General features: G+C 42.1%; 4 protein-coding genes across 5 annotated transcripts; all 4 read right to left on the minus strand.

The window, feature by feature from the left end:
• Window positions 1-1657: 1657 nt before the first annotated feature.
• On the minus strand, window positions 1658-9197 carry thoc3 (THO complex 3; the record flags this gene model as incomplete). Its single annotated transcript, XM_080415798.1, has 6 exons — window positions 1658-2858; window positions 5747-5847; window positions 6224-6385; window positions 7663-7867; window positions 8277-8433; window positions 9012-9197. The coding sequence occupies 6 exons, from the start codon at window positions 9195-9197 to the stop codon at window positions 2695-2697; spliced, it is 975 nt and encodes a 324-aa protein (XP_080271924.1). The 3' UTR covers window positions 1658-2694.
• A 1824-nt stretch (window positions 9198-11021) lies between these two features.
• On the minus strand, window positions 11022-40822 carry shtn3 (shootin 3). 2 transcript variants are annotated; one of them, XM_080416007.1, is made up of 17 exons: window positions 40592-40822; window positions 37553-37613; window positions 29175-29269; window positions 28357-28522; window positions 26971-27068; window positions 24374-24455; window positions 23192-23286; window positions 21477-21623; window positions 19997-20141; window positions 17630-17810; window positions 17224-17294; window positions 16598-16698; window positions 16263-16277; window positions 15872-15940; window positions 15621-15750; window positions 13924-14236; window positions 11022-13275 (listed from the first exon to the last, which is right to left on the minus strand). In XM_080416007.1, the coding sequence occupies exons 1-17, from the start codon at window positions 40676-40678 to the stop codon at window positions 13125-13127; spliced, it is 2007 nt and encodes a 668-aa protein (XP_080272133.1). In that variant the 5' UTR covers window positions 40679-40822; the 3' UTR covers window positions 11022-13124. The 2 variants fall into 2 exon arrangements, with proteins under 2 accessions (XP_080272133.1, XP_080272132.1); XM_080416006.1 differs by having other exon boundaries at window positions 11022-13278.
• A 2613-nt stretch (window positions 40823-43435) lies between these two features.
• On the minus strand, window positions 43436-51363 carry lman2 (lectin, mannose-binding 2). The gene is made up of 8 exons (XM_080416102.1): window positions 51159-51363; window positions 49399-49517; window positions 48972-49089; window positions 47731-47813; window positions 46795-46956; window positions 46230-46344; window positions 45943-46062; window positions 43436-45580 (listed from the first exon to the last, which is right to left on the minus strand). The coding sequence occupies exons 1-8, from the start codon at window positions 51301-51303 to the stop codon at window positions 45420-45422; spliced, it is 1023 nt and encodes a 340-aa protein (XP_080272228.1). The 5' UTR covers window positions 51304-51363; the 3' UTR covers window positions 43436-45419.
• A 3954-nt stretch (window positions 51364-55317) lies between these two features.
• On the minus strand, window positions 55318-59137 carry LOC308075637 (phosphatidylcholine translocator ABCB4-like; the record flags this gene model as incomplete). Its single annotated transcript, XM_080415585.1, is given in 2 exon segments — window positions 55318-58942; window positions 58944-59137. Coding segments are annotated over 2 exon segments (3819 nt in total).
• Between the last annotated feature and the right edge of the window lie 12952 nt (window positions 59138-72089).

Here is a 72089-nt window from a genome sequence, read left to right on the forward strand (position 1 = left end):
CCCACGTTTCTGGGCATGGCCCACGTTTCTCAGCTGGCTGTCGCAGCTGAGGAAGATGGATGAGGGGCGGCCCGTGTCTCCAGTCTGGGTCCCAGGGAGGAACCACTGAGTGTCAACACAAGAACACCAGGGAACGGTCCAAGTCTCAAAGCAATTGATGTTTGTCTGATTTTCTGGGTGGGTGTGTCAGAGCGTGCGTGTGTGTGTGCGTGCGTGCGTGCGTGTGTGTACACTGTTATGTGGTGGTGCCGCCTCACCTCCTGCCTTTGTTATCAGGCACACCCAAGTGAATCCAGCCAGGCAGGCATGGTTCTGTCCCTGGTAATTGAATCAAACTGTTTTATCTGCTTCTGCATTCCACCCTTCTAAGAAACATTAACTGTGTTTTCAGAAGCTTAATTCCCTACACAGGCAGACATTCCTTATATGGCTCTCTGGCAACTGTGAAGCAATCAAGACAATCTAAAAGCACAAAACGATTAAATTAATACAATCTCATTATAGCGTCTTAATGCGCCTGGCTTGTTAAGGGTTGCAACTGCTCCCTCTGTCCCAAAGTCAAGCATGTAGTAGAACACACAAAACAGATAATAGATCCAGGGTTCTATGCATTTTAAGCTTGTAGATCTGCTATTTCAGTATTTAAAAAAAAAAAAAAACGTTTTAAGAATTTTGGAAAAGGTTTTGAATTTTTGCCCAGAAGAGGGACGTCAGGGTTAATATGGTTAACATACAATTTTAAATGGTGATATTATCAAATGTAAATATCAAACGTATCAGATAGTATCCATTTCCCAACAGGAAATGCATGTAATTAATTCAGTTTGACCAGAAGTGGGGATAAAACATGTCATAAGAAATATCAAAAGCTGATGTACATGGAAGCCTACCCAGCCCCACAGCAAATCAAACCCTGATGAATAGATCGCAAGCATTCATACCACAGCAGATGTGCGACAACATCCAGTGTTGAAGGTTTTTCCTCAAATACACAGGAATGTTATCTGTGACGCTAAATATGCTAACTGTAGTAATACTGATAATGCTTTTATGAATCAAATAAGGTCCCCACTCCGTTGGGGTATTTTTGTCAGTATATTTTTCACACATATTTGAAATTTGTCCTCCTGTTTACCCATCCTAAATATTAGGAGCATTGGGTGATATTACTCAAGAATTTTACTGCAGTGTGATGTATTTTTTATTACAAGAGCAAACAGGTATCCTTCTATCTAAATAGGTCAAGACGAGTCAAACTAAACTATGAACCTTATCAATTATGCAACCAATGTTATATGATAATGTGATGAAGGCTGTCACTTGCCAGCCTGGAATGCAGACTAAAGTTCAGTGATTTGTTTTGGGGGAAAGGGGGGGTAAGTGAAAAAGAAGTACGCTGAACGAGCTCCTCAGTCTGGATTCCAGGCTACACACTTGCATCTTCCACTACAAACTTGACTCACAGGTTATAAAGAGATCACTTTTAATATCAAAATTCAAAAACATATTTTACAAAAAATATATTACAGCACTGTGTTTGGCTTTCAACTGCATATAAAAACAGGGGGCCAAGTTAGCTTTTGAGGAGAAGACAAGTCACTGTAATGAAAATATGACTCCAGCACCCTCAGGTGGTGGAAACATGTCATTGGTGATGTTTTTGTATTTACTGCAAAACAAGGCCCTAATATCTAGTCATACTCCAAGCCATTCATACACAACGACTTAACATTAAACTCAGTATGTCAACAATTAGCAAAAGTCACTTGAATGGAGGTGGCAGTGGCAATCACAAATGATTAGATTTTGAACCTTTTTTTCTTTTTTAAAGGTAAACTACAATGTTCTCAGGTTATCCGTGATCATTTAGAGGTTTTTGAGATGAGACAATTGTCCATAAAAAAAGACTTAGCTGAACATAATCCCACATAACTGAAATATTTAGAGCAGATTTCCAAGATGCGTTTAGAAATAGGTGGGCGGAATGTTGACTTTTGTAGGCGTATAGTTCACTGTGCTTCCCATTACTGCACAATGTTCTATAAAGATGTTGCCAAGCAACAGAACTCATTCCCAACAGTAGGCCGCGTAAAATGAAATGTGGCGCTCAAAACATTAATGAATTTTTGGAGACGTTATCTCTAAACCCACTTAATTTTGGCGACTGATTTTAACATTTCAAACTAGGGCTGCACAACACTTATTAAAGTTTTATTAGATTTCATAATGAAAATATATTGGAAGTCAAAGGCAGTCAGATTGGGCAGAAACTGTGCCCAAATGAGGAGTCATACATCATAGATTGGCCACTTTAAGTCTGAGAGCCACATGGAAGCCATGCTATTATTAGACCCCATCTAGTTTCTTTTTTTTTGAAAAATCTAAAAAGCACAGCACAGGAATGCTTGACATAAACATTTTGGTCAGTGTGAATATAATGACATAATGTTGTCATCTTTGTGTAATTTGAATTGTGTGCCAGGCATTCAACACCACCGATAGAACTTATTCATTTTAGCCTACCTTTCCCTCTGCTATAAAACGACACCAAAAGAAAGAGGGGGGAAAAATAAAAATAATGCAGCTTCTTTCATTTTGGAAGCTGAAGTAGTCAATAGTGAGTTTTGCTTGCGACTAATTGTGCAGCTCCAATTCAAACACAGTTAAAGGTTCCTGAGCCTTTGGTGGCAAGGCTCAGGAGTCGTTGGGCAGTCCAAACAGTTTGACGGTGCCAGCCTCTCGGTTGCTGTCGTACTTCCCCTCCTTGTCATCGCAGGCGTACGCCAGCAGGGGTTTCTTGGGGTGCCAGGCAACCGTGAAGGTTGGGGAGTCACACTGTACCTCCCACAGCTTCTCTCCTACAGAAATACACAAGATTATACAAAGATACTCACACATGCAAATTATAGAATAATTGTTCTAAATTAATGACCAAAGTCACATAATGCCAAAAATGTGTAATGTAATTGTATCCAGTGCCATCTATTAGAGAGTTACGCCAACTCTGTTCACTTCTTCGGGCCAGGTCTTCTACATACACATACATTGGCGAATAGTGACAAATCCCTAAATCGGAAGTTCATGGAATGCATTGAAGTCGACGGCTCCTTGTCACTATTTCCAGCTACATGAACCACGTGACCGACGCTGTTTCTGACCCCTCATTGGCGCAACTCTCTAATAGAAGGCTCTGATTGTATCTATTGTATCCCAAGTGGTGTGGGGAGCAGTGCAACATAGTTGAACGTTTCAACCTGTAGATGTCAGTGCATCACTAGTTTTCAGCATTGTGCGAGTTAAGTCATTAATCAACTGGTAATGTTCCATGTTGCCGTCCTGTGGGAATAGACGCTGGTCTCGAATTCCAGGTCATTGCGCTTTGAAAAACTCCCAAATCCTTACTGTGGTTGATTTTCCTAACATTTCTCCCGCAGCTTGGGTGGGACTGATATATTATTTACATGCATGGATTATAAGCTACAATGCAAGTATGCATTTCCTGGTGTTGTGGTGAAGTACTGTAACTCCATTAACCCATTAGGACTGGGAAAGCATCCGTGTCATTTTAGCTATATTTTAACCACCTTGACATGAACATTTTTGACATCACTGATATAGCTACATACATTTTTCAGAAAACCATTAGGATTTAGAAGATATTTCTAGAATTGGCTTCAGGTCTTAAAGGAGAGTGCCGGTCAGAACAGAACCTGGCGTCTGTGAGAGAAACAAGCAACCATCGTTGCTTGTCGTGCAGAACGTGCATCTCGTTCTGCACAAACGGTAGCTCGTGCGCGACATTCAGCGCATGTTTGAGTATCATGAGACTCCACGATGAGCAGTAGTAGAGAAAAAACTAACTTTGCATCGGTTATAATAGACGATTTTCAATCTTACACACGTCTCCCATTGTGCCGCTGTAACGGTCTGCAGAATGGACAACAGGGGCAGATCTGGAAAAATTCAACGTTCCTTTGTATGTTGGTGAGTGATTAGCGACACATCAAACACACAACCTAAAATGACCGGCACTCTCCTTTAATCGGTTAAGGAATAGCTCAGTAGTGTGTGTGCGTAGGGAGTGTGTGGTAGGTTCAGTAGGCAGGGGGATAGAGAGAGATAGAGCAGGATTTGAAGTAACCCATATCCTTCCACAAAAGGGGCACACATGGATTTAACCACTACATTATCTCTCTCCGGGTACACCAGATCAGGCTTTGAGGGCTGCCGACCATAGCGGAGTTAAATCAGCAGTAGTCGTAAAAGTAAGAGTGCAATTGAGGCTTTCTGTTTGTCCCAAATACATATTTTATCACGCCCAAATCGCAAAAAAAAGCAATGTCATGGATTCCCTGTGGGAAAGGGACTTTAGAGTTAGGGTCCTCTTTAACCCATTAAGACCTGAGGCCGATTCTACAAATGCCTTCTAAATCAGTAGTTTTCAAAGGTTTTTGTGCTAAGGACCCCCAAATTGATATATATTTGGCCGTGGACCCCAAATGTTTTGTGCCATGGACCCCCAGAAGAGACCCCCAGAAAATTCAAAATTATTCAACATTTTCACTTTTTCAACACTTTCAAGATTTTTCAAAAATGTTCGAAAATTGCTTGCATTACAAGCTCACAGAGAGCTTGTATATCTGCAATTTTTGAGAACCACTGTTGTAAATCCTAAGAGAAAAGAGTTTTCTGAAAAACTTATGTTGCTATATATATATATATATATATATATATGTCACAGGGAAATTGGCATTCCAGGGAAATTGAAAGAGGAGCGCTTGCTTTTAGGTGCGGGGCTTCGGCGCAAGGCAGAGCTTTTCGAGACAGGGTTTTTTTACGCGAGGCTCGCAAGGAGGCGCCGCCTCGTTTCAAAGCCCAGCTTCGCGAGGAGGCACCGTCTCGTATCAAAGCCCCGCTTCGCGCCTCCTCCTCCTCCTCCTCGCGCCGCCTCTTATCAAAGCCCCGCCTCGCGCCTCCTCCTGTCTGTCTGATATCTCTAGTCTCTCTCCGAGGAGGAGGCGGCACGAGGCGGGGCTTTGATACGAGGCGGCGCGAGGAGGAGGAGGAGGAGGCGCCAGGCAGGGCTTTGATACGAGGCCGTGCGAGGAGGAGGAGGAGGAGGCACGAGGTGGGGCTTTGATGCGACGCGGACCGCACGTGATAATAGTTATTGTCCATGACGGAGGCACGCCGACTCAGCAGAGCTTGAGGCCAAGGAGACGCGCCCGAGCGCCTCCAGGCGCGAGTGCCCGCGCCGACCGGCCGATGCTCTGCTGAGTCAAATCAGCGCCGTCCGAGTTGTAACCCGATAGGGGGAGAATAGATATTTTTATGGGTTACTATCCACGACGACACACATGTGTGCGTGTGTGCATGTGTGTGTGTGTGTGTGCACACGCACACGCGTGCGCACACATGCGTGTGCATGTGTACACACACACACACACACGCACACATGTGTGTCGTCGTGGATAGCACATGCGTGTGCATGTGTACACACACACACACACACACACACACACACACGCACACATGTGTGTCGTCGTGGATAGTAACCCATAAAAAGATCTATTCTCCCCCTATAACATATATATACATAGCTAAAATCTAAAATGACACAGATGCTTTCCCAGTTTTAATGAGTTAAAGGGGCGTCCTCAGCTGGGGTCGAGAAAACATATTTGAAGGGAGAAGGTTGGTCCCACTTGTGAACTTATTGTGTGTGTTTGTGGGATGTTGAACTGACCTGTTTCCACCTCTGCTATGTCTATAAAGTGGTCCTCTGAAGCAGAGGCCAGCATCTTCCCATCATGGCTGAAACTCAGCGTCCTCACTGGCCAGTCCAACCTGAAACACCAAATATAATGGGACAGAAATGTCAACCTTCAATGTCAGCAGCAGTGATAATGTCTTCTAAGCATACATCTCTAAAATAGTGTTAAAAAACAGTCGGCACAACTAAGTATATCAATATCACAGTGTTGGTTTCCGTAGATTATAACCACTGAGTCAGAAACATTTAAATTTAGAATGCAAAGTCAAGCCGGAAATACACAAAATAAATCACATTGTCGTAAGATCACAGTTAGACTGATCACTATTCTGGCAATGAATAATATATATTCTTACAGCACTAGCTGAAATTATACACCCTCGACTACTTACACACAAATACACAAGACATGTATACTGCACATACACACACACTTTCAAAAAAGTGTACCTTGAAAAGCAGCGGACACACACAAGTTCATCAACACTCCACAGGCTGACGAGGGCGTCTGCGCTCCCCGTGGCGAAGTACTTCCCCATGGGATCAAACTTGATGCAGATGCAGTTGGACGGGTGAGCGTTGATTGACTGAATAGGCTTCAGTTCAGGGTAACTGGTGAGCAATAACCCCAAGTGTCAAATGTTAAGAGTTCAGCAATAGTATTAGGGATGGGACGATAATCGTTATTATCGCGATAAAAGAACGCTCACAATAATTGTATCGATTTCATTTATAGAGAAATTGTCCTCAGTCATTCACTAGGATGAATAGCTTTTGTTCAGCTGAAAATTCAATACCACTTAAAGCTTCTATACTTGATATGATAAAACGCACCTGTAAAGAGTGCATTTGGAACGCTCTTATTTCACTCTACACAAATCGATTCTCCAAAATAGCAGATCTACAAGCTCGTTGTGAGCTTGTAGATCGGTTATTTTTGGCGAACGTTCCCCCATAATGGGGATGCTGCGTGTTCAAGTGGTTAACAAAAGCAGCATTTTACGCATATTTTGATTATCGCAATAATATCACTAATCGCAATTATTTCTGCCACAATAATCGTGAAATGTAAATATCGGCCCATCCCTATTCAGCCACATGACTGCAGACTTCCAGTCATGTGGGCTCGTACACATTTTATGAAATGGTGAGTCCTCTCTTCAACAACAAACATCTAAACAATATCTGGTTTCCACCTTTCCATTATGAAACAATTGTTCAATACTATTTAGTCCTAACATTAGGAAGCAGTGATTAACAAAACTTGTATGCATGCTCATAAAAGCTTCCCTGGATAAATACACATTGATGCAGTTGACTTCTCAGATTAGGGGTGCAACAGTTAATTGAACCAACCGGTTTAATTGATTATAAAAACCAATAGTCCATTTTGAGGGGAGATTTTTGTTTTTTGCTGGTGAAAGTTACAGGAGTGCATAATGGTGTGTGATAAAAACATCATTGACTGTCTTCGATCCTATGTTCAAAGGCTTCTAGAAACAAATTAGTTTTGCAAGCTTTTCAATTGCTCATTACTTCAGCTTCATGGGAGGAGACAGTTCATTATTGAACATACATTTTGTGAGTTCCCAATTAGTAATTATGAAAATATTTGTGTGTGCATCAATTTGTAAATTTATTATAAAAACTGTGCTTCTTAATAATTGATTAATAATAATAATTGATATGAAATGAGAAAGTTATTGATAGAATGATCGCTAATAATAAATAGTTGCAGCCCTAACTCAGATCTCCCCCAGAACCTGATGCTTTTGCATTTTTTAGTACTGGTGCATGGTCAGTAATTATCATTCATCATAATGTATGTATTTACTCACGGATAATGTAGACAATACATAACTGAGGCTTTTGTTTATTTGCTTACATACCTCAGAATGTTTATACAGCCGCTGCCATTGGTGAGGAAGAACATGTTGTTGTCATTGTTCCAGGAGATCTCGTTCACCTCAAACTTAAACTGCTCCTCGGCTCTGGACCGGTGTGTCTTGGCATCGATAAATGTCACCACATCATCCTTGTTGCCCACGGCAATGGTCTGACCGTCTGGACTCCAGCAGATGTTAATGTTCTCACCTAAAAAATAAAAAAATAAAGACTTAAAAGCAGCACCATGTAACGTTCCTCTTCTACCACGGATATAAACCTGGTTTCCTGCCTGACATTTTCACCATTGAGCTTAATAGAGCCTGCCAGCTTGCTCGGGGGATACATTTAATCTTGACCATCAGGTCAAAATTTGTGCCAGATCCTGTGTCTAGGTGAGACATGACATTTGACACAATCTAAATATCTCAATAGAAGAGCAGGGAGACACATTTTCATAAAAAAAGAAGTTACATAGCGAGGCCTTTAAGCTCACAAAAATCTATGTCACCATGATAATTTTAGCCTGGTTTTGCTTCGGGACAGTACAGTAACATATGAGAGAGAGCATGGGTACAAACTGTCCATATCATATGTCACATGTGGAATAACTGCCCACCTTTGGTATTGACAGTGGCGATGCATTTGGTGGTGCGGACGTCCCATATCCGTATGGTCTTGTCCCCTGATGCTGTGACAAAAAGGTCTGGGTTTGTTGGATGCCAACACAGCTGATCCACGCTGTCACTATGGCCTCTGTAGTTGTTCTCTTTAACCTGCATACAACAATCAGAGGCAATGGCCATTTCAGTATCACGAGCAGAGATGGAAAAAGTACTACATTTCTTTTTAATTATGTAAAAGTATCAATACCACTATGTAGAAATACTCTGTTTACACTTTACAGGTAAAAGTATGGTATTCAAAATGTTACTTGAGTAAACATACAAAAGTATTGGCATCAAAATATACTTTAAGTACCAAAAGTAAAAGTACTCATTTTGCAGAGCGTCCCATTTCACAGGTTTTCAAACGTATTAACATCTTTTGAAAATAGCAGATCTACAACGCATTGTCAACTTAGATCTGTTATTCTCAAATAGCCGTAGTATATAGGGTTAAGTTTTCAAATAACTGTAGTGGAGTAAAAAGTACAATATTTGTCTCTGAGATGTAGTGGAGTAGAAGTAAAAGTATTGAAAATTGGAAACACTCCAGTAAAGTAAACAGTGCCTCAAATTGTACTTGAGTACATGTACTAAGTTACTTTCCACCACTGCGGTCATCCATCCATTCATTCACTCACTGCCTGACTGACAACAATGCTAATAGCATTTAGCACGAGAAGACTCACCAAGCGGTCTTTCTCCAGGACAAACACACTGGCTGTTTTGTCAAAGGACCCGGACGCCAGTCTCCTTCCATCACAGCTCCACGCCACCGAATGCACCTTGGCTGTGTGTGCAGGGAACTCTCTGCTTTTGTTGTTGTTTCTGAAGCTCTCCTGCATCTCCTGGTAATACTGCGACTGGGCCGCCATCTTGACTGCACTGGGGCTGCTAAGCGGGTGCGAAGTTGCCAGGTTGGGTATGAAGCGTTGCCAGATTTTTGCAAGAGAAACAAGCAACCGCGTCTATGAAAACAAGCTCAAAAGAAAATAGCCAATCTACAAGCTCACAACGGGTCGCGATGCGACGCGTTGTGAGCTTGTAGATCGGCTATTTTCTTGAAGATATTTTTTTTAAAAAAGGGATATTTTTTAAACATTTTTAACAACACAAATCTTGGGGGTCCCTCCCTCCCTGGCATAACATGTTTTCAAATGGGGGTCCGCCGACAAATACATATAGCCCAATTAAGCCCTAATAATTACGCAACTATACTTTAAACAAGCCCCAAAAAAACGCAACCCGCGCAACTACCAATATTTACAAGCAACTTTACAGAAAAACAAGCCCAAAGTAAGTCGCTTATAATAAGCAGACATGGCAACACTGGTACGTAATTTGGGGTTGCCAGGTTGCTTACAGAATAATAGCTCTTCATAGATATCATACCATACGGGGCATGTTTGTTGTTAAATCAAATGTACTGTCGCACATTAAACGCCATGTTTGCATCAGTACTAATTATGTATGTAAAAATGCCCAACATCATTTTGCAAGTTTTTATTGCAATGAAAATATGTTTAAAGGAATACCGGAAAGGTGGGCACTATAGGAAATCTGGGCACCATATTGTTGGTAAGACTGGGCACTAGGAAAGGTGGGCACTAGAAAGAGTGGGCACTAGGGAAATGTGGGCACTTCGGGGTGGAGATTGGAGAAGAGTGGGCACTAGGGAATTGTGGGCACCAGGGAGACTGGTCACCGGGAAAAGTGGGTACTAGGAAGAGTGGGCCCTAGGAAGAATGGGCACTAGGTGTGCACTGCCTGGGAGATTGAATACTTGTCTTTATTAACAACGCTGCTTAAATGAGACTGCATTCCCGTGATGTCACACGCTTAGTAGTCAGTAGTTTTCACCACAATTAAAATAATAATAGTTTTCATTGGTTGCATCTAAAGACGTTTATCATGTTCTGTTCATGTGTAAAATGTCTGTATGTAATAACGACTATGGTCATCTGTGTGTGCGTGAATGTGCATGAATGAGCGTGTGCGTGCACGTGTTCCTGGTTTGGGGGCTGAAATAGTAAGAGCAGCTCTCATGTGGAAACTTGTGTGACACATAACAGCATCTAAAGACCCATTAAGACCTGGGGCCGATTCTACAAATATCTTATAAATCGTAACAGTTTTCTGATAAACTTATGTTGCTATAATATCAGTGGTGCTCAAACTTTTTCATGTCAAGGTCAAGGACAAAATATTTAGTTCCAGCGGCCCGTACTTTTGATCTCGTTGTGTTGTGTTTGGGGGTTTAAAGAACAGAGGGTTATATATCACTTATCAACAACAAAGCAGCATACTATCTGCTATCAGTAAGTTCAAAAACTAATTCAGGTGCCCAGTCTCCTGGTGCCCAGTTTTCCCAGTGCCCAGTCTTCCTGGTGTCCAGATTTCCCTAATGCCCACTCTTCTCCACCCCACAGTGCCCACTCTTCCAGGTGCCCAGTTTCCCCTAGTGCCCAGCCCCATAATGTTTTGGTGCCCACCTTTCCTGTTACCATTTAAAGGACAGAAGTAGCTATAAACCTGGCAACTCAATGATTGTGATGATTCTTATTAAGAAAATAAAATGCAGTCATTCATGTGAGCATTTCTCCAAAACATGAAGACAAACTTGCAGTTTGATTTGCAATTTTATTTAATCCATGTGATGGAAGATGAATATCCATATTTAGAAAAAACCTTAACACCCAGTTTTGTCCCAAACACACACAATATCAATTGTCACACCAACTGTCAAATAATTCCCTTTTTGTTGAGTCACTTTAACAAATAGTCATTGAAACAGAGACTGAACACACATATCCCCAGCACAGCCCAACTCTAAAAACGTGTAGGCTGTTAGGCCTCACCAATATGCTCTTGCTGTGGTAGGCTATATAAATAGGCCACATTTGCCAGATTGTAGTGAACTCACTTTCAGATCTAGAAAAGAAAGCAGAGGTTTGGGGTTGTTTTTATATTTGTTCAGTAGCTCCTTTGTCTCAGAATGGAATATGCTTTATAAAGAAAACTAACTACTGTTTACATGTGATTTCCGTGTTTCAAGAAAGACTCAAGTGGTGAAGGCATACTTTCATCATAAATGTGCATCATGTATTTGCATAAAACATTTTAACAATTCAGTTATTTAATGTTGCATGTCGATTATGGAAAGCTATATAAACAGCAGGCCCTACAAACAAAATTAACCACTTCAACCCTCAATACAGTAAACTAATACTTAGTTGACTGGGGTTGCTTTTTTCCCCTGTACGCCAAATCTCCCGGCCAAAAATAGCCGATCTACAAGCTCACAAAGTATTGCGACCTGTTGTGAGCTTGCAGATCTGCTATTTTCCCCCCAGAATAGTGATGCTAGGGTTCAAGTGGTTAAAGGAATACATGTTGAAATAAGAATGGGTTGATGGAATATCGAAACAATGAGGGTATCTTAGCAAATGTGCATAAGGCTCTTGCTTCCCGTGCTTGCGAGCCAACTTGAGGAGAGTGGAAGATCTTTACACACATGTACCATTCTGCGATGGAAGGACCGATGACCACATTGTGTGTTACCTTACAATGAGGAAATACAATTTAGGATAGTTATGCCTGATTAATACTTGGTTGTGCATTGTGTCGCACACAAAAAAATTGCTGATCTACAAGCTCAATAGCCGCACTGTGACAATGTGTGACATGTGGTGAGCTGGTAGATGCGCTATTTTCGGTGCGCAACACCAGCGCACACCTACAGTAAGTAACTCAGGCTTTAGGCTAAGAGGCAGGTGTCTATGAAGAGGTAGACAAAATACACAAGCACCTCATTCCTCAAAAAGGTGTTCCTGACTTTCCCAGTTTTTTTCACACGTGCATGGCTTTTGATTTTATTATTTTTTTATGCTGCTGTTGCATTATCACACATTGATAGTCAACACACTGAAACTCGTATCACAGCTTCAGCTTAAAAAGCAATAAAAAAAGTGCCTTTTACATGTGCAGTGCTGTGCTGCATTTGCTTCACGATAACCCTGGTTGTAAACATTGTTCCTTACTGTTGTCTTGAGAGTTTGAGCATTTCCCAGATGCATAATCTCCCTCCTTTCAGATTCAGGAAGAATATAGGTATTAGAGGGCAAGTTACTGAAAATATTCTAAACCTGTCTACTACAACTGGGTGTGGAAAGAAGAAATTAGAGCAAGAAGAAGAGGAAGTTGAAGATATAAGTAGAAGGATAAGGGGGAAAGGCAGAGAGCAGGAAGTTAGATGGACGCTAAACAGTGCATTCCCCCTGAAGACACAAAGTTACTTTTAACATCATTTGTGTGTCAAATAGAGCAACCCAAAGTTTTGTAGCTACTGTACATATTGTTACGTGCTTATACAGTAACTGAAGAAAACCGAGATTCTGTGCAAATGGTGCAGCTTTCCTTGTACAGTTCTATCTTTCACGTTGTCTTCCAGGATCCAGGACTTGCATTCATAAATCTCTCTAAAGATAGGACTACACAGTAAAATACTAAGTGTTAATTTAACCCTGAGTGTAGTTAAATCAACACTTAAGATTTTGCTGTGTACTAATGCTATACTAATTAATGCTCAGGTCTCTTGGCGTAACTTTCTTTGCATCGCGCTCAAACCACAAGATGAATAGTTTGGAAGAGGCATGATAGTCAACAGTATATTCAGGGGGGAGTGGACGTAAATAATGTCTAGTCCCATAAACCTGAGGCTGAGAGTCAAACTGGATTCAAATTTGGATTCCGACACCGAGAGAGATTATGGAGACAAGCCTGCAGGAGCCAAGGAGCCCATCTTAGCATTCAGCATCTGTGTTTCCATTGACTGGGGTGGTATCAGCAGGAAAGCTGGGAGACAGAGTGGTGTGTGTGTCTTCACTGGGATCTGTGTGATTGACTCCGTTGGACTGAGCACAATTCTCAGGGGCCTTCAGGTTGCTTTCACCACTGCTATGGAGGGTAAAGAAAGAAGAAACAAGACCAGAGTGAAGGTTAGTGACCACTTGAACACCAGCATCCCTATTCTGGGGGGAACATTCGCCCAGCTCACAACACGTGAGCTTGTAGATCTACTATTTTTGGAAAGAGATTTGCCAAAATGTTATTTTAGCAGCCTAAATGTCAATGTCACAATGATTTCACTCATTTCAACTCAGAAGCTGCAGCACCCTCTATCGGTGCATGGGATATATTTATAAGAATCTATTATAAGTCTCAATAGAGAATGTTAGACAAACAGCATTGTCATTAGTGTGAAAGAATTAGTTTGAAGCTTAAAATGTAAAAATAACAGTTTCTGAAAGCAAAGTGTTACTCCACATAGAGCAACTGTAAAAATATTATGATATCATATATGATTATACATATGATATAATATTAAAACTAAAGTGTTGCATTACTTTGTTACTCATGACAGTAACATTGCTATATAATATGTTACTTAATTCATTACCCCCCCCCCCCCCCCCCAGCACTGTAACAGATACAACCAATTCACCTTGTCACTGTATTTCATGTAGAAAAGAGACACTGTATGTTCCAAACACTTTGCACAGGTTTAGAATGGGGCGTGTGCGAGTGGGCGTGACAGCATACCTGACAACACAGCCGTTGGTGACTGGAGATTCAGGGGCTCCTTTCTCACACAGAGAGCTCTGCGATCTTCTCTGCTCGCAAGAGGCCACTCTGGATTCTTTGCCTGTGTCTGAGCTCCTCCGCCTGGCAACCACAGGACCTGGCCCTGACCTCCGTTTCTGCGAGGGGCTGACACTACTGGGCCCCACAGGGTCGGAAGAAGGGGGGGCCAGACCCACAGGCCCCTCTGGCTCCTTGCCAGAGTCTGTGCTGGTACGCCTGCCATTCAGGCTGTCAGAGGAGGCCATGTGACTCATCTGGGCTTCTCTCTCTTCTGAGAAAAGGAGGAAAAGGAGCGTCATTTTTTTAATAAATGAATGATTCATTGTTAATACTAAACAGTGATGGAAGACGTATTCAAATGCTTTACTTATGTAAAAGTATCAAAACCACAATGCAGAAATACTCTGTTACAGTACAAAAGTATTCAAGCATCAAAATATACTTAAAGTACTCATTATGCAGAATGTCCCATTTCACAGGTTTTCAAAATGTATGAAAGATCTTAGAAAATAGTGTCTCTACAAGCTCACAATGTGTCGCATCGCAACATGTATACTATGTGCACATGCATACGCACATGCACACACGAACACACACCTACATGCATCACATGAATGTGTTATGAATAATGTATCAAAGAAGCAACATGTAAGCTACATATTTGGCACAGACGTGGTTTCGAAATTGGACAAAAACAATACTTCCAGTATTGATCAAAACAGAGTGTGTGTGAGTAAGTAAGTAGGCACTGGAAATTCAATATGCCATTCTGACTCCCCCTTTTGCATTCAATGTTATTTGTGATGAGAAGATAGCAGGAAGGAAATCAAGGGAAGACTAAGCCTTGATGATGAATATCTGCCATGGATCAAAACATTTTGGTTTGCATGTTCTACTTGTCTCAAACTATGCTTTTGTAGATACTGTCAGACAAGGTTAAACGTTCCTGAATCCTGGCAAACAGGATAATAATTTCCAATACCAATTTCACCTGCCACCTGATTCTTCTCCACTTCATAATTTAACGCACAGCACCCCCTACTGGCCACACACACAGATAGTGAACAGTAAGTGGGAATCCCTGCCTCTGTGTTACTGCCTCTACAGTATGCTATACACATGGTTTACACTGTGCCATGATAATTACAGTTAAACCGTGTCTGTTGAACGATTTACAATTTAGGCACCAGTATTTTCAGGACAACACATTTTGGTGTCAATACAGGTCTGAGGTTCTAATATAAATGCTTCTACTGAGAAAGAGAACTTTGGGGAAGTTTTTGGCAGCTCATGTGGCTTAACCATTCCATGAGCTAGTAATGTCATGAGTTCAAATGCAGATGGTGAATTGTTTTTACCTATACACATCCTCCCTCCTCAGTAAGTAAGTAAGTAGGTCAGAGAGGCTTATTGTCGGAATCAGCCAGAGCGCTGGGAGGGAGTCTATCCCTGTTTCACAATGCGCTAAACCTCTGGGAGATGAGACTGCTGTGGATTGCTTACCGCACGACTTGCCGCACCCAAGCCGTGCTACTCATACGTTGAGTTGGCAGTGCCCAGGATCAAACCCATGACCTTGTGGTCGAAGGGCAAGTGCCCTACCGACACAAACTAACTATACCGGTACTATCATTTACTAAGTAAAATGGGTGTACCTCCAAAGCCGGGCTCTCCTGCCTTGTTGCGCCTGCGTCGGAGGATCACCTCCAGCTCACTGTCCTTCTTCCCTGGAGGGCAGGGAGCCGCCTCCTGAGACCCACGACTGGGGCTCCGCTTTACTGTTTCCTAGCGTGGAATAGAAGAGACTAGAAAATGTACATGCTCTGCACAGATTTTCAAAGAAGAGACTATACTATGTTATTGCTTTTATGTCTTGCCCTGCCCTCGTGTAAGTTATTTTTCTCACCAGAATTCCTTTCAATTCCTCCATGGCACTTTCCTGTGGTTTCTGTGGTTTCTCCTCAGGTACTGGAGGCTGCCGGGAAAGAGAGATTATGTTCTGAGATGATGTATCGAGTAATTGCTTAGAATAGAATAGACAGTACACACACACAAGCAGCTTAAGCTTTACTGTGGGGGGAATTCAAAACGCATAGCAATTCCTCAAACACCACCAGGAGTATTGAGCGCGTAGTCCAGCTCAAAATTATGTGTTTTATTATATTTTAATAAGCGCAACAAATGACATATTTTTCACATGTGACCACCAGATCTCTATATTGCCATGATTAGATAGGGATGTCTTATTTCTCAAATGCCTAGGATGACCTCACATCACAAGATGTCAATATACTCACTTTTACACCGATCCTCTTTGGTAGTAATGCGGTCGATTGATGCCACAGGACAATCATGGGAAGGGAATACAGGAGAATAATCAGTGTGAGTGCCCTAAACCTTTAATAAATCTTGGTTCCATCAATAGGTATGAATTTTCTTGACATTGGAGTGAGGAGGAGTACTGAATAAAGCATAGTAAAAATACAATAAAACAAAAACCAAGCAGCAAAAAAAAATTTTTCCTTCTTTTAGACACAGAGTCAGTCTTTGTGTAAAGTCAGATGAGACTGACAGTGGAGTGTCAGTCTCATCTGACCCATCACTCCTCTCAGGCTCTGTGAGGAGTACTCACCTTCTTGTCCTGACCCTTGACAGGCCTGAGGACCACACCATGTTTGATCCTCTCCATCATCTCATTCACTGCCTTCGACTTCCCATCATCGCCCTCACCATCTGGAACGTCCGAGAGAGAGAGAGAGGGGGGGGGGGGGCACAAGGCAAGAGGAAGAAAGAGAAAGAAAGAAAGAAAGAAAGAAAGAAAGAAAGAAAGAAAGAAAGACATGTGAGGATAGGGGTAAGTCTTTAACAGGAAGTAGGGCAGGACAAAGTATAGTGGAAATGTGTTTTCAGAACATTGGCTTCAATCACAGCAGTGTTTCTCTCCCAGATTACTGCTAGTTCTCTATTCTGGTAGTTCCTTTACGTTCCCCTGGTGTCTCAGGCATTATGAGTAGACCAAAAGCCAGCAGCATTTTAGGTCCCCACTGCCAGGACAGACCAGAGAGGAGATCTACTGATTTCAAGGTGGCCTAGTAGTGTTAGAGTGTGTTCTGTAAAATAAGGTCACACATTTGATCCTCATAACAAAATAATGGTAGCACTTGCTATGCATCCTATGTGTTCATGATGCGTTATACACATAGGATGCATAGCAAGTGCTACCAAAATAATTATATATAAAACCGACGTGAAACCCACCAGGAGCCTGCTCTGTCTTCGGAGAACCCTTTGAACCTTTGGAAGACTTCCGCATGATGGCAATCAGTGAGCTATTCAATGGCAGGGTAAAGAGAAAATACATATTTATAGATGACTGATGATGATGATAATGATGATTTCCTTCAACCTATTGTATATTGCATTATTCTCATTCAAATATTGATACAATGAAAAATATATACTGATATGTTATAACAATTATTATATTGTTTCTGTTCAGTATCAGTAAAGGTCAAATATAATTTAAAACAAGAGAATTATGGACACTTAATATGTCAAGCAGGGAGTTAGCTAAGAGAGAGAGAGGTAATTAAAGCAAACTCACTACACTCATTCATATAAAAACAAATTGAGTCGCGCATCATGCATCCTTGGGCTCCCTTACCTGAGGGGGTTGCAGCGTGATGGGGGAGGGGGTGGGGGAGGGGGAGGAGGAGGAGGAGGGGGTGGAGGGGGCTGGGGGAGAGGGGCCGGGGGAGGGGCGGCGGCGGCCCCAGCTGGAGGGGGCGGGACGCAGGCCTCTGTCGCCATGGCGCCGCTGCTCTGGACCTCCTCCAGCTCCCGGACTGCATATGGTAAAAGGGAGAGAGAATGGAACCGGGGTTACAGTCAATGTTGCCATGTCTGCTTATTATAAGCAACTTTGGGCTTCTTTTTCTGTAAGGTTGCTTGTAAATATTGGTCGTTTCTTTTGGGCTTGTTTCTAAAATTTAGTTGCTGATTTGGGCTTGCTTCCAAATGTTTTAGTTATTATTTAAACCAGTGGTTCTCAAATATTTCCGTGTCATGGACCCCCAAATTAATATGTACCGTAGGCTACTATTTTGTCCCTAATTTCCATGTGAAAATGTTTTATGCCAGGGAGCCCCGTACCAGATTTGTGTTGTTAGAATGTTTAACATTTTTTACAAATATTCCACATTTTATTTCACGATTTTTTTAAAATAGCAGATCTACAAGCTCACAACGCGTCGCATCGAGCTTGTAGATTGGCTATTTTCAAATAGCCGATGTATACAGTATATAGGTGTAAAGTGCTCATGCGTTAGTCGCTTCTTTTGGGCTTGTTTTCCTAGACCTGGTTGCTTATTTCTCTCGCAAAATCTGGCAACGCTGGTTACAGTTTAACAAGCAGTATAGTAAATCACCGGTTCTCAAACATCCCACACATTTGCATTTAGCCACGGACCCCCATTTGACAAGATTTTGTGCCAGGGTCCCCCTTTAGCTTTGTGTCGATAAAATCTTTCAAGAGTAGTCCAAATGTTTCACAATTCTCCCTTATCTTCCAAAAAATTGCAGATCTACATGCTCAAAACGCATTGCAAGATTGTAACGCGATTGAAACGCATACAATAGGATTAAAGTGGCTAAACTGATTTTGATACCAAATGTACAGATTTTGCTGGGGACTCCCTGGAACCCCTGCAAGGACCCCTGGGGGTCCCCAGGCCCCACTTTGAGAAACCCTGCTGTAGGTCAGGGCAGCTCCCATTTAAAATAAGGTTGCTTTGTTAGATTGAAGGAGGAAGAGGTACCGCAACATTAGAGGGCAATTCATACCCAGGTAGAAGCAATTAGGTCTGTGATACACATTTTAAAAAATGGCTGAGCCACCATGAATTAATGCATATCTTAATTTTGTTTTGTTCTCACCAGATAGCATCTATTTATTTATCTATTCACTCTATTCATTAGGAAGTGTCAATTCTAGTCAAATATGGTTGCAAAATGCATCTCGTCTTGCTCTGAACCATGACAGCACCCTTCCAGATTGCTGCATTTTCTTCTTATGGAATTAACCGTTGTCAATAAGTAGCTAAACCCAAAACACAAGGGGATGATTTCAAAATGACCCATTTGAAAGCAACAGACAGCTGTTATACAGCACACAGGGGAAAGATCTGCCTGTTTGCCAGATTGATAGTGGCAGCTGCTACAACCGTCTCTACTGACTATGAAGGAGCAATGGAATAATAAGTGTGAATGGTACAAGCCAGACAATTAGGTCACTGGAGAAACAGTTAAAAGCCTGATCTGGTGTACCCTGTACTGTATTGTTAACAAACTTGTTAATAAAGTATTCAATCAAACCCGGAGAGATAATGTACATGGTTAAATCCATGAGTGCCGCTTTGTGGCCTAAGATCAAATCTTCCTCCTGTGCCTCCATGTAGTCTCTCTCTCTCTCTCTGTAGGTGTAGGTGTACATGTGCGTGTGCGTGTGAGGTGTCCATCTTCATAGGCTAATTTATAAACCTCTAGTGTGTGTGTGTGTGTGTGTGTGTGTGTGTGTGTGTGTGTGTGTGTGTGTGTGTGTGTGTGTGTGTGTGTGTGTTTGTAAATGGTGCATTTATATATAACACGTATCTCCAAAGTGCTTTACAATGTGATTACATTCATCCTTTGCTCAAGGACATTTTGACACAAAGCCAGGAGGAGCTGGGCAAAAATAGCCGATCTACAAGCTCACAACGCGTTGTGATGCAACGTGTTGTAATGCAACACGCTGTGAGCATGTATATGTGCTATTTTCGCCATTTTTTATTTTAACAAAAGTATTGGATAGTAACGACGACTAAAACTAAGGAAATCTTCTCTATGATTTTAGTTGTGTAAATACACAATACAGTTTGAGTTAGTTGGCATTTTTGCGTAAAGCCTTTCAGTTCTAGTTTTCATTATTTTGTTACTTCAGCGTTCAGAGTTCACTATAATAACCCTGGTGTGTGTAATTCCTGTGACTTCCAACCTTTGTTCTCCAGCTCTGTGTTCCTCCTCTCGGCCTGCTCCAACCGTCCCTCAAACTCCTTCTTCTCCACCTCCAGGAGGTCCAGTTGTCTCTGCAGAGCCTCCGTCACCGAGCTCTGCTCCAACTCCTTCTCCAGACTCTGCACCTGAAATACACATTTGATGCAGGGGTCATCAATATGTCCATACGCGGTCCATTTGGTTCCATTTGTACACTCTCAGAGTTACAGAGCTGTAATGGTCATTACAGGGCTATTATTAGGGCTAGCTCTTTATGTGTTTGTCTATCCATTTGTATGTCCATGGCAGAAATAGAATTATGACAAAAATGCCAGCATGGTGATGACCCCTGATTTAATGTAATTACTTCAGTTCTATCCACGTTCTCAAGAAACCCCTGCAAATATTTTAGCCATGCAAGCGGGTGAAACAGTGTAATTGTACATTCCGGTTTCATTCCTGTGCAGAATGGACAATACTGCAGATTCCTTGATCCTTCATGCTGTCCAATTAACAACAACACACCATAAACACACAATAACTCACAAATTCACACTTAGAGGGGCATACGTACATGTTTTAACACACAGGCACACACGTGTAAAGATATAGATGCGATTTAGATTTGGCTAGACATAGCGGGCATCAGGCTGACAATAAAATTAGCCACTCTGTCAGAATACATGAACTTTTTGTCTTTACCGGAAGACAGGGTGCTTATAATTCTCTCAGGGAGGGATTGCATTGGTGAGCTGCAACAAACTAAGTTCATCACGTTCACATGTAATGAAAAGAGATCAGTCATCAAAGATGTCAAGCCCACCCGAATTCTCTCTCTTGATCCAATGGCATTGTAAGAACTGACATGACAGTATGTTATGCATATGCATATGTTTAAAAACATACATCAAATGCACACAGCCACACACACGAATACACATAGCAGATGCACACATGTATGCAATCTGTTCCAAACTGGAAAACATACACATATCCTCTCTCACACACACACACACACACACACACACACACACACACACACATGCACACACAAGATGAGCCAGCAGATTTGGTTTGTAGAGGGGAAAAAAGAGCAGACCATACAGAGCTGACGCCGGTCAACTATATGTATTAGGGTTTAAGTACTTCATGGGAAACAAGGCTTTGCAGCACTTAGTGCAAGGAGACTGTGGTGATATTGGACTGCCTCTTCTTTAAAAATGTATATAAACTATAAACTCTAGACCATGTTCTGGCCCTTAAACTGTTGTATAACCATCTCAATTGACCATATTCACAGTCAAAGAGGAATCAAGTCACCAAGTATCACATAACAGCAAAATGGCAGCCGTGAATATGGTCCACAGCAAAGACTCTCTCTCTCTCTCTGTGTGCATTGTACTACCATAATGTATTTATGGTAGTACAATATAGTATTTATATCTGCACGCAGTGAAGGGCCCCTCATGCGTCTCCCGCACCTTTTGCTGATGCTGCAGCCTCTCATCCTCCAGCGTTTTGGTAATGTTTGCCACGTCCTCCAGGGCTTTGAGAAGCTGCACGCTGGGATCAGAGTTCTGCATCAGGATCATACTCTGCCTGTTGGCCTCTTTCTGTTTTACCAGCATCTGCAGGAGAGGAGGAGAGGGGAGGGAGGGAGGGAGGGAGGGAGAGGTGGGGAGGGAGGGAGGAACAGAATGATGTGTGAAGGAGAAATGTAACAAGGGAGGAAGTGTTAGGGAGACGTGTTAAGAAGAGAGAGGCGGCTGGCTCGCATCCTCCGTGGAGATGTACCCGTCAAGCAGCACATCAATGCATTCTCTCATACAGAGTCTCCGTGGGTCGTGCTAACACAGTGTGTGTATGTCACTAGGGTTTATCTTCATCCTTGAGGTCTGTTTGCTTTTGAGGTCAATAAACCCACCCGCCTTGAATTCAAGACAATCGATAGTCAGGCACAAGGTTATTCATGCACACATTAATTACCAGCCGCAGAATGTGGGTCACTGTCTGTGCACTGTAGGCTAATTGCAGCATCACTTTAACAACATTGTCAGCATCAGCAACTCACTCATTCAACTGTAAGACTTGGGGGTTTGAAGATCGCAGCATTCACCTGACATTCTGCGTCACGGAAGTACAATCAACAATCAGGTATGCTGTTTCTGTGCCAGGTTCTCCCCTACTTTGTGTGCATGTATTTCTGTGCTTCATATACTGCACACACTGAGAACAGTGTATATTTGCCTGTCAGTGGTGTGACATTAATATGCTCCCCTGCAGAGCCACACGTATCCCTGCTGTTCTGGTGTCAGATCCTGACACAAACTCCCCCCGGTGCCTCCCCTGTGATCCTCTCACATTTCTTTCTTCCTCTCAGAGCTGTCTTTTAGTAGCCTGGTATTGCCAGACTGATGACTCACACGTTCCTCCACGGTATACTGTGGAGGAACACATATATACACCGTGTGAGTGAATCCATGTCATCAGTCTGGCAATGCAGGGCTAGTCTTTTACTTTAAGTCCAAGTCAAGTCTCAAGTAAATCGAGACAATTCCGAGTCAAATCACAAGTCCTTATTTTTGCAACTTGAGTCCAGCTTGAGCCTAAGGGCCCTATTTAGATTATCTATACTAGCCCATACCCGGTCGACGACCCACCAAGACAGACAGAGGTTACTCCAATTATATAGTAGGATGGCACAAGGTGGTGCATGGTCTAATTGCGCTGCACGTTTCACCAATTTGTGCTAGATGCAAGATAGGGCCATAAGACTCAAGCCTACAGCTCTGACCATCCCCATAAGTGAATATCCACACCAGTTTGACAGTGTTCAGCCAGGTACCAAGATTACTCCAAACAAACAGTACAGAAAGGCAGAACTGTGTGCAAAACAGTAGGCTAGTCATAGTGATACCATTTAAAATGACATTGTTCTTTGAATAAGCAGTTGCTCCAGGGTTGAACCAGCTGAAATCTGATTGAAATTTTGCTATGAAGTCTCAAATCAAGTTGAGGCTTGAAGTATCAAGTCCCTATTCTAGTAAGTCAAGTCTCAAAGCAGAGGAGGCCGACTTAAGTCTGACTAGAGGTCTACAGCTCTGGGGGAAAAAACTGTGTATAGTTGGGACAGAGGATCCTGGTAATATACATACTAAGTGTCCACAGAGTATACTTGATAGCGGGATGTTCCTACCTCATGTGCATAGGTCTCAGCCGTCACTCTCAGGCTCTGCTCCAAGTCCAGCTGATCCTTCATTCCGTCATATTCATGGGCGGCCAACATGGACACTAGAGAGAGAGAGAGAGACAGAGAGAGAACAAGAAAAACTCATGACAATGACAAAAAAAACAACAAAAAAAATGGAATAGAATAGAGACCCAACCTTACCCAATCACAACAAATGATAACGACAAACATAACGACAAACCATTAATGCCATGCCTCTCTCCTTGAAGCTTTATCACAATGTTAAGCCACTTTAGTCGAGCACAGGGTAAAACATAGAGGATGAGACTAAAACCATTGCGACATCTCACTTACTTACAGTGTTAAGACAATAAAAGCCTTAAATCAGCACTGACTTAGCACTGTGATTACTGAGATTACTGAGACAATGTAGGCTAATTCCCAGCAGGGGAGATGGCTTTGCTCCATGACAGCATGTTGAGAGGCAAGGCGTGTGTGTGTGTGTGTGTGTGTGTGTGTGTGTGTGTGTGTGTGTGTGTGTGTGTGTGTGTGTGTGTGTGTGTGTGTGTGTGTGTGTGTGTGTGTGTGTGTGTGTGTGTGTGTGTGTGTGTGTGTGTGTGTGTGTGTGTGTGTGTGTGTGTGTGTGTGTGTGGGCGTGCGTGCATGCGTGTTTGTAAAAACATTTTGAAAGTGAAAGTGTTGAAGACTGTCTGTGGGTTTTATAAATATTGAACCAATGAAAAGTAGGGCTGTAGCTTGGGACTAAATAATGACTACATTGGATCTATTGTAAAACAGGTTCTTTTTGTCCATTTCCTGAAAAGTAATGGTTTCTGCCCAATAGACAAAATATTCTATTGAATCAGGGCCACAACTGTTTTAGTTTTTGTTAACATTTGACCTATAGGGCCTATAGGCCATAGTTTAAAAAGCAAAAAATTAACTTTGGTAACAGTCAATATGTAATGTGACATATTTCAGAGAATATTTGCATTACTAATTAACAAGGGGAAATTAGACAACTACAAACCTAGTATCTCCCACAGTGCATGAAACTCAGAGCATTTTTTGTGCCAAGTTTCTGCATAATAATATGGGTCTATGTTAGTCTTGTTCAGCTATGACTCATCTCCGGGTCTCAATCCAGTTGGAAAACCTCTGCCGTGTGTTCTCCTGTTTGAGACTCACCTCTGTTGAATCTCTTGATGGTCTTGTTCTGCTCTTCGTTGGTTCGGCGAAGCTCCTTCATGTCTGCTTTCTCCTTCTCTGACTGTGAACGCAGAGAAAGAAAGAAGACAAAAATGTGATTGAGTCCAACAGAAAGTGCCTCATGTCATGATTGTCTTTTTTTTAACAGCGCAAATGAGCATAATAGGCTCGTTTTTGTGTACGTTTAACATGCCCATTTCTCAGTGCCCACTTCCTTTTAGTGCCCTCTCTGCTTTAGTGCCCAGTATACCTGTGCACACTGTTTTACAATTCAGGCATTTAGCAGAGTGCCCTGTCTTAATAAGGGCTCTGATCATTAGGTTGCCACTACCCCATGACCACTGTGTAAATCATATGAACTTGATTTTTTTCTAAACATTTCTCTATACATACTTGGGGAATGCATGCCCCATCTGCTTATGCAACACCCATTGTAGAGCCCCAGTGCAGGACCCACTACTATATCATCAAAATATGGAGATATGGGGATCCCTGCTGATGTTGTGTTGAAGATGGGCATAAATGGGATACAAACAGACGCACAGACAGACAGGCAGATATAAACATTCTTGGTGCATTGCTCTGTAAAAGAATGGATTTTTAACGTGCACGCTGCACATTAAACTTGTATTGCTGCATCACGCGCCACGCAAAGCTTGGCCAATCAGGGAAATCGATGCCAACCCCACACACACACACAATGACCCACAGACAGACAGATACAGACACTCGCAGATCTTTGGTTCTGGACAACCGCTGGTCTGACCGATTTCCCACTATCCACAAATCATCCCTGGGTCATTGGCGACACATACAACAAGCTTGAAGTTGGACGGTGCCCGAGTTATGCCCGTGACAGACAGATGGACAGACACACACACACACACACACACACACACACACACACAGGTTTCTGGAATTCATAGACAAATGTACATATACGTTATATCATTTAGCTAATGGTCTTATCCAGAGTGATGTGCAATGGGATTTACAATTACAGGGAATCTCATTTTCCAAGGACGCTTCATAAGCTGCTGTGGGATCAAGCTTTTGACTGTTAAGAAAAAGGCTCTCTAACCACTAAGACAATCTGCAACACAAAGTGCTTTGCATTTAATTTGCTGGCATACCATTAGAGCAATTTACAGACAAAATAATTGAGCTCCAGCATATGTCTGTCCCTGTATATGTCTGTACGTAAACGATCGAATCATGTGGACCTTGGGATCCACATGGGAATAGTGTACAGTAGCACCAATGTGGATCTTGGACTTCATGTGGCCAGCCTGTGACATCAGTCATCTACGATGCAAGACATCTATGACAGCTGGGGGACCCAGCCAACCGCCTCCCGGGTCCACGGAGATATTGAAAATATTGGAAGTGGTCCTTGGGGCAAAAAAAGGTTGGCCCTGCTCTATGACATATCTATGAAACTATGACACAAATGTGGGTAAGGTTTCAGTCCGATCAAAGCCCCTTTGACATCCATTAGAATTGAAGTTAAATGTTTTAAAAAGTATAAAACATGTGAAAAATACTGGAGGCACTTCTGTGGCCTACTGGCAGTGTGCACAAGAAATGCAGTGCTGTTTGCTCCAGTGGTTTGCGAGTTTAGCTGCAGACACAGACACACAGACGGCAAGGCCCACTTATAGACAGCTAGACACCTTCAGAGCCACGCTTTAAAAATAGCATTTCTTAAGATAGATGTTTTTTGTTTCTTGTTGTCAGTACTATGACCCCAAGATTGAGGACATTAAAGTGGTGTGGTTTCAGCAATATTCCGCAGCCATGTAAAACCTTTGAAACCATCAATTGTGAATGTGATGCTGATAGACATTAACATTTATCGCCCTCAAATTAATAAAGGCCTATTATAGAGCACCGAAGTCCTGACGTGACTCGTTCATCCCCAGGTTTGCGGAAGTAATTTCTCTATGGAGAATAACATTGGGTCATCTTAGAATCGTCTCATATAAGAATTGTGGTCCAAAAATAAACACCGCGTGTCGGCGTTATTGTCAGGGAGGGGGTTCTGTATCGTTTATGATAGTCAGTCACTTATATTTGATACAGTCTGTTTCTGGCGAAAATGTAACTAATTCGGCGGAAGTAACATTAGCGTTTTCTCACCGTCAGTTGATGCTTCATATCCATAAGAGTCAACACGCCGGGGTCATTTGTTTATTTTTGGAACACAGTTCTTATTTGACGCGATATTAAATACGTCTATGGGATTCAGAACGGGGGTGGAAAACTGCGAACCAGGTAGACAAACAAAGGATGTGTAAATGACGTCAGACTTCGGCGGTCTATTGCTTGCATACAATTATTAATATGTTACAATTACAGTATTGTATGAGCACTCATTCTGTGCAGTCAACTCTTCTGACTGGCTTTGCTACTGTAGTTATGTTACCTAACTAAATCTATGTATAGACACTAAATATTTCCTATTACACACGTCTTTCGATTCTTTCCATTACATAAATGTTGTCTCTTGCCGTCAATGCCATACATCATGCCATACATCATATCATTACCACTTTAATCTTTTTCTAAATCCTCACCTGTGACGAGAGCTCCTCTATCTGTCTCTGCTGGTTATGGATCTGGCAGACATACTGTTTCTTCTCCTCCAACAAGTTGCTGACAGTCTCACATAGCTCTGAACAAAGCACAGAGAAGATGTTGTTAAGTCTTTGGAAATACCACCAGAGTAGGTTCTATCAGAAATCATACCTACTGATACCTGCAGTAAACTGTTAAGGATATTTTGTATTCATCACATACCCAGCGTGTATATTATGCCCTGGTTGAGGGTGATAAAAGTTCCGAGTGGGTGATAAGCAGTATCAGCCCTTGGGCTGACCAATCAGCACAAGCTTAAGTGCCACCATGTGCTGAACTCTCACTGTGAGCGACCATCACTGGAGTCACTGGAGTTTATCCGAACCAAAACAGAGTGGAAAACAGCAACCTTTGATGGTTCATAAAGTGGCTATGGCCATATGATAAAAACTAATAATTACTGTTGCCTCTACTCAACTCTATGGATGGAAATGTGCGGAGGGTAATCAATATTTACTCTACTTATAACATTTTTGTACTGTGTAGTGTACAGTATACAACACGTATATGTCCTATAAGTGACCTTTAGGTACTGTGAATGTCATGTCATGTCCTACCTTAAACCACTTTCAACCTGATGTCCCTATTTAGGCATGTCTTTATAGATTTTCATTTTGTTTTCATCAAAAATAGCAGAAAAAGTAGATAGCTAATTAGACTATTTGTCATATGACGACTACTGTGAATATTATGTCCTACCTTTAACCTGTTATGTGAATATTATGTCCTACCTTTAACCTGTTGTTTACGTGAATATTATGTCCTACCTTTAACCTGTTGTTTATGTGAATACTACAGTATGTCCTACCTTTAACCTGTTGTTATGTGAATACTATGTCTTACCTTTAACCTGTTATTTATGTGAATACTATGTCCTACCTTTAACCTGCTGTTTATGTGAATACTATGTCCTACCTTTAACCTGCTGTTTATGTGAATACTATGTCCTACCTTTAACCTGCTGTTTATGTGAATACTATGTCCTACCTTTAACCTGTTGTTTATGTGAATACTATGTCCTACCTTTAACCCATTAAAATCGGGAAAGCATCTGATTTTTGCATTGGCTATTCAAAAATAGCAGATGTACAAGCTCACAGCGTGTCACTTTGTGCCGTGCTGCAAGCTTGTACATCTGCTATTTTTGGACATTTTTGAAAAAATCTTGAAAGTGTGAGAACTGATTTAGAAGGCATTTGTAGAATCAGCCTCAGGTCTTAATGGGTTAACCTGTTGTTTATGTGAATACTATGTCCTACCTTTAACCTGTTGTTTATGTGAATACTATGTCCTACCTTTAACCTGTTAGGTGAATACTGTCCTACCTTTAACCTGTTGTTGGTACTGTGTGAACGTATCAGGACTGTTGTTGTCCTGTGCTTCTCTGTCCTCCTCCTGGGAGATGCAATCGGAGATGCTTGGCAGCAGTTCGTCCAGACATGGCCGAGAAGACAGGCTCAGGTACTTCAACTTCCTGTTTTCACAGTTGAGCTGGAGGGCAAAGGTCAGGGATTCGTCCACAATAACAATGAATGAAAAGTATTTAAAAACAAAATTGACAAATGTATCTTAATATTGCACAAATGGCTGTGTAACAATAATACAATACATCCCTCCATCAATGCCAAAATCCTGACCTCAATTTGTGGCCTCTAAATAATTTCACAAAACACATGACAGTCTTTTTACTCACATATTGTTTTACACTAGAAATAAAATATACAAATATCATAACTACAGTATGTGATTTTCTGGATTATAATGTTTCCAATTATTATAATTTAATATGATATAATATGTTTTTATTATTTTACTTTTATTATGGAACAGGTCTGCAGAGTCATTCTGAGTCACCCAGTCTATCTGTTTTCTTTCTAATTCTATTCAGACAGCAGGGCCCTGGGCTAATCTAATATCATTGATTAGCAGGTGTGTGTGTGTGTGTGTGTGTGTGTGTGTGTGTGTGTGTGTGTGTGTGTGTGTGTGTGTGTGTGTGTGTGTGTGTGTGTGTGTGTGTGTGTGTGTGTGTGTGTGTGTGCGTGTGTGTGTAGTGTGTAGTGTGTGTGTGTGTGTGTGTGTGTGTGTGTGTGTGTGTGTGTGTGTGTGCGTGCGTGCGCGCTTGTGTGTGTCAGCAGTGCGTCACCTTTGTGGCCAAGGCTTCTGCATTCTCACGGCATGACTTCTCAATCTCCAGCTGAGTCTGCAGAACGCTCACCTCCTCAATCACCATCTGGGACACTGGAGACACACACACACACACACACACACACACACACACACACACACACACACACACACACACACACACACACACACACACACACACACACACACACACACACACACACACACACACACACACACAAAGAGCAGAGACAAACAAGGCAATAAACAGCATGTCCACACTTTTAATGTCTGATCCTTTTGTACATTGGTGTATTGGGGGTACACTTGTATCTACTTCCCAAAGTTGATGCTCTTTTACCTGTTTCCAATGACAGAGCAGGGAAGATTACAGTGTTTTGAACAAATGAATCCATGACCTCTCTAATCACTATGTCTCTCTACAATTATCACACATGACATGGAAAACAGAATACGAGTCATTTTTCCACTCGCCAATGTTCTCTTCATGCTTTTCTCCTCTCAGCCTTTTTTTTTATCTCTCTCCTTCCCTCCCTCTCTTCTTCTCTTTCTTCTTTTTTTTATCTCTCTCTCCCTCACTCTCTCCAATGTACAACCAACTCCTTTGCTCTCCCTTAATCTTAAACCTCTTCTGTCCTCTCCTTCATTGTCTCTGCAGGTTCCTGTCCACCTCTCACTCGCTTCCACACTCCATCCATCACTCCGTTTCCCCCTCCTCTCTCCATCCCCAATGAGAGTTTCAGTTTTCAGTGTGGCAACAAGGATGCTACCAGGGGTGTATTGCAGCCGTGTGGCTGAGGAGACCAGTTCATATTTCAGTCAGCAGGAAGCTTCTGTTAACATCCCTGATCCATTAACGGAGCTTCCTCTGGCTAGGAACACACGCTTCCAAAACGGATTAAATCCAGTCTTCTGCCATGGCCTGCCCCGCTGGAAACCCTGAGCCACTGATAGTGTTTTGTGGTAAGGCTTCCCCCCCCCCCTTTTCATCATAGTTTTTTCACCAATAATAAAAAAGAAACAAGAAAAACTAAGGCTTCACAAAAAAAGAGTTTTGAAATTACATTAATTAATTATTATTAATCTTTTTTTTTTTACAAAAAACAATGAGATAAAAAAATACTAAATACACAATTATTGCTGGTGAGCTTTAACAAAAAATAACAAGCTCAGTAAGTGTACAACAATCAACAATTTCACGATCACTTTTTTATGGCTATACGCATCACACAGAAAACACCACTTTAACCCCTAATTACACACCCTGTACCCGGCACTTTTGGTGAGCAGAAGATTGGTTGTTAACCCGCCGTGTGGTCGGGCCCTGGTGCTGTAACCGGAGCTGTTGTGACTAACCGACTGACTGCCCTCTCAGCAGAGGATAGGTTTTCATAGGAGGGTGACGGCCAAGGGGTTGCAATGGGACAGAATAATAGCCTAGCTTAGCCAGAGACAGTCCTGTTAGCGGAAGGTCACAGGTTCAATCTGGAGTGGCCAATGATGTGTGGGCGTCAACACATGTACTGTATGTTCCATCACTGTATTCTTTAAGATTATTAAACCCTATCTGCCTAGATTAGAATGTAGTGAAAATTGCTCACACACAGCAAAGTCCTCTGTGTTAATTTAAAAATGGACTATGTATGGACTAAATTACTACTGAGGATTTTACTGTGTAGGTTAATGATAGATAAGATAGATTTTAATGGCTGACTGAAAAATAGGACATAGTGAGAATCATGACTAAGAGTGTCCAGCAAGCTTGTAGGCCTGCTGACCCTATTCCAACCTCGCACTCTTCATTTCAGGTAACGGCTGATGTGCTTGTGGGCTAAATGACTAATGTTTCTTTGTATAGCTGTATCGCCTGAATACACACACACACACACACACACACACACACACACACACACACACACACACACACACACACACACACACACACACACACACACACACACACACACACACACACACACACACACACACACACACACACACACACGCGCGCGCGCATGCACACACGTTTGTTTGCACACACGCACGTCGCACGCACACACAGGGGCATATAAATACTCTTACACATGCCAATGAGAAAGCAAGACCAGCAATTTCTACAAAGCCATTAATGAATTATGCATGAATACACTTCCCTTTGGAGTAGGTACTTTTGGCAAAGACACCAAACTGAGCTGTACTACATCATGAGTATCCAAAAATTAGGGCTGTCCTCGACTAATTACAAACCGGCTGATTAATCATCTATGAGAGGACAGCCATATTCAAAATGGATATACAACATTTCAGAACAGATTCAATTGAATAGCCAATTATAATCATATTTTGTGTTTTTTCCCTCCCTAAACGCCACAATATATTGGCATTTGGAAACACGAAACACGATTATGGCTGTGACATTTGTGTCAATAAAGACACAAACATGAGTAAGTAGACATAGGTAGACATAGGGAGTCGAGGGGACACAACAAATTGCTCCCTAAAGAAATGTGGAGCACAGTTCAATTCCCAAACCTCGACTGACAGGTACAGTGCATCTTGTTTTCCAGAAAGATGGTGAGCTCATAACTTCTAAAGTGGCATGTTTTTGTTCGTACAGTAACTTGCAAATGGGAGCATTAGCCTGCTGACTTTTTCTTAAAACAAGGATCATTTTTATGTGTACACAGTACACAAGAGAGGAAAAGAGCCTCAACTTTAAATGATGGAAATTAATACGAAGAGCAGGGGAGTGGAAGGGAGAGGAGAGTTATATGTATCCAATCCATGATTGAATGTTTAATATTTATATGGGCTGCATGGTAGCAGTCTCTGCATTCCGCATAGTAAGAGGCTTCCTCTGAATCTTTGTGCTCTCTAGAACACACCATAGTACCATAGGTCGGACACTGCAGGCTTAAAACTCCAGTACACACCTGAGATTATGAATCTCAGGTGAATTATGAAATGCAAATAAAACACGTAGTATACACGTTCCTGTTTAGTCATAGATCTGAAATCAGCAGCCGTTACCCATAATGTTTTTTTTGTGTTGAATACTACGACAGCATCCGAGCCTTTCAGCATTGGGAGCATGCACAAACACACGCACTGACAAAAAGTAATACAGCCCGCACAAAGTCAAATTTTGACCAATATGGCCCCTGACCTAAAATGAGTTTGACACCCCTGCTCTAAGGGCTCTAACTGCTGTTTCAACCCACATGTCATGACTGATCACTGTCTGGCTAAAGGACGGTCACAAGTCAGGGGAAAAGGTGCAGACATCGGATAGACATACACTGCTATTCTATTCTATTGGCACAGTGTCATTGCTTTTGCTATTGAACAACAGAGCAGAGCAGAAAGCCTCTTTGGTGGTGTTGCATGTTATAAACAGATGATTTGGGGATTAGCAAACTGTTCATATTCACTGTCATATTCACCCATTTGTTATGGCCAAATAATAACCCTGCTTAAACGTACCTCACAAAAACAGGATGGGGAATTATCAACAGCTGCCAACTGAATGCTGATAAATGTTGCCTTCTCTACCAGTCTCCTTTTGGCAGACAAGAGGCCATGACTTTCATGTGTTACTACAGAATCTTTTTAATGATTTATTCTTTGAAAGGAGCAGGTAATGTTAAGGGCCATTCACACTGAGCACTATAACTATAACAATCACTATAACTATATCGTTCATCACTGTATTTTTTATAGCTCTGCCATTCATTTGACGATTTTTTAAACTATAATAGGTATAAGTGCTCAGTGTGAACAGCCCTTTAGTCCAGTGTTTCTCAACCTGTGGGTCGGGGCCCACTGTTGGGCTGTGAGGATATTGCAAGTGTGGCCCCAAGTGTGCCCCAAAATAAAACACTACGATTTTAATGATAATATGACATTAAAATAAAAAAAAGTTACATAGAATGTCATGGTATTTTTTCTTTAAATCCTTAAAAACACAAGTGTTTTCATTCTGATACCGATAAATCTGAGCTTTAAGTATACTATGTTCCATTGATCCAAGCTAGAACACGATTGATTGATTGATCATTAAAATAAACTTGGTCTTGGTCTGTATTGGGAATCGTTCCTAAATACAAGCTTGACCAGTGATTGAGAACAAAGGCAGTGTTTTATTACTCATCATTACCCTATTGCTGATCCACTGGGTATTGATTGGTAAATTATTATTCTCAGCTGTTTGTGCACCTTATAAAACACTCTGAACTTCACTCTGTTCAAATCACATCCTGATGAAGACAGGCCAAACAGTACATGATGATCGGCTAATATTAGTCCAATAAATATGGGAAGAGAGTAAGTGTACTCTGCTGACTGACAACCTACACCTTTTTAGGATGTGCATTGACTGCATTCTGATCCCTACCTATTTTTTCATTTAGGTGTTGTAGACTTTTACTCAGATTACCTGTGGCCATATTAGAGGCTCTAAATCTATTCTAGGCTAAACTAAAACTCCAATTGACTGGTAATTTAGTTTACTCCAGAGCCATTGAGAGAGAGAGAGTTATGACACTCTCACAGACTTCCTTTGTAAACTAAGAATAGTCACATAATATTCAATATTCAACAATTTATGGATTTTGATCATTATTATGGTTTAGTGTGCTCAGAGATACAAGAAGAATGTAGAAGAAACCCTTGCCATGGGGCGATCAATAGTTTCAAACACTACTGAGTAGTTCCAGAGTTTAATGTTCTTAATAGATGTATATTTGTGTTTATGTGTGTTGTGGCAAGATCAAAGAGTGTTGTAACTCTCTCTTTCAATGGGTCTGGTCTACTCTATTAATAGCCACTTTGGCAGCCTGGCAGGTAGCCAATAGCCTGGTAAACCACCCCCTCCCGGAAATCACATTGCATTTGATTTCAGCGACGGGTTGCTGAATGAAAATGAAATTGAATTCCGCGACCGGGTGGTTTACCAGGCTAGGTAGCCAACACATTAGTTGGTGGTCCTGTTCTATCCAAATAACCTTGTTTGGCTTGTGGTATTATACCGTATAGACAAAATTGGCTGGTGGATTTTGGGTTGTCAGTCACAGCAGTCACCAGAAAAAGCAAGTTAGCTTCCCTCTCTGCCAACAAAGGATTCTACTAAAAACTGAAAACAACAGCCAAGGGTAGTAAGACCAGGGATGCATTAGCCGCAAAACACTGACCCAGAACTACAGTATGAACAATACTGTAGGTGGCCTAAGTGCTGCCACAGGCTTTCAGCTAAGTACAGAAGAGCAAATAAGTAGGTCTCATCGCCATCGGTACATTGTACTACAGGCAGTTTTGTAAAGTGCAGAAAGACAGAATTAAGTTCCAATAGTTGCAATAGGTTTAGATATTTTTCAATATTGAGGTCTATAATTAGGTGTAATATTCAACTTGATATATCAAGATTAGGCAACGATATGTGTTTGTGTAGGTGGAGGGGCAAAGTGAACCAAACAGACTGCATAGCAGTCGCTTTGTGTTGTTAGTTGTTCTTTGACTTCATCAAACACCTCCTAGACATTTAGTTGCTATAAAAAAATATGTGCGGCACATTTGCAGAGACATCTATTTTGAAAATGACTTGCTTTGTAGTTTTGGCGTCATTCGTGGCATAAATTACAGACTTTAAGCTGCACAGATAAGCTAAGAACTGCTTCCATACAGCAGACAGGCTCATGCACTGTAAAGCCACTGCTGTGAGGAGGTAAGTAGGCCAATCTTCCTTGACATTTGCAGCGTCACGCTCCCTGTTTTACTGCTGCTATACTGTATCAAGGCTCAGTCTGTCAACAAGACAGGCAAATGAGTTCGTAGCAAATCATAGTTAAGAAGGCAATGTTTTCAGTACACACACAGTGGATTAATCAGTGCTCCAGTGCCACAATTCAGAAATCTCCATTCTCTAGTCTAGGCTCGCTGGCCAGTAGTTTGACACCCCTGCTTTAAATTAGAATGAGCTTGAAATCAAGTATCTTTTCACGAAGTTAATTCTACCCTCATTGAGCAGAGTAATAAAGTGGCCATCAAATATGGAGTAGCAGGTAGAAAGGCCTTTTGAAAGACGCGACAATAGACACAGCGGAAGGCAGCGAGGCGGCCCCCCCTCATTTTCTGTCACTGAATAATTCATAGGAGACGATGTTAATAATTCAGTGAAATAACATGATGAGAGCGAATGCTGTCTTCATCGGTGACTGCAGGCCTCTAGGGTGAGGTAATGACTGAATAAAAGGATGAATGAAAGAATAAGTGTATGACGTATTAAATTATCATACCCACTAAGAAAAGAGGAATCATCATATTCACCACTTCATTCTAACTCGAAATCCAAATGACAAAATTATGGAATGTTTCAGAAAATCGTGCAAACGGTAAAGGTGCTATGAGGGGAAATAAACGCCAATGTCATACAGCTGGCTTGTGCAAATTATTAAAGGATTTGTTAACTATACATTTTAGACATTATGGATTTTATACAAGACTGCCAAGTACTTCCTTAATCAGTTTCAACAAATACTGCAGCTGATGGGGTAAATATTTTGGATTTATGATGTTCCAATCCAATGAAAGGGCTTTGGAAGAACTGTGATGCAAGTACATTGCATTGTTCAACTCCTGTCTTCGGTCACAAGCTGAAAAGTTTGTGAACATAACAAGAAACAGATTTTCAAGGGAATTTAAGCTGGCGGTTTAAGTCGCTCGGGATAAAAGTTCCATCTAAAAGTGCCTAAATGTAAATGTATGTAAAGTACATGTCACATGAAGAGACGTTCAAAGTGGAATTTGCCCGGTTCTACAGTTACCAGCTGAACAATAACCATCATGATGGTTCACTCAATTACACACAGACATGCAGCTGAAAGCAGAGAACGCCGCCTTGCCAACTGTAGATCGACGCAAAACTGTCGTGCTCTCGTGTTTCCTGAACCCAAGACCTCCGCTTTGACGCCATCTCTACTAATGCACTTTCCGACAAATGACATTTTTAAATGTTTCCATTGAAATGGCCAAGAAAGGCATCTACGTGTTAAATATTCTGCAAATAATATTTGTCTCACCTCTGAGAATGGTCATCAGAAAGATCAGCAGCTCCAGTGATACTCTGCCTTCCTTCTAACCCAGATCAATTGTTAATAATGAAGGTTAAGAAGACTACTATTACATCACCTGCCGTTGGCTGGCAAGAAGGGTTATAAGGTGACCAAAACACAAAGTCAAGTCTTTTGGTTGGCTGTCTGACTTGGGAGTAGTCATGGAAACTGAAGCCCCCACCCAAAATCCCCTAAACCCGTCCATTCAGAGTGTGAGGTGTTGGCGGTGTCATCAGGAGAGAGGTGTGGAATAAGGTGCAAAGGGGAGGAGTGAGACAAAGATGTAGGACTGTCAAGGTGTCAGTGTGTCACTGGGGATAGATGAACCCAAATCCCTGAAATCTGAAGGCACACTTGAAGTAACTTAATGGCATTGCCATTTTACCTTAACCCATTAAGGTAAGGTAAGGTGAGGTTTCCGATTCTACAAATGCCTTCTAAATCTTATAACAGTTTTCTGAAAAACGTATGTTGTTACATCAGTGGTTCTCCAACTTTTTGATGTCAAGGACCTCCAAAATTATATGTATTTGGCCGCGGACCCCCATCTCAAAATACTTTGTTCCTGGGACCCCCAGAAGCAAAGATTTGAGTTAAAAATTGTTGCTTTAAAAATATAAAAAGTTCACAATTTAAAAGAAATTGCAGATCTACAAGCATAGCGCGGCACTCGGTGCTGCACTATGAGCTTGTAGATCTGCTATTTTTGAAAGCCAAAGTATAAAATAATGGTTTAAGTGGTTAAATTGATGCTTTCCCGGTCTTAATGGGTTAACAGATGAAAAAATAAAAAGCACCAAGAAAAAATGTCAGCTGTGTAATGGATAAAAGAGTTCTATAGGATGAACAGTCTATATATAAAGTATTTAAAAAAGCAAATATTTGGGGAAAATGAAAGTTGTATGGGAACGACTGGCGAAAAATGACTTTTCATTGTGATAATAAATAACTTAAAGTATATTGATCCGAGCCAGAAAACAATCGATTGATTGCTCATCAAAATGACATGCTCTGAAAATGAATGCTGCCCACCCGGCTGACAATGTACATGTTAAGTGATCAGATGGGTGGGCTGTGAACGCTTTTGAGATTTTCAAGTGGGCCCTGATCCAGAAAAGGTTCAGAACCACTGTCTTTATCTGGTCATGTAAACGTGAGGTCATGTAACCTGAACAAAAAAAAGTTCAGGTTAAACTATCATGTGTATTGTGTACAGTGTTTTCCCGACTATACAATACTGACACAGCGTGTGCGTTGTAGAGGAACTCACCTCTCTTGATGTGTTTGAGCTGTCTCTCAGCCTCATCTCTCTCTTCTGTCAGTCTGTCACACTACAAGGGGAGAGAACAAGAACGGGGTCAACAATGGATCGTATTCCACAATAGACTGTAGGCAGGCCACTGAGACCATCGGAATGCAATTACATTAGCCATGCTGTGACTGAGTACAGACGGGGAGCAGAAAGGTGCATCTACAGACATTTACAGGTGCAATTTAGGGACTCTCGTGGTTTATATTAAGTACAGCAGCATTAGAAGTCTTTGTCTGTGACTGAACACCCAAGTCGAACAAGCATGATATATGTTGTTGGGGAGATTTCAAGGGCCATGGGCTGACAAAGGCACGGCATGGTTTAGAGATTTTATTGTTTAACCACATGAAACCTAGCATCCCTATTCAGGGCATGCCATGGTATGCAAATAATTCTAAATGGATGAACATTCAGCAAAAATAGGCGAACATTCTGTAAAAATAGCCTGTCTATAAGCTCAAAAAGCATCTTGTTGCGATGCGAACGAAGGATATAGGCTTTAAGCGGTTAATAAATGTAGTGTGATGTTTTGTCATGGACCTAGAATTCAAAGTGCTGTCAGTATCCAATACATCAACTACACAGATAACAGCGGAACAATAATTTTATGATCTCAATCTAATATTTTATATTTTTATTAGATATGATCTCATAATTTGGTAAATCTCACCATTGATATGTTTTATAATACTAGAGGTTCGGGCCGCTGTGCGGCCCTTACATCTATAGCACTCCCTATAGTCCTTGTCCCTTTTATGCCCATATATATGAAGATCGCTGATGTCATCAGTATATGTGGTTCAATAGATTATAAGCTCATTTGTCTATCTGCCTCACTAATGACTGTAGTACTGACCATCTCCAAGGGCTGCAGATGTTGCATGACCTTTTCAAGAACACAGGAATCCTATTAGCTCTGATAACATATCATCTTCATCTGATTCAGCTGTAGGGACTTTTCTACTACAATGTGATCAGTGGTCCACATACAGGTTCTTCTGACTAGGACCTACATTTTGTGTAGACCAGTGGTTCTCAACCTGTGGGTCGGGACCCCCAGGGGGTCCCCATGTGTGTGGGGGGGGGGGGGGCATGGGGTCCCCATGTGACAGTGAAGTGACAATTTAAGGACTTTTAAGACCCTTTTAATACCTAAAAAACATTACTGCTTCAAAAGTAATCAACAAACTATACTATACTATACCAAATTGTCAAATAGTATAAGAAAGAGGCAAACATTGTGAAAATAGCTGATCTACAAGCTCGCAACACGAGGCGTTGTGAGCTTGTAGATCGGCTATTTTCACAATATTTATCGATAGAACTGAGTCAAGCTGTAATGCCTCAACTCCAACGATTCCAAGTGCTTGTCAGGGTGGGGGGTTCCCAGTTCAAATATGATAATTTTGGGGGGGTCCCCAGTTCAAATATGATTATTTTGGGGGGTCGCGGCCTGAAAAGATTGAGAACCACTGGTGTAGACCAGTAATTTGGTGGCTGATACAGTGGAGATTGACTGCACCTTATTTAGACAGTTTGAACAGCACTCTGTTCACATGGCTGAAACACGTAGATGATGGTGGCCCACATTAGTCCAATAAATATTGAAAGCAGTGCAAGTGTGTAGTCGTCACTGTGGGACTTCATGACCATTACATCACTACCGTACACTAAGACCTTAAATAACACTTGATGCCTCTTGTCTGCAACCTACTGTTGCGACCCACTTTTCAGTCCCAATCTAAGAGGGCATTTGCAATGCGTTCTCCACATTCAGAGGTAATTGGAACTTGTAGAGTGAGTGACCCCTTTGTAGCCTACATCAGATAACAAGATATATAAAGACGGGGAAGTACTGCACAGTCAGTTATCATTATAACATCCCAATTATTCTACAGCAATATTGGGTATGCTTCCTCCTCTTCATTATCTCATGTTCTTCCTGCCCAAAAGCAGAACACAGACCTGGCCTGGGTGAAAGCACATGGCCCACTTTCATCCACCTCTCCATTCTAACACACTGTCAACTTAGATGTCCCTGAAGGGTGGAGGGGAGCGTGCAACATTTGAGGTTAGTGAGTTCACTATACTAGACCCATGCAGCTCAGTAGCCTAGTATCAAAGGTGTGTGATGTGACTGTGAGCCGGGCTTTGTAAAGAGGCAAATTAGGCTAGCCGGTGCATCAATAGCTCCAATTCAGCCCACGCTGCATATCTTAGGACCGTATTCAGACACTACACTGGATAAGAAGACACCCCACTTCACAGGGTAACAGGATAGGTGGGCACTAGGGACATCTGGGCACCTCGATGTAGAGTTGGCTATTTTGACCAAAAATTTTAAAAACATATATGTATTTGAAAAATGGTCTTAAGTAATGTAAAGTATACATGACTAGAACGTGCTTAAAAATTCGACAATTAAGGTCTAATATTTCTACAATTGCTACAAAACCTATATATCCAGTCATTTTGGGGCATAAACGAGAAGTTGAAGGATTAAATTAAGTCTGATTATGATGTACCGTGCATGTTCACGATACAATACTTTACATTACTTAGGAACATTTTGCTTTACTCTTTGGACAAAATAGCCAATTTTTCATCGAGGTGCCCAGATGTCCCTATAGTGCCCACCTATCCTGTATCCCTTCACAGCACCAAGACACAGGCCAACATTCGGTGCACACTAGCTACAATTTTCAAGACATGCTAATACATCTGAAAAAAAGAAACATTTTAAGTCTCGGCCGAGCTGCTATTTCTCAGGCAGGATTCTATGCCTGTGTGTAAATGAATGGAGAGAGGAGCGACAATTTTAGGGAGGGGTCAGCTCTCTTCCATTATAAGAGCGAAGCCGGCTGGCAATAAGAAAAGAAAAAAAGAAAAGAAATTAGGTCAAAATAAACGTCAAATTTGTACCTGATGAATTACACAGTAGAGGCTATTTATACAATATATTGGTGAGGAAAATTTGCAAAGATATATTGTCTTTACCTCTATGTGAATCTGTGGTGGTGGGTCTCTCTTATCTCCGCAACCCTCCATCTGCGCTGATGATGATGATGGTGAACAGGGTAGCATTTCAACCCCCCGCGGACCACAAAAAGAAAAAGAAAAAGATCTCTTCTGGGTAACGTGCTAAAACAATGAACGGTATTCACAGACCAGCAGGTTTACCGACGATCCTGTTTGTATGGTAAACTCAGCACATGTTTAGATGCGATTCCATTTTTACACATGGATGGTGTGTGTATGGGATGGAGACAGACCGCTGCTAGCACCGCTGCTGGGACCGGCGAAGAGGAGGATCCTGCTTCCACAGCTTTCGCTGACAGCATCATCTGGCCCCCCCTGTACCAGCCCCCCTGTAGCCCTCCTCCCCTTCCTCCTCCTCCTTCTTCTCCTCCTCCTCCTCCTCCCGATTCTACGTTTTATTGCGCATGCATATTTCACCCTAGAGCAGCTGGGCTGAGGTAGCTCTGGTCCAGAGCGTTAACGAGTTCTCTCTAACGCTCTGTTAGGAGCGGGTGCTATCCCCATGGACTGAAAATTCTACTGCTGTGCGAGGTCTCCAACTTTAATTAGTACAAATATGAAAACTCTTTCACTACTCATCGAAACAAAGGCTGTTTTGTGTTGTTGAAGGACTATTCTCCACGTACGGTGGGAAACGTCCCAGGAGGACCCCACCTTCTCTGTGTATTATGATACACTCACACTTTTTGGGCAGAAAATTTAATGTGTCCTCCAGACGGAAATTATTTTATTTACTCACCTGCGCCCTCTACAGATCTGGCAGAAATTATTTTAATTACTCACCTGCGCCCTCTACAGATCTGGTCAATATACATGACCATTGACCAGATCTGTAGAGGGCGCAGGTGAGTAAATAAAATAATTTCCGTCTGGAGGACATATTTTATTGTCTGCCCCCAAAAAGTACATGATACAGAGAAGGTGATTTGATGACCGGGTCATAGGTCAGTAGGAGACTCTGTAGTCTCCTACCGGAGACCCCGCCGGTCATCAAATGATTGGCTCAGGAATGCGACAAAAACAAAGAAATCTCCATGAATTCAAGGCTTCATGAGGTGTGTAATTGATCGAAAATAAGTATTTTTGGGGTGAACTACTCCTTTAAATCAATTAAAAACTCTATGGATGAGGATGACATACTTCTACCTGCGCCTGCCACAGGGTCCCTGCACCGGTGAAGAGGCTATGGCTGTCCAGACAAGATTTGGATGATCTACACCACCAGCCATATACTTCACTGGCCAATAGAGAGCTATCAGCATCATGGACATCTACTTGTCAAGCGTTTAACTAGAAAATGCAGGCTTAAGGGCTGCTATAGAATTCTTAATGACAGTAACATAACATTTTTGACAAACTTTGAAAACCACAGATCCACTGTGTCACAGTTATGGTATGTTGTGGAGTGGATCTATAGTGAGTTAATGATGCTGTAATAAGGAATCTTGGACAAGCAACCCATCAATGTCACTCCACTTCACTGCTCTATAGTTAACATGTGATGTGTATGGCTAGGTCATAATCGAGCTCCTCTGGTGTCATTATCACCATTTAAGTATATAATAGTTTTCCACTGGACTAGTTGGCAAGTCTATGAAACGAGAACAGAAAGGGCTGCCAGGGTAATAAACACATGCTACATTATGACAGCGCCTGACGCGTATAATTTAATGGTAACTACATTCTGCCAAGCCCCGCCCTGCCTGCCTTGACACTGCTTTGTAAAAGGAGACTAAAGGAAGGCAACATTTTATTCCACAATCCAGAGGAACAGCAGCAAGTGTTGAAGCATTCTGGAAGGAAGGAAATACAAAATAATCAGCAACGGAGACAAAACTTGCCCTACAAAGCCAAAAATAAAATAGCAACTCTGTGATCAGTAAAACTAAGCAAAATTACTTCAAAGTGTATCTGTTGCCTTTATTGCTGTGGCTTAGGGGTGTTCCTGGTGGGAAAACGAACTCAAGTGATCACCTTAAACACTACACCAGAAAGTTGTAGCCGTTCGCCTCTGAACTGTATAAGTGATGGAGAAAACTCCTTACTGTTCATATTATCAAAATAAAAGTATCAGTTTCATCTTTTTATTATTATCACTAGGAATATGCACACACAGTCTGGGAACTACCAATTGAATAATTCAGTATTGGTTATGGGGAAGAAAATCCTCTCTTAAGTTGCAAAAACTACTGTTGAGATGCCATTGCGCAACACAATTAGCCTCCAACACAATTAGCCTCCAATTGGCCTAGTGGCTAAAAACAGATGTATTGGTCAGATCCAGCTTTGACTGTCTTTAACTACTGTAAAACTAACTGTAGTCTGTCAACATTCCCAAGTAGAAGTAAAAAAAACCGGAATAAATAATAAATAAATAAATCTAAATGCATTTATGGTGTACAGTTTCATTCTGGTGTATTTCAAGTGACCGTATTCCCAGAATTTGATAACACAGCAATGTGTTATAACATTACATTGCCTTACTCTAGCATACTTACAAACAAGGGTTACAAGTGTAACACATTGTGTTCACATAAATGTATTTACATTGTATCCATTTACTCTTGTAAGTACATTATGCATTCCTTGAAATATTCCTTGTGTACTTGTACTTTTACAGAGATTAACACACAGGAATAATATTTCAAAAGGACAGAAAATATCAGTGGATGGTACAGTACAAGGGAATGCAGCACAGATAGGCAAGTAGCCCAGACAGCCATCGGGCACTAGGTGTACATGAGTTTAACACAGCAAGCGAGTATTTGATTATATGCTCTTAAACTGTCAAGTTAAACTGTACAGATTTGGAAGTCATTTATTAAGCAGTGTTTTCTTTTCAGCCATGGATCTGAGCAAGGCCTGTCATAATTATTACATTATCGCCTAATCACAATTATGATCATCACTTATTTTGCATAATCAACATAATCATTTCCATTCATCTGTACAAATAATTCTGTTGGAAAATAGTAGATTTAGATCGGCCATTTTCGCAATTAAAAAAAAAGTTTTTGAAAGTATACAATTATCAAGGATATGGTCTGTTTTGGGCATTGTACATTATTTTGATTATTGGTACCGTCATTGTATTTCTGTGTATATTTAAGTTATTTTTCATATCTAAGTATCTGCCCTGTGCAATTTGTGTTTACAAAGCCTAAAAGTCAAACAGAAATTCCAATGTTCAATGCCAAAAATACAATTAAATCGTTAATCGCAATTCTTTGTACAATTAATCTTCAACTAAATAAAATGTCACGATTGTGACAGCCCTATCTGGGAATCCCTTAATGTGTAAAAATAGTACAAACTCATATCACTGCCGAGTCCTAATTTTTCATTCCCAGGATTAACATTGTCAATCCTTGCCATCCTTTATCATGATAAAGCAAACCAAGTGCACTTAGAAGCCAAAGCCATTAACAGAAACAAAGGATTAAGGAAGAGAAGATACCGGTGGTTGATATCCACAGCAACCGATGTCAGGATGGGATGACCAGTGAAAAAGGATTACCAGTGCCTTCTAACGCAGACTACTTTATAACACAGAGAGCTTCATACCATTCATTAAGTAAAGAATTCTCATAGCATCTCAATGTTTAGTGCTACATTACTCTGCTTATAGTTTTGAAGTACTTCAAAACTATTGACTGAAGAAAGAGTTTGTTGTTTTTGTAGTTTGAACCTTCCCGTTTTGTTTTATTTCATACTGTACCAACAAACACCTCAACTGTCAGTGGTACAAACTAACCTCCCAACCTCAGTTGTAAGCACAGGTATTTAAAATAATAGTAAAAAAAAGTTTGATGCACACATAAACTAACCCAAACCAGAATCTTTGCATAAAAAAGACTTTCAAAAGGCACAACACAATATGCGCCAAACCAGCGGTTCTCAAATGAGAGCATGGACACCCCATTCAGAATTTTAAAAAGAATCATGTCATGTGAAATTATAATAAGCAAATAACTAGGCCTCTTCTGAGAATTAACCAAGTAAAATGATAAAGGCACATTAAAAAACCCGGCAAATCTTCATTTGGTGTGAAAGGTTTCACCTGACAACAACGGGTCGTGCACATGCGTCACAAGTCTATAAGGCTGAGAACCAGTGGTTGACACAACTTCAGAACATGAAAAGCTCCGAACATAATCTAATCATAACAATGAGTTTGTAAAATAAAAGCAAGATTCATATTAGCCAGTAACCTCTGGATTGAAAGCATACCAAACAGAAAATGGAAACTACTAACAATACCATCAGTCACATATTTAAGCATTCACAGATTTTAACTTCCAGAGAACCATTGGGAATCATCATAACTTAAGGACCATCCACACCAAGCACGATAACTATAACAATCCTTATTTCAGCATCAAAACTAATATAGTTGAGGTGTGGACAAGATTTTTAAACCCCAGCATCCATATTCTAGGGGGAACATTAGCCAAAAATAGCCAATCTATAAGCTCACACAACATAAAAAGAGATTTGGTGTAGACGTGAAAGAAAAGTACAGAGCCAACTCAGGTCTAGTTTACTAAGTCTAGAGGGTTTTATAAGTGGTTAAAACAATGTATTTATAGTTATCATGATTGGTGTGGACAGCCCATAACTCTCAATGCAGTGCTTCAATGATACAAACATGTGTACAATCTCTAGAAAAAAAGAAGAAAAAAATCATCACACTGAGCGTATTGAATCTGTAGTTTGGAAACAGTTTGTTTCATGAAGAATACCTCTCAGTTTAAAGGTTTCTCTCTTTCTTCACGTCTCTCTCACTTCAGTAAAATCTCTTGTTTCTTTCCTGTCGCTTCTGGAAAACTACAGCCCCCACCACAGCACAGACCACGATTCCCAGCAGAGCACACAGCAAGAGGAGGAAGACCTTCCAGCCTGTGAGGGGTGTGCCACGGAAGTTTCCGGTTGGATCGTCAATGTTGTCTATAAGAGGCAAAGTCAAACCACAACATCAGTGTTACGACACACAAACAAATCTAGGTAAGAATAACTTGAATAGTGAATAGCCACTGTTTATTGAAGATTTATAAAAAATAAATAAAAAAAATCAGTTGTAGGGTGTGCACTGTGCAGTTTTCAATGTAAACTGTATTTAAAAAAAGGAAAGCAGACAGTCCACTTATGCTATTGTCCTTTATCAAGACAGACAAGGAAAAGAGAGAGGGAGTTTAGTAAAGCACAGAAGACTTAGTTCAAGCAGGATTTGACCCCAAAATCTAATTAAAGAAATTCCTGAAACAGGATAATTCCTGAATAATTATTTTGTCAATATCATGCAGCCTTACCTTTGGGAGACTTGAAGAGGCTGACGCTTGGCTCGATCTTGGTCCAGTCTTGGCTCTCCTCTTCTGGGGTATGCTCCACCATCAGCTGATACATTTTCATGGAGATGATGTCATGGTTGTCTGGAAGAAAAAGAATGACGCAATACGACAACATAAGGACTCTTTGCTGGGCACTTGGAATAAGACTGGTTTGGGCAATTGGGATAAGACTGGTTTGCGCACTACACTGCATAAATCAGTCGGGCTCTACTTGGGGTATCATGGACATCACAGCATTTATCCCATACCAGAAAGATCTCCGGTGGCTGCTGAGGCACCAAAGAAATAACCAGTTGGCAGTCGGACGCCCCCGATGTCAATGCATTCCTTCCACTCATTCCTGTCATCCACATCAACCATCACCTGCAGGAAGAGATGCACACACAAAAAACAATACTCCATATGATGTGTGTATAACGGGAGAGAAACAAACACGAATCAATTAGGAATGAGTTACAGCTTTAAAAATGTCATAATGCTATTATTTAATAGTAATAACAACATTATGTGTTAACATGAATAATTTCAGTAGAATTTAATGTTTACTAAATTGTGGTGATCACACTGTTGTATGATACAGTCACCTCTTAAGCACCATTTAATACTCGTACGGCGGAGATTTCCAATCTACAACTTCTAAACAAGTCGCGATGTGACGCATGCTTATAGATCGATTATGTTACTTTTGAACATGTTCACCGATAATAACATAGCCTGGAAACCAGACGAATCTGCCAGAGCAGAAATCGAACGTAGTGATTAGTCGGGTGAACTACTCCTTTAAAGTAGTTAATAAGGAAATGGGAAGCATACAGTAAGTCGTCCTTTGGAGTAGCGGATGGCAAGGTACGTGTCATGCTCTTTGTTCCTGATCTCTGCCGAGCAGCCTCCCAGCTCTGAAGAGCGGCCATCTTTACCGTGGTCGTATCCTATGGTGCCGTTGTTCACCATGGCTGAGATGTACGGGAAGGTTCGCTGGCAACATAAACAGAATGGAGGGGGCACAGTGTTTATTATCAGTACATGTTGTGAATATATACACTAAGGCAAAGCAATAAACCAGGTGTAAACAATCAAATATATGTTGACAGCAGTCTGTCTTTGCCATGCTCAATAACATTTTGGTTTAAAATGAAATTAATTCATTTTATGAAAGGAACATTTTATGAAAGGAACAAGTATCAAAAAGGGATACTTTTTGGCACACTGGCATAAAATAAAGACCTTGTCAGAAATAAAACATTGAGGAAAGGAGGATCCTGTACAATAATAATACAGATGTTTTGATCCACCAAGGAAGATCCCAGCTCAAACCTGAGGAAGATCCCTGGTAGATGGAAACATAGTAACAATTTAAGTTTGATAGTGTGCAGAGTCCTCTCCTTCTCTTCGGGTGCTTTAACGAAGATGATGATTGATAATAAGGCAGAAAGAAAGTCTGTGGCACCGCTCTAAAACAAGCATGCTCACGTTACTGACAGCATGCTGAACCAGAGTGAAAACACAAAAAAACTGTCAATGAGATGAAAATAGATCAGATGGATGAATAAATAAATTAACTGAAAGAACCACAAGGTGATATGCATACAAATAGGTCATGAGCGAAAACTCACGTCGGTGTTGTCATCATTAGAATATGTGTCTATAAATACGGCCAGCCCGTGGAACAGAGCATTGTTGGTAAACACAGGCCCTGCAAAGAAACAAGTGGGTCATTGGCTTCTCTTGGCACACACAGCGGACACTTACATCCATCCCATGGAGGTCATTGCGGAAGGAGTCCAAAAACAAAGCCAGGCCAACAAAATGATCTTGGTTTCCAAACACAGGGCCTAAGATGGGAGAGGCACAGGTGGAGTGAGACATGAACAGACACATTGGAAACAGTTACTGTACCTGGTCAGCAGCAGCATGATATGTGAGAGCTGGAATGGATGTAATGAACATATGACATACAGCACTGTTTCAGCACCGTTTCCTGCGGACCAATTTGTATGGGTCGTGAGTTAATATCCCCTTTATTCTGTCATGTACTATTCTCATGTCTTACTAAATAAACTACATCAATCAATTTCCTGTTTTACATTTTTTTTTTAAATAATAGATTTTAAAAAGTTTAAAACAAAAAAAGTCACAACTTTTTCATCAATTTCAAAACAATTCCAACATTTTTCAAAGGTATTTCATAAATAAAATCAAAAGAATCTAAAATAAAAATATTAATTAAATAAATATTAAGAAAAACTTCTAAGAAGTAGTGAAAATAGCAGATCCACAAGCTCGCAACGCGACACGTTGTGAGCTCGTAGGTCTGCTATTTTCACTAGTTTGGGTCCCGGGCAAACATAATTTCTCTTTTGGGTCTAAAAGGTTTGGGAAGAACTAGCCTCGGAAACCCATGCCTTTTTTTTTGTTACAAAAGAAAAAAAGTCTGGGGGAACCATGCAGGAACGGTGGTTTCGGAGTGGGAGTGAACCTTGTTATCTCCTAACCAATCAGAGTGTTTTACTTTCAAGGGCCCCCTTTTTGATATGCATTAGGCCACGGACCCCCATTTCATACAATTCTTTATTTCTGAAACCCCAATAAACACTGTAAAACCCTCAGTGTTCATTTAACTCCGGAGTGTAAGAATGGTAAACAAATGTGGTTACATTTGTACAGCGTCTGAGTTACAGACCCGTAAGGGTCCATTTGGTTCCCATCAATAACTTTGCTGGGGGCAAAGTTAGTGGCAAACACTGAAAACACAGTTTGGACTTATTATCCATCAATGGCATCCTGGGCAAATGAAAAATTGGACGGATTATACGTCAATGGCACTAAATGAGTTACTAGAACCTTTGATGAACAAAGACATTAGCAGGATTTAACCACAGCTGCCATGTTGCTGCCAGTATACTCTTTGCATGAGACTGTGGGGGCAACATGGCTGCCAATGAAACCTACAATGTCCAGTCAAAGCCTACGGGTATCCACTGTAGCTTTACCTGGATGCAGTCTGTCTTTTGTGTACCAGATGGCAATGCCATCACCGTGCAGGTTCTTCTTTCCTGAGCCATGGATTTTGAAATGCACATGCATCTCCCAGTCCTTCAGGTAAACAGGCTGTGTGGGAAGAGGAAAAAAGTGTGAAGTGTTAAAAAACAAACAACAAAAAAAACCAAATCACACCTGTCATAAAATCTTCACTGTATGACGTGTATGTCCAAAAAAAATCTTTCTTTTCAGAAAATTAACAAAAGAACCTGTGTTCTAATGGATATGGTTCCAAACCGATGTAGCTATTTAGTCACAACCTCTCGGTTGGCATGTCATCTATAATGACATGCCTGAAATAGGCATGCCAGTGTTAATGTGGGTTAATGTGGCATAAAATAAGTGGTGAAATACCCTCATTAAGAGTGCCCTGCTTACCACAGTGTTCCAGATGGAGCCCTGTTTACTCTTCTCATCAGGAGTCAGACGGACATACGAGCTGGTTACTAAAGTACTTCCCCAGAAGTCCCACTGACTGGACGGACTGCTACCAACACCTAAAACACAAAACCAAAGAGAATGAATGAGCAACTGAGTAGAATGTTAGAAAACATAAAAGGAGAGAGCCAAGCTCACTCTTTCTACATAGTGGCAATGGCATGTTGTACATCAGTGTTTCACAAAGTGTGGACAGGCCTCCCCCTAGTGGGGTACAAAGGTACTCCAAGCTGAGCGAGCTGAGGGGATACAAAAGGAAATGGTGAAAAATATATTATGTTGCCAGGACAATATTGCGTACATTCTTCACATCAAAAATACTGTATGCTACATTTGTTGAAGAAAGGTTACCTCTTAAATTGTTACTGATTAAAGTAAAATGTTAAACGTTCAAATGTAAACATTTAAATGTAAAAAGCGACAAGCTATGCAACATCTGAATTACATGTTTATTTTATTAAAATAATTATAAAAAAATTATATTGTTGCTGATAGTCTGGTTTACGCTGATACATTTGATTGGCAAGAGGTCATGTATGAGCGTCTCAATCTTTCTACAGATAGTTCCCATTGTCAAAGCGGGTGCCGAGTGCCGACATGTTTGGGAACCACTGTTGTACACAGTACAATCCTCAGTGATAATTTAATCATTTGTAACTCTGAGAGAACATTTGTATACTCTCAGAGATAAATTAAAGAGTTTTGCTGAGTCGGCGCGCCTCCGTCATGGTCCAAAACTATACTTTATCGGCGAAAAAAAGAAGTCTGCGGATGACTGAAAAAGTTTTACCCCAAGCATTCTGTGAAAATGGAAAGCTCACAAAGTTAAAAACCATTGGGGTGAGTTTTCCGGAGTGAGTTTTCTCAGGTCCTGGGGTGAGTTTTCCTACCCCCGAAAATCTTGGGGGTGAGTTTTCCTACCCTGTGGGGTGAGTTTTCCTAGCAATGGGGTGAGTTGGTTTTGGAGTGAGTCTTCTTGATACCCTTTGATTGATTGATTGATTTAAAATTTTATTAGGCAAAAGAACTCGAGTACTCGAGTAATAACATGGCATTTACTTTCAGTGCGTGTGTTCACTTTGCAGCGCACACCCTTCCGTTGTCAGCCAAGTATTATGAGTAATAATAAGAGTAAATCAAGTTGACAGAGGAGTATCTGTCAAAGCAAAGGAAGCTTAACAGGTTGTGTGTGACTTGGTTCCACAGATAAATAGTGAAAATAGCTGATCTACAAGATCACAATGTCTTGTGAGGCGTTGTGAGCTTGTAGATCAGCTATATTCACATTTTTTGCTGTTATTTGACAATTAGGCCAATGTTTGACCAGTTTCCATATCATAGTTTGTTGATTACTTTTGATGCAGTAATGATATTTTTTAATTTCATATTTTTCTCTTTTAAAAGGTATTAAAAAGGTCTTAAAAGGCTTTGAATTGTCACTTAAATGTCATTTGAGGATCCCCCCGCCAGAAAAATAAATAATAATAATAATAATCATTGTCCCGAGCCACAGGTTGAGAACCACTGTTGAAAAGCTATTTTGCACTCTAGAATATCTTTATCGAAGCAAAGGAAGCCAACAGGTTGTGTGTGTCACGTTGGGGACTGGATGGATGAGGAAGCAGGAAGACACAGAAAACAAACAAACAGGGGAGAAGCTTCAGGTTAGCTTCCGTAAACTAGCCACCCGTATAACCTACCTTGATATGGCTTCATCAGCGAATGCTCTCGTTTGAGGTGTTCGGCATTGCCGTCTGTAATGTCACACCACACACAACTAGACTGATACGTAAGGAACAGGAGTATGGTGCCGAGATACGCAGAAAGGCTTCCCATGTTGAACATTGGGGAAGGAGAAGGTGTCACAAGTGTTTTCCTTATTTCAAGCGCTATTACGCCATTGAATCGGTCCTACCCGTATTATCATCCGGCAGGAAACCTGCTACCAGTGTTGCCAGGTTTCGTGAGAAAAATAAGCAACCGGGTCTATGAAAACCCAAAATGTATTGATTGATGCTAAATAAAGTATTCAATCAATCAATCAGATTGATTGAATACTTTATTTAGCATTTTGCAAAAAACGCACAGAAAGTACAGTTCTATACAAAAGGATGCTAAAAAGGATTAAAACCAAGAAAGCACTATGGCTTGTTTCCATTGGGGTCCGTGTATTCAATTCATTGAAACATTTTAATGACGGACACAATACGCAAAAACATCATATAAACGAGTAGTGATAGAAAAGAAAAGTATGTGCAGTAAACAAACAAGCCCAAAATAAGCAACTATAGGCCACATGAGCACTTTAAACCTATATACATTGGCTATTTGAAAATAGCCGATCAAGCTTGCAACGCGTCGCTTCGCTTTGCGACACATGTACTTTATTTAGTAAGACATGAGAAAAACAATACAAGGTCTACTAAACTGGAAGGCTCATAGTCATAAAGCACTAAGCTTGTTTAAAATGAGATCCCCACGCACACAAATCTTGATGACGTAAGAGACAGACAGCTTGTAGATCTGCTATTTTCAAAATAATCTTGAAATGTGGAATATTTTTAACAACATAAATCTGATACACGGGTCCCTGGCACAAAGTATTCTCAGTCCGCAGACAAATACATACAATTTGGGGGTCCTTGAAATGAAAATGTTTGAGAACCGCTGGTTTAAACAACATTAGGAAACAAGCCCAAAATAAGCAACTACACTTTAGAAACAAGCCCAAAAAAACACAACCCGCAACGAATACCAATAATTACAAGCAACTTTACAGAAAACAAGCCCAAAGTCACTTATAATAAGCGGACATGGCAACACTGAAACCTACTAAAGACCCAAGTTTACCATCTGTGCTTTTGATTAATCTAAGAGGCGAAAAAAACGGCCGCCTACTCGTAAATTCACCAAATTAGACATAACAGAAGATGAACTTCACGCAAAAGAAATACAGTGAGTTGTAAAAACCTCGAATTACTTTTATATTTGGAATAACTGCTATTTGGGATACAAATACGTTTCTGTCTGTTTCTACACGGACGACTTCCGTAGACGGCGCAGGCGTCTGAACCTATCAGAGACAAGCACATCACAGATTGAGCCAATCAGAGAGCAGCCAAACGAGACAGAAGCAGTTGTGTATAGTAAATTAACTAAGTACATACTCGCATGTACTTAAGTAAAATGTTGAGGTATTTTTACTTTACTGGATTATTTCCAATGTTCAATACTTTTACTTCTACTCCACTACATCTCAGAGGCAAATATTGTACTTTTACTCCACTACAATTATTTGAAAACTTTAGTTACTAATTACTGTGTCTAGATTATTATTACAAAACATACCTTAACCACTTCAGCCCATAGAGGTATTATAATATAAGCTTCAGCCCCATACGTATTCCGGCTATTTGAAAATAACCGATGTAAAAGCTTGTAGATCTACTATTTTCAAAATATTACATAATTTTTTTTGAGTAGGCCTACTTTTTCTACCACTGGACACAAGCGTGATTATTTGTGGCGCTCCACTCCTCAACCACTGGGTGGCAGTAAAAGGCAAGGATAGGATCTTCCAGAGTGTAGAAGAGCTACATTTAGAGAAGGTCATCATAGTCTATCACTGTGAACATATTATAAAAGTTTACTGTTCCTAATTGAATTAACCTTAAAATCACCTATCTGACTCTACAGTAACGCAGACATTTCTCAGAACTTTGAACTTCCATCTAACAAACACATTCTATGTCTGTTCATTTTTTCAATGGAAACCAGGTGAGCAGGATAGGATAAGGATAATTCCTTTTAACAGGACTTCATGAAAGTCCTTGCGGGCTTGTTTCCAATGAGGGCCTGTGAGCAATTAGGGGTTAAGAGTCTTGCTCAGGGACAAATTTCATTTCATCGACACATATGCTGGCGTGGCCTGGAATCGTACCTGGGGCAACCAGGGCCTCTGGCTCCCTAGGCGGGCTCACACGGGGACTACAAATTTCACGCCCACTTTTGAGACAGCGCCGCCACTCGAGGTCCGTTAGAACGATGAACTGCAGTGCATTCCCTATGAGAGGATATGAAAGTTAGCCTACTTTTTAAATTATCCTGCATTAACTGAAGACGATATTGATTTAAATAAAAATATGTTTCCAAATGTATGGAGTATCTTTGTCAACATATCTTCTTGTTTTCTTAATAGTTGATGTGTTTCACATTTAATTTGCCACTTTAACGAGTTACCCATAATGTTAACACAGCAGAGGGTAGACAGCAGACAGACAAGTTGTCGCATTTCAGTGACATCACTGTCTTTACGAGCGCCGAGCGCCGACCAGTGGCGTACCCACTGTAGAGGCAGGAGAGGCGGTCGCCTGCCCAACTAAGATCTCGCCTCCCCTAAAAAAAAAAATAACCCGAAAATGTGTCATTGCGTGCTTAATGTCCTCAAAGTTCCTTGGACCTTCTGTTCCAGAGATAATGACCAAAACCTATTGAAAACGGCCACTTTCGCCAGTTTTCTGGGTATTGAAAACCTCAAGGGATGCTTCCGTGACGTATATACCATGCGACCACTTAAACTCTGGATCTCCGATGCTAGCGGTTTTGACATACTGATGGAGTATATTATAGTATATTGTGGGTAGTATATCGAGATGAAAGATATGGGACATTAAAAAGGACAAATTAAACAAATGGGACAGATTATTAGAACACAAAAAAAATCGCTACAGCCTCAGTAGTTAACCAGTGAAATGACGGTATTTTACAATGCCTCTCATAGAGATTGCATTGAGAGCTGCAGTTCATCGTTCTAACGGACCCCGAGTGTCAAAAGTGGGCGTGGATTTGTAGGCCTTCCGCTTCCGGCCGTGTGTCTCTATGGCCGCCCCAGGTCCAGGTCATAGTCTAACACCGGTAAACATATAATAACATTTTACTGTCACTTTAAAATCACCTATACGACTCAACAGTAACACATAGACATTTCTCAGAACTTTGAAGGTATTTGTTAGATGAAAGTTCTGAGAAATGTCTATGTGTTACTGTTGAGTCGTCTGAGATTTGAATTGACTTCCAAATACATTTTGAGGAGCAGAATTCAGATAAAATATCATTAACTTTTTATTATTATTTTTTGCCATTTTTGAACCAATACAGATCTACAGGATTATGTTATTACCAGATAGTCTAGAAAACTAGCATTTCACATCAAAGTAATTGTAACAGAATTGTTTTCACCATACATAATTTATATGAGGTGTCCAGAACAACATACTAAAAGTCCTAAGAAATCCTAGTGCGGAAATATGTTTAATTGACATTGACTCACCATCATTTTACATAGCTTTTTGACAATAATTGGGAGCCATTTTGGATTGATGCCAATTAAACATTTCCGCAACTATGATTTCTTAGGACTTTTAGTATGTTGTTCTGGTGACTTCATAGAAATGGTCTGTGAAGACAAAAGTTCAATTACTTTGATTTTGAGGTCCAAAATGAGATAATTTGCCTGGACTATAGGGGACCGTATGCGCAGGGCTCGCAGAGGCCTCGGGATGACCACCTAAACTGTTAGCTTGCAGATCAGTTCCTGTAGATAAGCTGTTAGCTTGAAGATCAGTTCCTGTAGATAAGCGACTCCGTTGTGTGAAATGAGCCAGTCGTGTTGCCAGATGCCAAGGGACACGTGGCTGCAGCCGGGGATTGAACCTGTGACTCTTGTTACATCCCTGTGTAGTGGAAGCTCTGGTTGTGTCGTCCGGTTGTCCTGTGGTGTTTGATTGTTTATTATGTCACCAAGGTTCCACAAGTGAGGACAGTGCAGTTAGAATCCAGTTCAGTTTCTCCTCTCTCTCTTTATCTCATCTGTGTAGTTACCAGGTTGTGGTAGACGCCCCTGTTGGCCAGCAGCTGCTGATGTGTGCCTTGCTCAACGACCAGGCCGCCCTGGAAGACAGCGATGCGGTCTGCGCTCTGGATGGTGGACAGGCGGTGAGCCACAATGATGCACGTCCTGCCCTGCCGGGCCTGGTCCAGAGCGTCCTGAACAACCTTCTCGCTCTCAGTGTCCAGTGCGGACGTAGCTTCGTCCAACAGCAGTATTTTGGGGTTGCGGAAGATGGCTCTGGCTATGGCGATACGCTGCTTCTGTCCTCCTGACAGTTGTGTCCCCTTGTCCCCTGCCTGCGTGTCATACTTCTGTGGCAGGCCGTCTATAAAGGTGTGGATGTTAGCAGCCTTAGCGGCAGCCTGGATCTCCTCCATGGTGACAGTAGTGCGGCTGTTGTCTCCATAGGCGATGTTGTCGGCCAGGCTGCAGTCGAACAGGACGGGCTCCTGGGAGACGATGCCCATCTGGGCCCTCAACCATTTGATGTTCAGCTGGGTCACGTCCTGCTGGTCCAGGAGCACTCTCCCTTGGATGGGGTCATAGAACCTCTCCAGCAGTTGGATGGTGGTACTCTTGCCACAGCCGCTGCTGCCCACCAGGGCCAGGGTCTCTCCTTTGCCCACCTGCAGGCTGAGACCCTTCAAGACGGTCACGCCAGGGCGCGACGGGTAATGAAACTCAACACTGTCAAAGCACACGCTACCATCAAACTCCTCCGGGCTCTCTCCATCCTGGGACATGTTGTCTATGGCTGGTTCTCTGTTGATCAGCATCATGAGGTGGGAGGCTGACACTTTGGCCTTTGAGTAGTTTGGTGTGAATGAGTTGGCCTCTCCCACCGCCATGGCTCCATACATTACAGCAGTGACCACCAGGTACACGCCTTCAAAATCCATTCTCCCCGCCTCAATCAGCCAGGCGCCGAAGCGGAAACAGCCGGCGTACGCAAAGTAGATCATGGCCTGGGAGAAGGAGAAGGTTATACCATACACATGGGCCTTCTTCTGAGAGTTTATGTAAGGACCCAGGAGGTTCTCGTAGTACAGGGACTCAAACTTGGCCTCTCTGGCCAGAGAGGCCACAGTACGGATGTTCTCTATAGCCTCTGTAGCGATCTTGCCAGCTTTCTCCAGCTCTTTCTTGTCCTTGACAGCGTGTCCAGTCAGCTCCTTCATCTGGACGGCTCCGGCCAGGGCCATGAGGGGAACGATGGCCAGGATCATCAGGGTCAGTTCCCAGCCGTACACGAAGGAGATTATCACACCGGTCCCCAGGTTAGCCAGGTTCTGAGCCAGTGTCGCCATACGCAGCCCTGTAGCCCCTTGGACCTGTGCAGCGTCTGTGGCCAGTCTGGTGGTCAGAGCTCCCACACTGTTTTTAGGATCATCAAACCATCCCAGGTCCTGTCTCATCATGGCTTTGAAGGCACCCAGTCTCAGCTTCATGGTCAAAATCTCACCGGCTTTCCCAAAGCAGAAACCCTGTAGAAACATGGAGACAAAGGAAACAACTCCAATGGCAACAAACATGAGAGAGAAGAAAAGGGATCTCTGCCTGACAATCTCCTGGTCTGGCTCTGCAAACACTGAAATGATCTTGGAGAACAGGATGGCAAAGGCCGGCTGCATGGCTCCGTTAATGATGGCACAGAACAAACCAACCACGATGTACGGCCACTCTGGTAGGTTGAGACGCAACACCTGTAGGAAAGACACATTTGGTACCTTCTCCTCCTCTGTCTTCTCCTTGTCCTCCTCCTCCTTGCCTTTCTCTCCCTCTGAGCCAATGAAGGAGGAGCCCTTGGTAGATTTCATCCTACTGTACAGGGCCATTTCAGTAACGTCTGACGGACTCTTCTCTTCCGCTGGCTGATCCGTCGCTTCTTCGTTGCCTTCCTCCACGCTGCTGAATGTCTGCATGCTGACCAGGGTGTGATAAACACCCTTTCTTTCCATCAGCTGGCTGTGTGTCCCCTGCTCCACCACCTCACCCTTCTGGACTCCTGCGATCACATCAGCATTCCTGATGGTGGACAGACGATGAGCCACCACAATGGTGGTACGACCCTGCCTCACCTTGTCTAGAGCAGCTTGTACGATGGTTTCACTCTCTGCGTCCAGTGCCGAGGTGGCCTCGTCTAGGAGGAGGATCTTAGGGTTTCGAACCAGCACTCTGGCGATGGCTATCCTCTGCTTCTGGCCTCCGCTCATCTGAATGCCTCTGTCACCCACCAGAGTGTCAAATTTGTCCGGCAGGGTCATGATGAAGTCGTATGCGTTGGCCTCCTTGGCAGCCTGGACGATCTCCTGCTGAGTGACGTCAAGACGTCCATACTTGATGTTCTCTGTGATGCTGGTGGCAAACAGGATGGGCTCCTGACTCACCACACCGATCAGCTTCCTGAGGTAGCGCACGTTCAACGTCCTGATGTCATGGCCGTCTATAGACACGCTGCCCTCCTGTGGGTCGTAGAAGCGCTGCAACAGCTGCACTGTGGTGCTTTTACCACAACCACTGCTTCCAACCAGCGCCATGGTCTGACCACTGTGCACCGTGAGAGACAGGTTGTTCAGAACTTTGACATCAGGACGAGAGGGGTAGTTGAAGTCCACGTTGTTGAACTCAATGTTTCCTCTGATGTAGTCTGGTTTGAAGCCGGCTTCGGAGAAGCTGTTGATGAGAGGTTTGTTGTCGATGATGCTGTAGACTTTGTGTGCTGCTCCTTGGGCGCAGGCAAAAGACTGGATGTTTGGGGCCGTTTGGCCGATAGAAAGCGCCCCTATCAGCACAACGAAGAAGACGGTTAACACGCTGCCGATGGTGTACTCTGCACTCAGGATGAGAGTGCTGCCGTACCAGAAGGCCAGAGCTAACGACAGGAAGATCATCATGGAGGTGAAACCCATGAGGATGTTAGAAGAGACGGCTTTCTTTATACCCATCTTCTTGGCATCCTCTAAGTTCTTGTGGTACCTCTTGATCTCGCGGTCCTGGCCGCTGAAAGCAAACACAGTCCTGACAGCAGAGAGAACCTCTTCAGCCACGGCTCCGGCCTTGGCGTATGCACCCTGTTCTTTAGACGTGAAGGATGTCAATATCTTGCTGAATAAAGCGGCAGATATTCCCAGCACAGGGCTGACGGCGAGGATGACGAGGGTCAGCTTCCATCCTTTGATGAAGCCGATGATGAAGGATGTGATGAAGGTGGTGAAAGACTGGATGAGCATGCCCACCTTGTCCCCAATCCCCTCCTGGATCTTGTAGATGTCATCTGTGAGGCGTGTGTTCAGCTCGTGAGTCTCGTTAATGTCGAACCAGCCGATGTCCTGCTGCATGATGCGATGGAAGAATAGCATCCGGAGGCGCTTGACCTGCCGGCCCGCTGCCAGCGTCCAGAACGCCACCTGCATGTAGGCTGCAATCAACACCCCACCTCCCATGATGGAGTAGGAGATGGCGTAGCCGGTCATGATGTCTTCCAGAGTCTCAGTCTGATTAGACACAGGAAAGGTCATGTTGGGGATGCTGAAGTTTTGGAGTTGACTACTCAGGGAGTGGTCTACAAAGCTGTCCGTCATGTCTCCAAACACGAGTTCCGTGAGCCATCGCCATCATTGTGCCCAGTGAGATCAGCACCATGTCCAAGCCATCTGCAAACCTGAACAGAGCAATGGGACCAACCTTAGGTAACTGTTCCTCCTTCTCTTTCTTCTTGCCTTTATTTTCATCATCGCTGCCTTTCATTTCACTTAATTCTCCGTTCTGTTGGTGTTTGTTGTTCTCCATGTCTGACTACCAGTTCACCAAGTTGAACTTTAAACTCACCTGCATTTCCTCACCACCATTCACCGTTCAATGCGTTGTGACGCGACGCATTGTGAGCTTGTAGCTCTGCTATTAATCGGAAACGGCTGGCGTTCCGATCCTCAGTCTTCAGGGGTAGAATTGTGGTTGACCTTGGGCCAGGTAAAGTCAGTAGCATAAGGGCAAACACAACTCTATACATCTGTCTGCTTGGCGCATCTCTCTGTCTCTCTCTAGACCTCGTTTAGTCTTGACAGAGCTCTTGTCTGACGTCACACACACACAATACAAACTGTTGCCATGCATGCCTACCCATCCCGATTCGCACAGTTGGTCTTCCTGATCCACTGAGTCTTAACCCACTTTCCAGCCCAAACCGTTCTAATCAAACTGGCTAACTGTAACAGGAGACCTATCAAAACACGCGACCAACACAAAACGGGAGAAATTAAACAGAAATAGAAAACCGTTTACATAGGAGTGCTTCGGACTCAAAACATGAGATTGTCTGACGTGCTCGTTGAATGGGGATAGATATAAACATCAACAGAAAAAGACAAACCTACAAGGAAGTCTCTTTGCCTTTATGATGGCATGTAGATTAGAATAGCTCACGATGTGAAATAATGATTGTCGGCTGTTAATAAATGTGGCGGAGCCTCGCCCCACCTCTTTTTCAACATGAAGAAGCGGAATACGGCCTAGAAGAGGAACTTCTCCGACATGTGAAGTTACCCCACCAATCAGCTCTGTGGATTCACACACAGCTACACAGCACACCACACACGCCTATCATATGCACCTTACATTTATGTCATATTACGCTACGTAAATATATGTCTTTCCCCCAAAGATACATTATGTCACGGGGAAAAGTTGAGAGAATATCAGTTTCCTTTTTCAACGCGTTGTGAGCTTGTAGATCGGATTTGGTGAACAGCAGATCGAAAAAGAACGCAGTGAGGTGAAGTGGTTAAACTGAAGTGATATTGATGAATTCCAAATATTAGCAAAGTATTCCTCAGCACCCCTGGCCCTGGACTTGCGTCACGGCTCCCTAGGGTGCAACGGCGCACCTACTTTGAGAAAACCTGCCCTGGAAGGTAGTTATTGCTCCACAGTTGGTTACTTTTGACACAATAATGGTCTTATTAGTTTACTTTAATTTGTCATTTTAGAGGTATTAAAAAGGTCTTAAAAGTCCTTAAATTGTAATTTTAGAAAATGTGCAGATACCCTGTATACACTTATTCTGTATGCTGGTTTGTTTACTGTTGAGTGAGAAAATAATGTTGCACATTAAGCTAATCATCTGGGGACCCCCACTTTCCACCACTGCCATCCATTCACCATGTGAGACAGGCAACTGATTCCAGATCAGCACCACAATGTGCAAACATAGATTGTTGTAAGACATTGGTTCTCAAAGTGGGGTCCGGGAACCCCCAGGGGTCCTTGAGGGGGTTCCAGGGGGTTCCAGGGGGTCCCCAGCAAAGGTAGTTAATAGGCCTATGGCATTACAATAATTTTAACCCCCCACCCTTAACAAAACCTGGCTGTTTAAATCATGTTAAGTTCAGGGATATAATACAGAGCACACAACATATGAGGTGTTGGTTGCTGGCAGTCTTCAATGGGAGTGAAGAGGGAGAACACCTGAAGAGCTGGCATTTTATCCTCCTCCCACACCAGCCTGGGACCAATCACCTCCTGGTCACCGCCTAGTTTCTCAATCATTCACTCATTCACTCACTCACTCCTCTGCCACTCCCTCAGCTCACACACCTGCTACACATCACTCTCACGCAGATCACCTCACACCAGGGAAAATAAGCTTACACAGACCTACATTCCTATGCGCATATAGGGTACAAAGACCCCAGGGTCGTAACACCGACATCAATAAAACTTCAATACACAGACATATGGTCTCCTTATGAGGAACAAATGTGTCACTTTGACCTATGACCTTTGAGTTTTAGATCACCCCACCATTTTGAATTATATGAAAAACAGTTCAACAGTTATTTTTAGCAATGTGCACGAAACTCAAGAGGAGAATATTTTAACCAGCAGCACTACGTAGAAACTTAAGTGGTGCACATGTCTTGTTGGTCCACAGAGCAGCACTATTTGCTCCAGGAGCGCCAGTGAAATCGTACCCGGGCTGGCCGGTCCCAGCACCAATTGGTGCTGTAAAAGTATAATATTTGCCTCTGAGATATAGTGGAGTAGAAGTAAAAGTGCTGAAAATTAGAGATACTCCCGTAAAGTAAAAATACCTCAAAATTGTACTTAAGTACAGTACTTGAGTAAATGTACTTAGTTACTTTACACCACTGCCACTCCTCAACCACTAGGTGGTGGTAGAAGGCAAGGATAGGGTCTTCATGTGAACCTGTTCTACTGGACCAATCAGGTTCCGCTGAAAACAGGTTTGCAAATTATGATATTATGAAGAAAGTAGAGAGAGAATAAATGGGTTTGTTTCGTTTTTCGGAGAGTTAGGTAAAGTTACCGTCTTACCCGGAATTCAACTCTGCCCAGAGAATGTGCACAAGACAGAACCAATGAAAAATGTGTGAAGCCAATGGGGGGGGGGGGGGGAATAGATTTTTTTCCTCCTGCAAAGGAATAACAGTTAGATGAGTGAAGACATGGGTTCACAGATGAAGCCTGCAGGCCCAATGGCAACTGTCTGATGAATAACATGTCAGGCACAGTGGCCCTTGACATATAGCATTTGCTTTAGCTGCCTTCTTTCTTGTAAAAAAATAAGTACTTTAAAAAAAGTGTGAATCCTTACTCTCCTTCAAAACCGCTCTAAAAGAGCACTTACAGATGGCAATTCGTAACTCCCCCCCCCCCACCACCACCAATGAAAACAAGTTTAGCTTAGCTTTATTATTTATTTAAGAAATGCTTCTGTTATTTTGTAAACTGTTGATACTAGATAGAAACTACTGAACACAATGTTTTTTTACTGATTGATATTCAAAATGCGATATGATCAGGCTGTGTGGTCTCACATGTTTCAATCAAAACATTAATAAAACAAATCTAATCAAAACCTTTTCAGGCCATGACCCCCCAAAATAATCATATTTTGAACTGGGGACGCCCCACCCTGACAAGCACCTGGAATTGTAGGAGTTGAGGCATATTGTGAAAATAGCTGAAATCATGGTCCCGACCCACAGGTTGAGAACCACTGCTGTAAACGATTCTGTTATTCTGCACTCTACAATATATACTCTGGGAAACCCAACATCCTTTCCTTTATTACAGAATTCATTTGTCATCAGCAGCTGGCATCATAGCCTACTCTCAAGTGCACAGACCAGTACTCCACAACCACAGTCCACAAAAATCCCCCTGGAACAAGGAATAGTCTGCATAAGAAGATTATTAAAGCCCCTTTGTTCAATCTTCTCTTCACAGGGCAAATTTAAAACACACACACACACACACACACACACACACACACACACACACACACACACACACACACACACACACACACACACACACACACACACACACACACACACACACACACACACACACACACACACACACACACACACACTCTCTCTCTCTCTCTCTCTCTCTCTCTCTCTCTCTCTCTCTCTCTCTCTCTCTCTCTCTCTCTCTCTCTCTCTCTCTCTCTCTCTCTCTCTCTCTCTCTCTCTCTCTCTCTCTCTTTCTCAGAAGAAAATCAACAACATTCTTTCCAGCAACAACAGGAGGGTATTATTATTAAGTGGAGGTTATGGCAGTTATGTATTGAATGTATATTTGGGAATGAATGTGTGACCATTTAATAATAAGATGGTCACTCTAACATTCCAACAATATCTGCCTATTACAATCACATCCTTGTGGTAGGCCTACTGGCCACCAGTGGTGGACACTAACAAAGCACATTTACTTTAGTACTGTAATTAAGTACTTATTATTTTAGTATTGCTACTTAACTCTAGTCTTAATATTGTACTTTTGACTCCTACAGTACATTTCTAGGAATGGACCTGAAGGATGAATTAACCACTTAAGCTCTATTTAAAAGCATGAAAATAGCCGATCTACAAACTCATGGTGTGACTGTTGATCTGCTTTTTCAGTATTTTCTTTAAATTATTATTAGTTTTTTGGGAAATTAGTTTGGACATTTTCTAAATGTCAATAGGCTACAGCAATGCAATGATATTAAAAAGAAAACGTACTTTGTAATTTGTGCTTTTGAATATTTTGTTATTTTATTATTTTAAAAGCATGTACTTTTGAATACTTAAGCATTTATAAAAGCAAGTAGCCTACTCCAGTAACTCAAATACGAATTTGACTGAACAACTTACGTTTGTAGTTGAGTAACAGTTGAGAATCTATACTTTGACTCAAGTACTGGAGTCTACTAGCCTCGCGTGGCCAGACAATATCACACGACACACAATCTGCCGAGGGCTAAAGTGCAATGCAATTTTGCAAAGGCAGATTCGTCTGGAACCAGGCTAGGAGTCTACCATTGCTGGCCCCTGAGTAGCTGTCGATTTTGTACCTTGTTGAAGGGTACTTCTATACCACAGTGTCTGGAAGAGCAGGGTACTTCCCATTTACCTCCCAGCTTTAGCAAGCTTTGTGTGAGGGATTTGAACGGATAACACTCATCATACTGCCTCTGTTCCTGTTATGTTGGCCCTTTGCTGCTGTCTCCTCTCATGTGGCTCACACATCATACTCTGATGGATGTGTGTTGGTACATCACGCAGGCTAGAATTAAACCAATTTAGTTGATGCATATGACATGTTATGCGGCACCAGCAAACTGGCAGTTATGTATACATACAATGATTGCACAGAGATGTGTGCCAATCAAGGATGCATGCATACAGACAGATGAGACACACACTGTGTCAGTAATGTCTTTCTACTGTATGCCTGGCAGGCATACACACATAATGCCTGCCTATTCACACATAGTCACCCATCTGGGAGGGAGCATCATATAATGGGCGGTGACATTAAATTCAGTTATGCAAATATTTAGTTTTCTTTCCTTACAGATGTAGCATCTTTTTTACAAGCTATTTCTAAACCTTTTAATTTGTTTTTTTTGTATTTGTATTTGTATTTATTTTTTTATGATTTTTATTCAGCATAGTCAAAGTAGGGCAGTTATGGAAAAAACATATACAGTTTAACATTACGTCCTTCTACCAAAGATCGGGTGTAGGGGCACAACTTTCTAATTTCTAATCTGCTTTTTTACGTTGACACATCTTCTCTTATGTTTGAGAACCCCCTGGTACCGGCCATCAAACTGAGAGTTTAATTGCATTATCTCCCGGATTTATAGGACTAACACATGTGCAGAGCAGCAGACACAGTTTATGGACATATGGGGATTTCAATGACAATATGTCCTTTGTTGAGGGGATCTGAAATACACACATGGATGTAGCTAGTACTTTCTATTGTGATATCTATGTGTGTGCATACAGTATAACCATATAGACCCCCCAAGCAAAATAGCAAACACATGCATACAGATATTTACAACTGGTCTTCTTCTTAGCACTACTGATCCCAGCAAAGTAAAAATACCAAACTGTAGGCTCTGCACGTCTCTCATCACTGTCCCGATAAATAATAGTAATTTGGGTGTTGGTGATATATGAATTTAATCACTTTCTACTGTTGCACACATCACTGAATAAGAGTGTCTGCTAAATCATGGCTGAAATGTTGTGAAATGATCTAAGGAAAAGGGTAGATAAACATGAGACCGGTGAGAGGTGCCATAAATCACTGAAACAAAGATGAGAGATTTTCTTTGACAAAGAAGTAGCCCAACTTTGGTTAAGAATGGTATTTACATCATCTGCACTTCTTGGGCTGAGGGGGAGAGCCGTCGGTTTGATTTATGGTGTCTGCTGATGTGATTCAGGAGCTGTTATGGTTAGAACGTCCTATGAATACATGGAAGAGATTGAACACACACACACACACACACACACACACGCGCACACGCACACGCACACGCACACGCACACGCACACGCACACGCACACGCACACACACACGCACACGCACACGCACACGCACACGCACACACACGACACGTCACGCCTACTGTCAGCAAACATACATACACACGCAAACAAAGACAGAGACAACACACATGCATAAACACTATGTACAGATGCATTAAGGTCATTAAGCAAACATACATACACGCACACACACACGCACGCACGCACGCACGCACGCACGCACGCACGCACGCACGCACGCACGCACGCACGCACGCACGCACGCACGCACGCACGCACGCACGCACGCACGCACGCACGCACACACACACACACACACACACACACACACACACACACACACGACACACCTACTGTCAGCAAACATACATACATACGCAAACACAGACAGAGACAACACACATGCATAAACACTATGTACAGATGCATTAAGGTCAAGTGCATGGATATACTTCAAGTGGATTTAGGTAAAAGAGATTCCTCTCCTCTCCTCTCCTCTCCTCTCCTCTCCTCTCCTCTCCTCTCCTCTCCTCTCCTCTCCTCTCCTCTCCTCTCCTCTCCTCTCCTCTCTCCTTGGACAGTCTTCATTAATGTACTAACACAGGACAGTGCAAGCTTTAATGACTTTACAGGAGGGCATTAGGGAGGAGAGTGCTGACATTATTCTCATATTCTCACGGCCAATGCTGCATCTATTCGGCATCGATCTCTTATGGGAACTCATCGGACACAGTGATAATATACTGTCAACTTAATGTTCCACGCCACAGCTTTATTGACTGGTGCTTACGCTGCTGTTTAAAGATCAATATCCAAATTTGGTGGCATTCTGGTCATTATTTCCAGAGATACAGCACATGTGACAAGGCAGAAGTTGTCCCCTTTTGTAGCCTATATTTTGGGGAGAATCCATGAGCATCAACCAAATAAACGAATTTTGCAATAAAATATTTGTATACATTCATCCATTCCAAAATGATCTACAAGCTCACAAGGCATCATGTGTTGCGTTGTAGATCGGCTATTATCAATGTTTTAATATATTTTTTAAATTATTGAAATGTGGTGAAACTTTTTGAAATGTGGTGAACCTTTTTGAAATGGGTTCAAACTATAAATGAACAAAAAAATGTAATGAATTAAAACCTATAATAAGTCAATACGACATGCCCAAAATAAGGATACCAGGTTAAACAAGGTATGAAGACGATATACATACTGTAGTTGTGCTTTGTTCTACCTCGGGAGTGGGTATCTCAAAAACTGAAGCCTTTTTTGGGGATTTGTTCTTCTAACAGCAGGAGTTGTCTGGGGTCTGCAGGTCTGGGCCAACTCCTGCTGGGGAGATTGACTGTATTTGGCACTCTCTCTTTTTCTTCATAATTCTTGCTGTCTCTCTCAGTCTGTACATCTATCTCCTTATCCGCCTTTCTTCATTCACCTCTGGCTCTGTATCTCACTATGCAGTAAAATCCTCCGTGTTAATTGAACTCTGAGGAGTTTGCTATGTATCCATTGGTGTCTGTATGTCTCTCTCTCTGTCTCTTTTCGTCTCTCTCTGTGTCCAACAGGAGTGAGGTTTGTTATAAGAGTTATGTCTTTCATAATGTGTCATGTTTTTCTTTGGTTATCCATTTATGTTGGAGTTTGAGGTTTTATGATTGTAGTTTGGCTGATTTCTAACCCTGCATTATTGGCTGTATTCGCCTGGTCTCTTTGGACCATGCTTTGTTTTTGCAAAGCTCTGCCTACAGGGCTTGCAGTGTATGGTTTCTTTTTAAATTTTTGAAAAGAAGTGAGCCATCACTCAAAATTATGATGCAGCACTCTGTCTCTGCCTGTCTGGTCTGTCTATCTACCATACTCCACACACACACGCACACGCACACACAGGCACACGCATGCATACGCATGCACACACTCACTCACTTACTCACTCACTCACTCACTCACTCACTCACTCACTTACTCACTGGCCTTTTCTCAATGGTCATTTTCCCATCCTCACGTCCCTCACATGCATGCATCTCTTCCTCACGTTTTAGTTCCTCCCATTTAACAATGCTGTGTACAGATGAGATGAGAGGATGAGATGAGATGATGAGATGAGAGGATGAGATGAGAGGAGATGAGAGGATGAGATGAGAGGAGATGAGAGGATGAGATGAGAGGATGAGATGAGAGGATGAGATGAGAGGAGATGAGAGGATGAGATGAGAGGATGAGATGAGAGGATGAGATGAGAGGATGAGATGAGAGGATGAAATGAGAGGATGAGATGAGTGATGAGAGGATGGAGGAATTGACAGACATTTGGCCACATTTGGCCCTCACAAGTATAGCAATACAAGAACAAACACACACACGCACACACACACGCACGCACGCACGCACGCACACACGCACGCACGCACGCACGCACGCACACACACACACACACACACACACACACACACACACACACACACACACACACACACACACACACACACACACACACACACACACACACACACACACACACACACACACACACATACACACACACACACACACACACACACACACACACACACACACACACACGCGCAAGCACACGCACACACATGCCACATGCTCACACATGTCAGACGAGACAGGAAGAGAGTCTAGGACATATAGGACACAGGAGTAAGTACCATTATGTGACTGCATTACACAATGTATGTGATGCAATAAATCACTGTCAGTGTGCTGGACTCCACAAGCTGAAAGTCAAATGTGCCTAAAAGCTCTCACATACAGCACACATCCTCACTGTCGGCTGGAAGCCTTGTACTGTATGTCCTGTACAAACTGTTACTTTTCAGAAAAAAAAAAAAAAAACTGTCACAAGCTCTTGTTAGTACTTGTCATTGGTACAATATTTATAAAACCCACAGACAGACTTAACCACTTTCACTAAAATATGTATATACATTGTTTATTCAAAAATAGCAGATCTAAAAGGTCACAACGTGTCGCATTGCGACACATGTTCGGCGTGAGAAGCTCCCCATGGCCGACCAACCAACGATCCAATGCCGCCAACTGACGCAACTGTGGGGAGACCCAGTGGGGTGCTGAGCGGTATGGAGCCAGCAACCCAGGCGTCTACAGCCACCGAGAGGGCCAGGGAGTGAGGCGGGTGACTGAAGGAGGTGTCGGGCAGTGCTGCGTACCCAGAGGCAGGGCATAGACTGGCGTGTAATAACCAGCCCCATGCTGTTTTACCTATTAAGCTATTAAGTAGCTGGGAACAGGTCATTCTGGCACTACTTTGTGTTCCGCAGATCGCTGGTGATGGTGTGTGGACGTAGACGTTATCTTGAGGTTTCTTGGTTCTGGCTCCCCACATCAGCCCTCCGGCCTTTTGCACATTTTGTTGTAGGCTAGTCTAGTTACAGTAGATAGTTGGCGTCTTGATTTGTTTTGGGGATTTTAGCTTTTCTTTTGTACTGTTTTAATGGCATTTAGAGGGCTCTACAGCTTATTTAATAAATTAAAGATACTTAACTTTTCTCTCTGTTTCAGTTCCCCCCCAGGTTTTAAATATGAACCTGCGTTGTCATGTTTTTAATGGTTTAAAAGTAGGGTGTCACACACACACACACACACACACACACACACACACACACACACACACACACACACACACACACACACACACACACACACACACACACACACACACACACACACACACACACACACACACACACACACACACACACACTATAATGGATGCCAACTGTGCTATGGATTTTTCCAGCAGTTTTCAGGGCATGGTATGTACTTTGTATGTGCTGGTCTATCAGGAGAAAAATCTATGTACTTTATGTGTTACATACAATACATTGACAGACCACTGTTACACTGAAAATAATCAATCGATTGCCGTGAAACTTTGCACGCACATTGCCACTAGGCCAAGGAAGAAATGCCACCCTACATTTTATCGGCCTTATGGTGGCGCTATAACAGGCTGATTTGCGTTTTTACCTATAACTGGCCCGATCAAGGAGGTCAAAGAAGAGGTACAGGAGGTCAAAGAAGAGGTACAAGGACAACAACGTAAACATCAAAAAGAGCCACATTGAGCTGACCACCAGGGAGGACAAGGCAACAACCAACAGGGTGACCTCTCGAATACCCAACCAGTACCTATCACCCGTGCCCACACTGCACCAAAATACTGTATTTGGCTCGACAATCGGCCTCTTTGCCCACCTGAAGACCTATAAGAAACAAGGACAGTCATAAACGACCCTGAATGACTGCCAATGATGATGGTGGTGGTGGTGGTGTGTGTGTATGTGCGTGTGTCTTTGGCTTGCAAGTCTATTCCAACAGGCAGGGACTGTGGTCAGTATGTCATCCCTCCTGACTTAAGGGCTTTGCACACTGAGTTTGATGTGATTGAATTTGTTTTATTGGTCAAGCAATTTTGACAAAAAAAAAAGACAAACCGTGCCCTCCACTCGTCGGAAGGCAAGTTGGGAGAAGGTGAGCGAGAGGACATAGAAAAATGTGTGTTCATTTTATTTGTGCGAATAAAACAGATTGTGTTTAGAAACAAATCTCACCATGTAGAGGCTCCCCTCCTGCTATCCCACCTTGCATCTTCCCTTATGTCTATCACATAACCTGATAGCACGCATCAAACGTCAGAACATCAACCAATCAGCTGACTTCCAACTACTGTGACATTTGCTGTGATGGTGAGGGGAGGAGGAAATGAACAAAGGGTTTTATTTCCCTTCCTTTTAGGAAATTGCACATCAGTGACAACCAGTCTTTGAAGAAAAAAACAACTAAGCAGCGACTGTACTTCATTAGGAGGGTGAAGAAGGCTGGACTTAGTCATCAGCTTCTCACCCTGGCCTAAAGAGGACTTGTCGAGAGCATCCTCACCAGCGGTATCACGGTGTGGTTTGGTTATGCACTACCCAAGCTGAGGGGAAATCGCTTCAAAGAGTCGTCAAAACTGCAGAGAGAATCATTGGCTCTGATCTCCCTTCCATGGACACACTCTACACAGCGCTGCAGGGGAAGAGCACCGAGCTTCCTCAAGGATCCACACCACCCAGTGACCCAGCTCACCCTCTGTTCCGTGTGGAGGGAGCCGAGGGACTCAGACCTGAGACACCACGGACCAGAGAGCATCTCCACCCACACGTTTCTTTCCCAACCAACGTTTGACTAGTAGCTGAAGGCTTGAACTTGACCTGAACTGAATCATGAACTGAACTGAACTTTTTGTATATTAATGACTTATTTTATTTATTTTGGTAACATAACAGTGTTCAGTATTGGGAGTAGCCTACTTAGGATGCATGTTCTTTGTTGTTGTCTTGTCACATTCTGGTGTGGTGAGAACCCAAACTCAGGACAGCAAGGCATTCAGTGTTCAAAACCCATGATTGGGTCTTTTAATGCAGGTGAATAGAGAAGACATCACAGACAAACAAACATGATGCAAACAATGACTCAATAATGACTCAGAAAAGAAGCCTGGTTACCGAGGCTAAACAATGACTGACTGGGGAACAAGACTACTGCACGCATTACAAATGAGCTACATCTGGGGAAGACATGAATAGAACTATGAAAAGTAGAACATGAACAGAACACATAGAAATATAAGACCTAGATAAGACTGTGACATGTCTGTACCTTTATCTCGTTATATGCTGACCCTGGGAGCTGTGCTACAAGAATATTATGTATTCATGCAAATGGTAAATAAAGTCTCTTGTATCTTGTGATTGATGAATAATGATTCATTCATGACTTGTGTTTATCCTTGACAAGTGGTAAAATGAAAAGAAGGAAAAGTGCCTGACAAATGATGAGTCTAGGGCTGTTTGGACCCATCACAGGTAAGAGTATTAACAGAGAGCTGGAGTCAGTAGTAAAATTGAGAACTGGATCCAGAGTTAGTGAAGAATCGATTATATTCCTCTCCTACGTTTAGGAAAGCATGTGAGAAAATAATGACTTTGGCAAGGCTATACCATGGATGGAAATGGGAAAGAGATACAAGTGAGGGAGAGAAGAGAGACAGATGAAAATAAATAAATAAAATGAAATAGAAAATAAACTAGAAAAAGTGCTCCTCGGAGCACAGGTCTCCGCCAGGTCTGGTAGGTTATTGTCGGCCAACAATATTCGGAATGGATGGAATATGAAAAATCGGACGGATCCGTCTTGATCACTTGACTATAGAGGTGTATTTATTTATTTAATTGTAGTTTTTTATTTATTTTATTGTGGATTTTGTTTATTTCATAGTGGTATTTATTTTAACATTTTTGGACCTATTGACTTCCATACAGAGGACTGAGACAAACTGTACAGAGATGACCACTTTAACCCCAGCATCCGTATTCTGCGACGAGTGGAGTGAAGAGCCGGGTTTAAAAACTGGGAGACTAATGAACTGATGGCAGGCAGGTGCGTAGCTGCATGGCGAGAATGAGGAGACTGGGAATAGAGGTGAGCCAAGTGGTTAACTGGAGCCAAACCTACGCCTACAAAGACAAACACTGAAAACACACAGCACTGCCTGGCTCTGTGACAGTACTTTAAGTGGTTAAGTTAGAGTGGAAACCAGCCCATGCAGTGGTCAATTTCATATAAAATGTTTAAACTGTGCCTCAGTAGAGTTTAACATAGTTACTCAATGAGTTGAAAAGGAAGAAGGAGTCGCACAATTTGTAGCCACAATGCAATGCTGGTTTATTAAATAACACTCAACCTGCTCTAACTGAGAGAGAGAGAGAGAGAGAGAGAGAGAGAGAGAGAGAGAGAGAGAGAGAGAGAGAGAGAGAGAGAGAGAGAGAGAGAGAGAAACATGTTGA

The sequence above is a fragment of the Gymnoscopelus braueri genome (assembly GCF_963280865.1).
Source record: "Gymnoscopelus braueri genome assembly, chromosome: 20".
Classification (NCBI taxonomy): Eukaryota; Metazoa; Chordata; class Actinopteri; order Myctophiformes; family Myctophidae; genus Gymnoscopelus; species Gymnoscopelus braueri.

Excerpts from the sequence above, each read along its gene's own strand:
- shtn3 (XM_080416006.1), bottom strand. The coding sequence starts at position 40,678 with ATGCTACCCTGTTCACCATCATCATCATCAGCGCAGATGGAGGGTTGC. Across the intron at positions 20,142-21,476 it reads GGCTGCAGCATCAGCAAAAG|GTGCAGAGTCTGGAGAAGGA; the intron begins GTGCGGGAGACG and ends TGTGTATTTCAG. Across the intron at positions 15,751-15,871 it reads AGGAATTGAAAGGAATTCTG|GAAACAGTAAAGCGGAGCCC; the intron begins GTGAGAAAAATA and ends ATTCCACGCTAG.
- lman2 (XM_080416102.1), bottom strand. The coding sequence starts at position 51,303 with ATGTTCAACATGGGAAGCCTTTCTGCGTATCTCGGCACCATACTCCTG. Across the intron at positions 47,814-48,971 it reads AAAAGACAGACTGCATCCAG|GCCCTGTGTTTGGAAACCAA; the intron begins GTAAAGCTACAG and ends CTCCCATCTTAG. Across the intron at positions 46,063-46,229 it reads AGCCACCGGAGATCTTTCTG|ACAACCATGACATCATCTCC; the intron begins GTATGGGATAAA and ends TTTTTCTTCCAG.